The 72,089-nt window shown below is 39.1% G+C and overlaps 2 protein-coding genes and 2 non-coding genes across 10 annotated transcripts in view; 2 read left to right on the forward strand and 2 right to left on the reverse strand.

Moving 5' to 3' along the window:
- Positions 1 to 1,131: 1,131 nt before the first annotated feature.
- On the reverse strand, positions 1,132 to 51,250 carry CDC27 (cell division cycle 27). Of its 7 annotated transcripts, none has more exons than XM_070392913.1 (19): positions 51,094 to 51,250; positions 35,252 to 35,327; positions 32,885 to 33,032; positions 31,007 to 31,132; positions 27,902 to 27,999; positions 26,981 to 27,135; positions 26,664 to 26,875; positions 25,633 to 25,747; positions 20,984 to 21,099; positions 16,626 to 16,725; positions 15,472 to 15,679; positions 15,101 to 15,270; positions 11,108 to 11,260; positions 9,667 to 9,875; positions 6,985 to 7,102; positions 4,036 to 4,164; positions 3,870 to 3,944; positions 2,949 to 3,105; positions 1,132 to 1,880 (listed from the first exon to the last, which is right to left on the reverse strand). In XM_070392913.1, the coding sequence occupies exons 1-19, from the start codon at positions 51,118 to 51,120 to the stop codon at positions 1,798 to 1,800; spliced, it is 2,475 nt and encodes an 824-aa protein (XP_070249014.1). In that variant the 5' UTR covers positions 51,121 to 51,250; the 3' UTR covers positions 1,132 to 1,797. The 7 variants fall into 7 exon arrangements, with proteins under 7 accessions (XP_070249014.1, XP_070249013.1, XP_070249011.1 ...); XM_070392912.1 differs by having other exon boundaries at positions 15,101 to 15,273; XM_070392910.1 differs by having other exon boundaries at positions 20,984 to 21,117.
- Positions 45,826 to 45,932, forward strand: LOC138995188 (U6 spliceosomal RNA). The gene has a single exon (XR_011468524.1). It is a non-coding gene; the product is annotated as a U6 spliceosomal RNA (small nuclear RNA).
- An 843-nt stretch (positions 51,251 to 52,093) lies between the features above and the next one.
- LOC138995297 (U6 spliceosomal RNA) lies at positions 52,094 to 52,200 on the reverse strand. The gene has a single exon (XR_011468606.1). It is a non-coding gene; the product is annotated as a U6 spliceosomal RNA (small nuclear RNA).
- A 14,924-nt stretch (positions 52,201 to 67,124) lies between these two features.
- Positions 67,125 to 72,089, forward strand: part of MYL4 (myosin light chain 4) — a 10,459-nt gene continuing 5,494 nt past the window's right edge. Inside the window, exons 1-2 of the mRNA XM_070393177.1 lie at positions 67,125 to 67,326; positions 69,738 to 69,765. Coding sequence (XP_070249278.1) covers positions 67,210 to 67,326; positions 69,738 to 69,765 — 145 coding nt within the window. The 5' untranslated portion in view covers positions 67,125 to 67,209. The remainder of the gene's footprint in view (positions 67,327 to 69,737; positions 69,766 to 72,089) is intronic.

Consider the following 72,089-nt stretch of genomic DNA (forward strand, 5'->3'; position numbering starts at 1 on the left):
ATAAAATTAAATATTACAGAACTAAAGGATGATAAAACAGAATATTTATTAGATTCAAGTGCTGGCCTTTGGAATTTTTAATGATCATTTACTCCCGACCTTTCCTTTTTCTTATAAATTGATTTTTAAGCAGCACATACACATAGACTTAGGTAGGAAATTTTGTTAAATACCTTTCTGGTACCCAATACCTAACTGAGACTCGAACTTGAATTATTTTGTAATAGTATCTAATCCACATTTAAATGAGTAGATTAAGTAAATGACAGGAAATTACTGAGTCTGCAGGCTAAATTTTTTTCACATCTTCTGTAATCTACCTCATTTTCACAGCTTGACTAATACAGGTAACCAGTAGATAAGTTTGTCCTTCATCAAATAATCCAAAATAATAACTGTAGGCCTGTCATTCATAGGAAACTATAATTTGTTATATTCTGACATTGGCACTTAATAAAATGTTAACAACTAAGGTTTCTCTAAAAATTTCAATACATTACAATAAAGGAGATACACAATTTAAGACTTTTAAATCTGTTACTGTGAAATTCCAATAATTCCCATTTTATTACACATAATTAGGTCTTTAAAACTGTGGCCACTGCCCAAAGACACCAACCTATATTATGACAAACTCAGGAGAGAACACATCTCCTTCATAAGAACTTTTTTTTCCAGCTAAAAATTTCTAATATCCTAAACCCAACCACTCTCAGTCAGTTTGGTGATTCACATTACTGAAAATAATTTGAAGCAGAGAGAGAGCCGAAAAGAATGGAAATGATCTCAACCAAAGGTGAGTATACATTCTTGCACCCTGCTTAAACACTTAGAAAAATCAAAGGGATACTGTCTTGAACAAATATAGATTCAAGGTTATGGTACAATTCTGATTGTATTAAGGCTTTCACTATTGTGATCTCTTAAAGTCTCTCTACTTTAGTGTTCTCATTTTTATTCCTATGGTGAACTTAAATGGTTATTAAGGGTCTTGTTTTGGCTTTTCAGTGGGCAACCACTCTATCATCTCTGAATGTTAAAGGTGATCCCACAAAGCTCAGAGAAGAGGCAATATGGTAAGGACCAACTTTAAAGTTTGCGATACCGACAACAATGATCAACACTTTGAAGCAAGATGAATAAATTAAATTTCTTGGTTAGACATTAAAGCATTCTTGCCAAGAATAAGTGTACACTGTATGGAGGGATATTTGCTTCCTAAATATGAGTCCCAATATGTCCATTACATTTGTTTATGGGAGACACTGCAAGTTTAAGGTAATTTACATTCCTTGGCAATCAAGTTATTCTGTTATAGGCAATGTCTTTTATTGTTCCATCTGGCACTTTCTAACACCATTCTTGAAGAACCTAGAAATGAAGGTCAGTCACTCTGTTTATCAGGAACAGAACCAAATAAAACAAAATTCTGAAAAAATGACCAAGAAATTCTGGTTCATCACTATTTTCCATATCTAATGGTTCCTTCAGATAAAACATAACTCTTCCTTCCATGATAGTTTTCCAGCAAAGGGAGATTAAAGAAAAAAGAAAGTTCCCCACCCTACCCCCTAAATTGTCATTCATACTGGTGAAGGAGCCAGTCTTGTTAGCAGCTAAATATTGCACTGCCTTTCATTCTGTGTACAGTCAGGGTCCAATGAAAGTGGCATACTCATGGTGTAAGTCATGGATGATGACACTGCCGGCTCAAGAGTGAAGACTCAGTATATGGAAGGACAAGAAACATGTCAGCACTAATCACACATCCAGTTGTAAAAGTCTGATTTGCAGAAGTTAAAATTCATCACTTTCAGCTGCATGAAGTTGTGTGTCGTCCGCATCTGTCATGCTGCTCTCCTGGGATTCATCAGTTCCCACTTAAAAAAATAAAACAAAAAGTCTATAGTAAGGTGTCTGACAAATATTTCTTGTTGTTCATGAAAACAAGGAAAACTACCATACTCAGAGATATGAGACTTTAAAGGTCCTTAAAAATCCCAGTATCCTTTCAAAAAAAAGGATCCCGATATCCTTTAGTAAGATACAGTTCAAGCTCCTTATTTTACAGCAAAGTCTGAGATTAGTTTATTGCATTTAACCTTTAGTTAGAGTTTTACTAGTAACTACTAAAACTACCTCTCCCTAAGGAATTCCTCATTCTTACCCTAGGAATTAGAACTAGTTTTCTAAGGCATTAAAAAAAGATTAACATTTCCTTCACTTTGGGGTTAGTCCCTGCTAGTCCAAAGAAATATAAAATTTAAAATTCAGTTTTAAAAGGGTTATTGGGATTATAGAAATTATAATTTTAATCAAAGCCTTTCACCAAGTTTTTTGGAACAAGGGCATCTTAGTTCATCTCATCAGAAGTCACTCAATTTTCTTATTAAAGAATGTTGACACATTAAGTCTTGGTTCTTCACTGGTTATTTTAAGATATACATTCAATTTAGGGATAGAGTATTTACTGCCTTAAACTATAATTCTTTTGTTCCCTCCTCTTTTTTTGACCTGGATTTTGAATTTGCCAGAGCTACCCAGAATTTGAATAGCCACTACTAAAGGTCTGTCGATAACTTAAAATGTGCACAAATTGATTATTCATTCACATAGCACTTATGTTTTCAACATACCATCACATCTATCATCTTCCCTTCCCCACCCCAAACACATTCCTAAAAAGCAATAAGACAGGCATTAGTTACATATTACAATATAAACTGGGGCCCAGGTAAAAATAAGCAATGAAACTAGTTATCTGACTCCATATGTACTTTCTTATTTTATCATCCTGTCCAATTTCCCTAAAATTCCATTTAGTACAAAGAATACACCATAGTTAGAAAAATAAAATTAAAGAAACATCTTTACTCTGATGTGGTGTTTCACTGGTTCTCTGGTTTGAGTAATTGTAAACAAACCTAATTCATATGGACAATACTCACTGATCTGTTCTTCTTGGGTTATTGGCTCCTCATCATCTGGAAGGTAACGCTTATCAATTGCCTCTTTAATCTGGTTATTGGCTCCTTTAGGATCTAAATCCATAGCCCAAGAGAAATTCATCAGGGCGAGGTGTGTCTGACCTAACTTCTTGTAAACCTAAAAATAAACAGCAGCACTACATTTTTCATTAAGTTATGAGCTTCAACTGTAAAATCCTAAACATTTATAATTTAAATTAGGCTCCTGATTTATATACTATAAACCCATTCTGATGACTAGGACATTTAAATCCTATAGAAGAAAGAACTCATGTCAACTTTTGAGTTCCTTTTAATATATTCAGATATTACTTTTAGAATTCCTTGCCTATATCTCTTAGATAGTGAGATTCCAATAAAATCTTGCTCTAAATGGAACAATGACAATGGAAAAAAAATGGACTATAAAAGCTTGATTAGCATTCATTTATACTGGTTTTTAAAAGAAGTTATTTCAACTCTCAACATCTACCCATTGTTACCAACTACCTTAACTAACTGGCATCTGGAAGCCCAGTCTGTATTGTCATGAATTTTCTTCTTTTGGTAAGTATTTTATTGATAATTGGAAGCTCAGGGCTTTCTGTAAGGTAGTCTCAAGTTATGAATTCATTACTGGTCATTGGCTACAAGTGCTAATTAACTTCCAAAGCCATAGTAGGATTAGAGTTATGGGATGTGTGTACTTGCCCGTTCATTGGGATATTATCTTTTTAAATGTTAAAACTAAATCCATTCTTTATTCCCAGAGCATTTAGTTCAGAACTCCAGTTGAATTTGCTCCATAGATGTTGCACAATAAGCATTATATTTATTCTCCAAAAGTTAATACTTGTTATCAAAGCCACAGTAGGACCATGGCCCCAGGGCCCCAATTTTTACCTTTCCTATTAAGAAGTACACAAGGGATTCTTTGGGAACAATTTGTTTCAATTCTTCAAGTTCTTGTAAAGCAGACTGAAAAATGCAAAGGAAAACAACATCATCTTAACTAAAGCTTAACTTAAGCAATACAAACCCGAAGACTATTAAAACATATATCTCTTACCTTATATTTTTCATTTGCAAATAAAACTGAGGCTCTGTGAAATTTGCATAGAGGGTTCTTAGGATCAATAACAATGGCTTTGTTTAGGGTATCCAAAGCCTTCTCAGATTTTTTCAGTGCATGCTGAACCTGTAAGAAATAAAGATCCTAACTGATGTTTCCTTCCAATATATATATGGCCAATATGAAAGTGTCCCCTCAGGAGTTCGACCAGGAGTTTGATCACTCGCTATGACATGCACTGACCAACAGGGGGCGGCACAGAACGAAGGAAAGCTGGGGCCAGCAGCTTGGGAAGGAAGGCCCTGGCCAGCAGCCGAAAGGCCCTGATCATCCCTGATCGCCAGCCAGGCCCAGGGACCCTGCCCATGCACGAATTTCATGCACCAGGCATCTAGTATATATATATATATTTTTAATTAATTTCAGAGAGGAAGGGAGAGGGAAAGAGAGATAGAAACATCAATGATGAGAGAGAATTATTGATTGGCTGCCTCCTGCAAACCCCCAACTGGGGATCAAGCCCACATTCCAAGCATGTGCCCTGACTGGGAATTGGACCATGACCTCCTGGTTTATAGGTCGATGCTCAATCACTGATCCATGCTGGTTGGGCTCCTTCTAATATTTTTGAAGAAAAGTGAGACCCAAATAATGTGACTCAAAATCAACAGAAAGATAATAAAACTATTAAAGATAAGGTTGTATTGTCCCACCAGATGGTTCACTAGGTTAAGTGAATTTAGTAATTGGTTACTAAACTGTTAGATTATCTCTAAAATCTCCTTCAAGCACTTCACTTTAAAGATGAGAATACTACAGTCCAGAGATGTTAAATAACTTGCTCTGGAATCAGAACCTAGCTCCTATGGTGCCCAATTCACCATTATGTATCCATAATGATAATTAAAATCCTAATTTTAGAGAAGACATTAGGTTTACCTTTAAATCTAAAAGGCAAGAAAAACTTTGGTTTTCCCTTCACAAGAATTTCTGCACTATTTAGCTAAATACTCACATTTCAACAGGTCTATTTATGGTCCTAAGTATTAGGCTTTTTAAAACTGTTTAAAACCATTAGAAGATTTGGCTCTAAACCTTACTAAACTTGTTTCACTCAAAACTATTACATTTCTACCTATTTTAGGAATTGATTATAAAAATAATTCTTCTGTCTTACATATTTGAAAACCATTGATCTGTAATACTAGGGAATAAATTATTTGTTTTAAATAACTTAAAAAAAAACCAAAACAAAACACCAAGCCTCACTATTCATTCATGAGTAGATACTTATATTCTGTTGTGCTCCTCCTTGGATGAATTATATGTTAGAAATAAAGTGGAGTGAATGGATATGGCTGTGGAACAAATATCACTGTAACAAGAATGTGAGAGTAGCTACTGCCAACATCTGGTTGCTAAATTCATCTATGTGATGATCTTTGCAGGTTATTATTACATGTGGCCAAATACTCTGCTCACAGGATTGAAATCCTAAATACTAGTTTTCTAAGAGAGAAAAGCACACTCTCTTATCTGAAAACCTCTTCCAATAAACCAACTCAAAATGTTAAAAACCATCTCTTCCACAATAACTTTAGAAAAAAGCCTATTAAAAAAAAAAAAAGTCCGCCCTAGCTGATTTGACTCAATGGATAGAGTGTCCACCTGCGGACTGAAGGGTCCTGGGTTCAATTCCTGTCAAGGGCACATGTCAGGGTTGCAGGCTCGATCCCCAGTTGGGGGAGTGCAAAAGGCAGCCAATCAATGATTCTCTCTCATCACGGATGTTTCTATCTCTCTCCCCCTCTCCCTTCCTCTCTAAAATCAATTAAAAAAAAAAAAGTCCAATTTTACTAAAGGTTATCAAGAGATACTCAAATTTGATTTCCTCATGTTAAGTGTTGAAAATAATTTTTAATGTCAATATATTTTCTCTATATTTTTGTATAGTGTCTAACTATAAAAGTTATCATGTCAATTTTAAAGAAAGTTACAAAGAACTAGAATTATTCCCCAAAATGAATAGTAAAATTCCAAAGAACATAATTTCCTCATATTGTATGCCCAGTTCCACAAAACCAAACTTGTTGAGAGAAAGATAAAGGGGTAGGGGAGGAAAAGACAGAGGAGAAAGGATTGAGAGGGCAAGAACAAAAAGTTAAGGTATTGTACTTATAGAGAAACTAATAAATGAGATTTTAATAAACAAACATAGCCCTGACTGGTTTGGCTCAGTGGATAGAGCGTCGGCCTGCAGACTCAAGGGTCCCAAGTTCGATTCCGGTCAAGGGCATGTATCTTGGTTGCAGGCACATCCCCAGTAGGGGGTATGCAGGAGGCAGCTGATCAATGTTTCTCTCTCATCGTTGTTTCTAACTCTCTATCCATCTCCCTTCCTCTCTGTAAAAAATCAATAAAACATATAAAAAAACAACAAAAAAAACCCAAACATACCTTCTCTCCTATCAAAATACAACTTGTCATCAGACACATTAAAAAAAAATATATATATATATATATAAATATAAAATTGGTGATCCACATTGCCTTATAAGAATTTTAGGCTAAAACATAGGAAACCATTTGCCTTAGAATATTAATTACTTAATTTAGAGCTAAATATTAACATGAAAAAGTACTTTCAAAAATATTAAGTATCTAATGTGAGTCTCATAAGATCCCTAGGAGGTAGGCAAGGTGGTATTGCCATTCATAAAATAGAAGCTCAGAGAAATTAAGTGACTTGTCTAAGAAATAAGGATACGCCAGTTATTTCTCTTTATGCCAAGCAAAACATAGTATTTTTGGCTGTAAAAGAATCCAGGATATTGTTTCAAGAATAACAATAACAAAAAAGCCCTAATTCTTATTATAGCAATCAAGTCAATAAGAAACACATTTCAAAAGGGAGATTGATTGAACAATGTTTAGAAAGCTACTTACTACTCCAATGTGGCAAAGTAAAACTGAACTTTGAGGGTTGATATCAAGTGCTTTCTGGAAATGCATTTCTGCAAGGCTGAATTTTTCTTGCTTATAATAAATCATTCCTAAACCATACCTGAAAGTATAAAAGTATATTTTAGGGATATAAACTTTGGTGGCTAATTTAGTTCAACTAATAAAAGAATTATGTATGGAATTTAATAAACCAGTAGAAAAATAGAAAAACCATCAAAGCATTTTAGACAAGGCACTTTTACAAGTGATAACAATAAAATCAATCAATCAAATAAAACTATGACGATGTGGGGGGGGGGGGGGGGGGGGGAGGAGGGGGAAGAAACCACATCCTTAAACCATATCCTTAAGCCAATCAAGATTTAATAGCTGCTTTGTAATGAGTGGTTATTATGTGTGTGCCAATAACTTTGTTAAATTCTTCACATAAATTATCTCATTTAATCCTAGGAGGAACCAAGGAAATTAGTACTGTTATCATTCACATTTTCAAGTAAGAAAACTGAGGCTTAGAAAAGTTAACTTGTCCAAAAAATATACCTAATAAGAATTCTAACTAGATTCTTCTTTGATTCTAAACCCTAAACTCCTTACAATGCTATTTCCATATTCTTTTTTTTCTATTTCCATATTCTTAGTCCAAATATGTATGTATTTTATATAATTACAATATGCATAGTGTCATGTTCTGCTTCTCTCTTTCCACTTACTATATCAAAAACATGCTCCTATAGATCTCAAAATTATAAATTTTAATGACTATGTAATGACATATTAAGTTGATATAGAGGTATTTCTCCTGAATTTTCAAAACATCAAATGATGGGGGGATAAGGACACACATGTAATACCTCAATCAATAAAGAAAAAAAAAATCAAATGAACACAATGTGACTGATTTACATTAAGGAAACTCTCTTGACTATAACTAGATGATGATGATGGGGAATAAGCACCAAATGAATAAGAAGAAAATCATACTGTATCTGCTTTAAGTGGCTTTGTTGATCACATAATGGTATTAGAGGTAAAGAAAGGGTATAAAAAGCTCTGTTCTTTTTTTTATAATTTTTAAAATATATTTTAAAAATTGATTTCAGAGCGGAAGGGAGAGGGAGAGAGAGAATCATTGATTGGCTGCCTCCAGCACGCCCCCTAACAGAGATTGAGCCCGAAACCTGGGCATGTGTCCTTAATGGGAATCAAACCTGGGACCCTTCAGTCCACAAGTGGATGCTCTATACATTAAACCAAACCGGCTAGGGCAAAAGCTCTATTCTAATAATGGTGAAGGTGGGGATAAGAAAAGACTATTTACTTTGGAGTTTGAATAATAAAGGTCTGCCTCCCTAAACATTCCTTCTTTTTCCCAAATGAAACAATTATTTTTACAACATGATTTTTGATATGGTAAAGTTTTTTTAAGAATAAAATATAGCAGGACAGACACTACACATCTAAAAAAAACAACCAAGTCCTATTAAGAACTAAATTCTTAAAATATTAGAGAACTTTATATTTATATGAAGAAAAGTCAATGTTGGAAAGGCCTGACTGTTTAATATACCAGCGGAAGCTAGCACTTATCAGGCCATCTTACAAGCAATATTGACTATTTAGAAATGAGATAAAATTCATTAAAAATATACATAAATAAAAAACTATTTTAGGAACCTAGTGCTTCTGATTTAGTGAGAAACAGAATAAAATTCAACTGCTATAATGATTAACCCAAAAGATAAAAAACATAAACATGTCTGACAAAAACTATCACAGAATTACAATACCGAAATAACATTTCTTGATATTTGAACTATGAAGTCAGTCAAGAAAAACACAACAAAACATCAACAGTAAATATAGTGCTGAGGCAGAAATAAGAACAAACTCTCCCATGTTTTCTTCATTTGATAACAATATATGCCAGGTAGTAATTTCCTATTTGTCTACTTGTGTACAAGTACAAAAAAGTAAAACCTGCCCGGCCGGAGTGGCTCAGTGGTTGAGTGTTGACTTATGAACTAGGAGGTCACAGTTCAATTCCCAATCAGGGCATATGCTCGGGTTTGTGAGCTCGATCCCCAGTGTGGGGCATGCAGGAGGGAGCTGATCAATGATACTCTCTCATCATTGATATATCTATCTTTCTCCCTCTCCCTTCTTCTCTGAAATCAATAAAAATATATTTTAATAAAAAAAGTAAAACCCGAGTTCTTAATAAACTTAATTAACTAAAACTAGTACTTAATAAACTAGAATACTACCAGAGATTAACAATTAGTATAGAGTTTCAATGCTTATATTCTACTATCCAATGGATGAATTATACTATTTTTCTTCATTTTTCATCCTAATCACCATTTTAGTGTTCTAAAAAAAAAGTAACAAATCAAAGTAACAAAATCAATTATTTGCAAAAGTCTGATAGGTGAAACTGCTGAGGATAAGGACCTAGTATTCTATTATGATTAGTTAATTGAAGAGTTTGTTAAAGGTATAAACTTCACACAAAAAACATTTTGGTTAGATGTTACCAACCAGTATGTACCACTCTTAAGTATTAGTAATCAAATTCATGACAACAGAGAGCTATCTAATCAGAAAAAATCACTAAGTATCAGCCCCATTAATAAGACATTGTCTTTGCACTTCATTAGCACTTACCATGCATTATAATGTCTAGGATTGACTCTGATAGCATTTCGAAAACAAGCTAATGCTTTGTCTAATTCTTCAGTTAAGACAAACTCATGCCCTAATAGAGTATAGGCATAAGCATAATTTGGATCAACCTGGATAGCTCTCTGGAAGAATTTAATTGCAATATCATGTTCCCGTTGCAAACTGAAACAGTTCCCTGCAGCACACCAGGCCTTAAAAATATGGAAAAAAAACACACAAATGCACAATTAACTTTTTGTTTTATTTTTTCTAACAAACAAATCTATGGCTAAAATTAGTACAGAAAAATACAAACTGAACAGTTTTAACAGATATAGTCAATCCTCATTATTCACGGACTCCATATTTGCAAAATTGCCTACTTGCTTAAATTTAAAAACCCAAACCAATAGTTGCAGTGCTTTAATGGACCCAAAATATGGGTTGCCTAACAAGTATATTCTCAGTTGAGGTAAAAAAAAAGGCAACTCTCTACCTTATTTTCACAGGTCAGTGACCAAAAGACAGAGACCATGGGCGGGGGGGGGGGGGGGGGGCGCAGTGTATGAAGGGCTCGGATTCTGGGACCAGATGGACAGTTTGAATCCCAACTCTGGCACCTGTTTGTATGGTGGCCTCAGAAAGGCACCTTAACACTTCTGCACCTCATTTTCTCTTTTGTAAAATAAACAGAATGTATCAGGCTGAGTTGTTTTTAGGATATAAGATTATAATCTATAATCAGGGTAGGAGCATGTGCACACATGTGCGCATGTGTTTATTTCTCCAAATAGCAATGGTTCAGTATATGCTAACTCATTGTTCTTGAAGACTAGCCTATATAATAAAAGGCTAATATGCATATTGTCCCCTCAACTGGGAGTTCAACCGGGCTGGCCAACCATCCGCGACCCCTCCCCCCAATCGGACTCCACCTGTGCACGATTCATGCACCAGGCCTCTAGTAGAACATAACTACCAAATATAATAGGAATTGACTTTTACATTCTAAGTTTAAATGTTATAAAATTACCACTAAATATTCTTGAGATACACTAAAATACAATTCTTACATGATTGTACCATGTAAATGAATTTATCTATGTCTTAAACTGAATTAAAATCACTATTTTCTTTCAATTTAAAATGCCCAATATTCAATCTATTTAATTTCTGGTTAATGAACTCTAATCTTGGTGATAACAGCAATTTTAACACAGCCAAAACTCTATTGATCCTAAATGAAATACCTACTTTGTTATTTTCCTATTTAAGAATCTGTACCATCTATTTCAGGACTCTCTTCTTTTCTGAGTCCTGCCTATAGAGAAGGGTATGGGTAATATTAAATGGCATTTGAATTATTTAGTTCATCTCAATTTTGTAAGGATGATAAAAAAAATAGCTAAAATAGCTAAATAAGCAAAGTGTTTCAGTAACATACCTCTGGTGAATTTTTATCCATGTCTGTTAAGTCTTTTGAAAGAACTGAAAGAGCAACATCCTTTTGAAGATGCCACAGTGTTGTAGAGTAGATCTCCATGCCTTCAACTCTGTAATTCTCAATTCTTCTAACCTCTGAGAATATTCTTTCAGCCTGAAATACAAAAACTAGTAAGGGGAAAACAAGTTGACACAATTTACATATATATAGGAAGAGCACTGGGCACTCTTCTCATAGGAACTTCATGTTGCCTTGTTTTATGATTGTGTGAGTTAGTAATAACACAAGGCCAAACTAAGCAAATTTTCATGGCAGGTCAAATGTTGATGTAATCACATTCACACTTAACTTAGTTTTTATATACAAGTCATAGTAGAAACATGAATTCTGAAAAGAAAACTTAAGTTTCCACACACACAAAAAGATCTATTCAAAGTTACGATTTTAAAAGGACAAGTCAATTATTTTATTCTTAAAAACCACATTTCAAAGTTTTAATAATGGCTTTACAGAATAACTTTCCCTCAGGAAAGATGAGAGAAGAATGACTTCTGTAACAAAAAAAATATCTATTTTTATACTGACTTTTATTAAGAGGTTGGGTTGAAAACTTTAAAGGAAAAACAGGTTCTGGCATGTTAAGCATGTACTATTCCCACCAATGTCACATCTGCCAGAAATTGTCCCTATCTAGTAATTCTTTTTTCCTTTGTGGCACTCTCTTGACTTAGGGTCCATCCTGAGCTATCAGATCAAATTATTTCCTCACCACACTCACAGCTCCCAGAGCTGTGCTTCTCTCCCCCTGGAGTTTGAGACTTTGGGGTATATAAAACCAATTAGTTCCTTCATTTATCAATTCAGTAAGTTCAAAATTCTGAAAGTGAAGTTTAGAATTAAAGAATATATGGTCTGTTCTTAATGAAATTAAGAAGACATAATATAAGAAAATAATATTTCTAAAACCAGGAACTTAATTCTAAGAAATGGCCATGTATTATCTAGGATAGCTTGATAACTTGTAAATTCCCTGAAATCCTCTATAAGTTATACAGATACAATTTTTTTGTATAAGAAGACAGACCTAACTATCAGCCAAATACAGATTTTGGAAATGTTTGTTTTCAAATTTTCAGAATCTATTGTTTCTTCTGAAAAGTAACTGTGGCATAGACAAGAAAATATTTTAAAAATCATAACTTTAAGTTGAAACAAAGGCTTTCTTCAGTTAAATATCTAGGTGTATACCTGCTCTATAATTAGGGGAAACAACACAATTAATGTATCTTAAAGTACTTGTAAAACAATAAATTAGAAATAATTTTGAAAAGGGTTTGCCAAACAACTTTTGACTGTGTACCAGTAAAGGACCATAATCCAAACATGGATCTTCTAGCAATGAATAAGACTATCTACAGTTCTTTTTCTCTTTACTCCACAAAATTACACAAACAGATAACTTCTGCATTTATTCTTTATCTGGAAGAACAACACTCCACCACTAGATCTTTATATGGCTCCTAAAGGGAGGAGTAAAGTTCTTGCTCTGAGCACACTTTTTTTTTTTTTTTTTTTACAGAGAGGAAGGGAGAGGGATAGAGAGTTAGAAACATCGATGAGAGAGAAACATCGATCAGCTGCCTCCTGTACACCCCCTACTGGGGATGTGCCTGCAACCAAGGTACATGCCCTTGACTGGAATCAAACCTGGGACCCTTGAGTCCGCTCTATCCACTGAGCCAAACCGGTTATGGCTGAGCACACTTTTTTTAAAAAAGCACCATAATTCACTGTCCCTCAATATCCTTACCATGCTTCATTTTTTTTCTTCATATAACTTACTGCTATCCATCCTATATAATAAAAGGCTAATGTGCAAATCGACTGAATGGAGGAACGACCGGTTGCTATGATGTGCACTGACCACCAGGGGGCAGACACTCAAAGAAGGAGCTGCCCCCTGGTGGTCAGTACGCTCCCACAGGGGAGCGCCGCTAAGCCAGAAGCCCAGAAGCTGGCCTCATGGCTGGGGAGCGCAGCGGTGGTGGTGGGAGCCTCTCCCACCTCTGCGGCAGCACTAAGGATTCCCGACTGACATCCACGGAGCAGGCCTAAGCTGTCAGTCGAACATCTCCCAAGGGCTCCCGGGCTGCGAGAGGGCGCAGGCTGGGCTGAGGGACCCCTTGAGTACATGAATCTCATGCACTGGGCCTCTAGTCTTTATATATTTATTGGCTTATAATCTGTCTTTTATTAGAATTAGAATGTAAACTATGAAAGCAAGCAATCATCTGTCTAGCTGTATTATAGAATCTAGAAGACAGACTAGGACAGTGGTCGGCAAACTGCGGCTCACGAGCCACATGCGGCTCTTTGGCCCCTTGAGTGTGGCTCTTCCACAAAATACCATGTGAGGGCGCGCACGTACAGTGCAATTGAAACTTCGTGGCCCATGCGCAGAAGTTGGTATTTTGTCTCTAAATAATGTCTCTAAATAAACCTACATGTCTATGAAAACTGAAGCTTTTGTTTTTTTGCATCCCACATAAACTTAAACCTTGTTTATTTGGCCTGTGTTAGCCTTTTGAGTTTGACATGCTTGATATAGAGGTTTCTTAAAATTTTGTTTTTAAGTTTACAGGGTGAGGGAAGAAAATGCTTTGGAAGTAGGGAAGACATTTAAATTACCATTACAATTTTCTTTGGCTTTAGGTTAATCATCCTCTCCATTTCTACTATAAATAAATAATTTAAGCAACAAATATAATTAAAATTAAAAAGCTAAAAGCCTTGTGATAAAGACATTGTGTCCTTGATTACAATTTTCTTCATATCATCCCTCAAGTTTATAAAACACTAGAAGCCTGGTGAACGAATTTGTGCACCAGTGGGTCCTTCGGCCTGGCCTGCGGACCGGGCCAAAACCGGCTCTCTGACATCCTCCAAGGGGTCACGGCTTGCAAGAGGGTGCAAGTCTGGCCGAGGGACACTACTAGTGCACGAATGGGGTTGGGGAGGGACGTGGGAGGTTGGCCAGCTGGGGAGGGACTGTGGGAGGGCTCCAGGGCGTGTCCGGCTGGTCTCACTCAGTCCCGATCATCTGGACCCCAGCAGCAAGTTAACCCTCTGGTCAGAGTGTCTGTCCCTGGTGGTCAGTGCACGTCATAGCGACTGGTCGACCAGTTGACTGTCTGCCCCTGGTGGTCAGTGCCTGTCATAGCGAGCAGTTGAGTGGCCTTAGCATATCATGGGCATATTACCCTTTGAGTGGTTGAACAGCCAACTGGTCAACTGGACACTTAGCATATCAGGCTTTTATTATATAGGATATGAAATGCCAAATATTCATCCCAGTAAGAACTCTGAATATAGTAGAAAGAATTTTTACTAGAAATATCTATTACATGGTAAATATACTGTATATTTTCAGATTCAACTGAGTACAAATGTTCCAAATAAGAATGTATGCTCCCCCCCTCCCCCCCCAAAAAAAGAAGAATATATGGGCCCTGGCCAGTGTGGCTAAGTTGGTTGGTTGGAACAACATTCTGTACACTTAAAGGTTGCCGGTTCAATTCCCAGTCAGGGCACATACTGAGGTTGTGTGTTCAATCCCCAGTCAGGGCAAGTACGGGAGGCAAGCAATGGATGTTTCTATCACATCGATGTCTCTCTCTCTCTTTCTCTCTCTCTCTACCTCCTCGCCTCCTCTCTCTCTCAAATCAATAAAAATATTCTCGGGTGACGATTAAAAGAAAAATGTATGGATGACTTGGGTTGTTCTCTACAAATCTACTTCAAGTAATCCTAAAGAATTTAAATCACTAATCCCTTAACACAAGAAAGAACTGTATTTGTAAATTATAAATAATGAGAAAATATAGACATTACATAATAAATATTGACCTTTTAGATCTAGCCTTGCCAAGCATAGGCATTAATTACATTTCAGTTATGTGTAAAAAGGCATATATAACTGTTTTCTATACTTACTTGCATGTACTCTGAAAGTTCAAAATAGGCCCTTCCAATTTGGCACAGTACCCAACCAGTATTGTAGTGATGAGAAGGTAGGTGGCTCAAGATATTTATAGCTTCTTTGCAGTTGTATGAACACAAAGCTAAATAACCTTTCCCCATTTCACGAAGAAGGCTCATCAAACCTTCTAGGAGAAAACAATGTAGTAAACAAAGGAGAAAAGACAATAAAACAACTTGATTTTCTAGAAAGACTAATTAAAAAATTACCATTAAAAATTCCAACATCTATTTAGATAAAATGAAAGACACTTTAGTGAACATAAAAGAACTTACTTAAAATAGTGAATAAAATACAAAGAAGATATTTAGCATTTAAAACAGACCTGCTGCTGCTTTCTGTAGATTAAATGCCTGGATCTGAGGTGTGATTGTGGAGATTTTCCCTTCTGAAATGATGGAAGAGTCCAATTTTGTAATTTCCAGGCTATCATTTATGTTAGGTTGAGTTATTCCTCCTTTATTAGTTTTACTTTTCGTTTTTCTGTTTGGGATTTTAGGTGGAAACTTCATTTTTAATTTTTTGCTATTCTCCTGTAAAAAGCAGGAAACCCCCACACTTGTTACACTCATGTATTTTAGACATTCCCCGAACCCTTTATCAAATATTAGATAAAAATAAATGTACAATCTTGTGTATAATCTTGACTGATGTATATTTTTCTCAAAAAAAATTTATAAAGATAAGTCTTTAAAGTCATTTAATTTTAAATAATTCTGAAAATAATTCATATTAACCAGTGTTTAAGATAAATTAGCATTAAATGTTGCTCTTTTCTGAAATATCATTTTCATTTATTATTTAAAAAGAAAAGTAGATGCAATACTATTTAATTGTCTCAGAGCATCATAATTAATATGATAAAACTATTGAACTGAATGTCAAAGATTATCCATAATATTTGTCAATGGACCAAGGAAACTTACCAAAGACATAATGAGACCCTTTAATTGTGCAAAGAAATGTGTAAAGAAAAGAAAATTTCCATTTACTCTTCCCCCAATTCTCACCATTGACAACATCTGACATAACCATAGTACATCATCAAATCCAGGAAACTGGAGTTGGTATAATACTATCAACTAAACTACAGACCTTATTTGGATTTCATCAGTTTTTTACATGCATTTTTTGGGGGGAGGGTGGATGTGCATGGTTCTATGAATTTTATAATATGTATAGACTTGTATAATCCACTGCCGCAATAAAAAAGCAGAATATTCTATCAACACAAAGAAATTCCCTTGTGCTATGCTTTAAAAGTCATACCTTCCCCCAGTTCTAACTCCTAAAAACCACTGATCAGTTTTCCAACACAATTTTGTCATTTCAACTAAATTGTAAAATAATAAAGGGCCAAGAAAATTTACAAATGTTATATAGATGGCTCCCCAAATTAAAAAATTTTTACAGTCACTTAATTTATTTATTAGAAATTGAGTCATCAATGAACAGAAATTTTAGAGGGGGAAGCATTACCTTGGTTGTAGAGCTGTCACTAGTAAAAAGTCGTGAACTTCTTCGAGGCAGTGCATTTGGGGGAGATGTGATAGTGGGGCTTAATACCTGAGGTGTTGTACTAAAAAAATATATAAAAATAGACATTCAAAAAAAACTCAGTTTATGACCATAAACTGTTGCTTCCATTCAGGTATATTAAAAAATAAACATTCAACATGTTTGCACTCTAAAGTTGATGAGTTTGGTTAGTCCTTTTCTCGTCCCTCTATGAAAACTCAGATTTAAATACTATTTGTGTTACCATAAAATAATGATTATACTACAGATCTTTGCTCTATCTGAAATTGCCAATTTAAACTTAGAACAATCCACATAAAAATTCTGGGTCAATAAAAGGTAAACATACCTATAAACCAATTATCTCTAGCCCTCATTTGCAATGATAGCAAATTAGAGAAAAAGGTAAAGATAATTGGCAATGGATACTTTAAATGTAGGGACACTTCCCAACAAATACCACCAGAACAACTTATACTTGAGAAGTATTTCCCTACAAATTCAAACACCACATCAAGATTTATAGAACAAAAGAAAGCTAATAATCTCTTGGGTACAGTTTTTACTTTAAAGGCAAATCCTACGATATAAGAATTTCATTCTTAGAAAGCAAACAAACTTAAAACCTGAAATTATCTGACAGTAAGTCAGTCTATGGAGTAAACTGTTTACAATTTATAGAGTTTATGGGAAATCCTAGTAGTTACCTGAGTTTGGGTCAAAGAGACTTTTGAAAAGAGATGTTGACCAGTGAGTAAAGAATATCCAGGTAGTCCTTAATCTTTTCAAAAACCATAATCTCAATGTAGGGGGTTTCAGCAAAAGAGGTCATTTGGGTTAACCAATTAATTTTTTAAATAAATTTTTTAAATTTATTTTTAAAAGCAGTTTAAAGTTCACAGAAATATTGAGGGGGCAGGTACAGAGATTTCCTATATACCCTCTAAACTCCCAAATGCATAGCCTCCCCCATCATCAACATCCCCTCAGAGTGGTACAATTGTTATAGTTGAGGAACCTATATCAACACATCATAATTTTCCAAAGTCCATAGTTCACATTAGAGTTCATTTTTGGTTTTGCACATTCTATGCATTTGAACAAATATACAATGACAGGTAATTATGGTATCATCTAGAATATTTTTACTGTCCTAAAAATCCTCTGTGCTCTGTCTGTTCATCACTCCCTCTCTAACTCCTTGAAACCATTGATCCTTTTACTGTCTCCATATTTTGCTTTTTTGAGAAACCAATTCATTTTCCTTTATTTTGTACTAACTATGTCATTTTTACTACAAATGTGAATGATATTTTTTCAATATTGCCTAATTATAGAAAAAGGTTTTGACTGAGAAGTGGGAAGGAATAATCTCATAGCATGGGGCAGTTTATATGGAAGACAAGCCTGAGAAAGATGCTGAGATTGCTTAAAATGGACAGAAGCCTGCATGAGGTCAACATAAATCTTATAGAGGTAGGAAAAAAATGATTAAGAGGATTCTGGAGTTGGGATGGCTAGAGACAAACTCTTCCTATATTATAATTATCATCAGGGTTCTGTTAGCTCCAAAGGGCAATTTGACAAAAAAAAAAAAAAAAAAAAAAGAAAGAAAAAAGAAAAAATGCTCAAAACCTGACAGTGAACTATTCTTTCAATTACAAAACAGAGGAGAAATAAAAATTTTCTTCTGACATACAAAAAGCTGAAAAAATTCATGATCATCAGACCTACACCACAAGAAAAGTTAAAAGAATTCCTTCATGATGAAGAAAACGGATACCAAATTGAAATTTGGATATACAGAAATAATAATTGAAATTTGGATATACAGGCAGTGGGGAGAAGAGGAGTTAATGGGGGGAAAAAAGGGACACCTGTAATACTTTAACCCCTAGAGTGCCGGGGAGCTGATCGCGTTCCTCCTGTCTTTCACCAGAAGTGCGGGGAGCGCTATCGCTTATTAAAAGTTAAACAATATCTTCATTCATGTATTCAAAGTCAACATTAATTTTATTTTAACATTATATGTTTTGTTCAAATTTTTTTTCTACTAGTATTTTATAATACAATCAGAAAACAATGTATGTCAAAGATGAAAACAAATGTAGTAAAGGTTTCCTTAAGTTTTTGAATATGTAACTTCATTTACTTGCGAGTCATAATTTTTCTCCTAAACTGCTGTAAAATCAGCAAAAATGCCTTGGCAATTTTAGCATAGTTCCTAGGATACTGGTTGGCACTCAAAGGTTAAACAATAGGATAAAATTTAAAAAGGAAAAACAAATATATGAGTAAATATAAAATAGACTTCTTTGTATTATTTTACAAAAATTCTATAAAAGATAACCAAAGCAGAAACTACAACAATGCACTATGGGGTGAATTACATATATAGAAGTTAACTATATGACGACCATAGCATAAAGACTAGGAGAGGAACATGAAAAAATACTATGTTACATGACATGGTATATATTGTTACTTGAAGGTAGACTTTTATAAGTTAAAATGTTATACTATAAACTGTAAACAAAAGACAAAATAAGAATAATCTATAATAATAAAAGCAAAATATGCTAACTAGACTGGACATCCTTTCGGATGAAGCCGGGGCTACGAGGGAAGCCCAGGTCCTGGATGCCTGCTGGCAGCCAGGGGAAGGAAGGCCTACTCTTGCACGAATTTCATGCATCAGACCTCTAGTTACTAACAAAGCAATGCTGTGGGTTGAAATGTGTCTCCTAAAAAGATATGTTGAACCCCTAATCCCCAGAACCTGTGAATGTGACCTTATTTAAAAATAGGGTCTCAGTTCTAGCTGGTTTGGCTCAATGGACAGAGAGTCAGCCTGTGGACTGAAGTGTCCTGGGTTCGATTCAAGCGCACATGCCTGGGTTGCGGGCTCCATCTCCAGTAGGGAATATGCAGAAAGCAGCCAATAGATGATTCTCTCTCATCATTGATGTTTCTACTTCTCTCTCCCTCTCCCTTCCACTCTGAAATCAATACAAATATAAAAAATAATAATAGTAATAAATAGGGTCTTTGTAGCTATAGTCACGTTAAAATGAGGCCATCAGGGCCCATATTACTGATTTCCTTAAAAGAAAAGGAAAATTTGGTTACAGAGATACACAGGGAAGAAGGCCATGTGAAAAAGACAGAGGCAGATACTGAGTTAGGCTACCACCAACTAAGAAATGCCTGGGGCTACCAGAAGCTGAAAGAGCTAAGGAAGGATCCTCTTCTAGAGGCTTCAGAGGTTGTATGGTCCTGTCAATACTTTAATTTTGGATTATTGTGTCCAGAACTGTGAGTAAATAAATTTGTTATTTTAAAACCATCCAGTCTGTGGTACTTTGTTTCGGCAGCTATAGGAAACAAATATAGAATTAAGTAGGTAATACAAAGAACAAAGAATTATTAACAATTGATGCTTATTAGTGTATTTGTTTAGTTTTAAGTGAAATATATAATTCAATAAACGTTTTAAGTATTCTTTAGGATTAGCATATACTCAGCCTATATAACATTACTCTGCAGGAGACCTCAGGCTCCTTCTCATAACTGAGCCCCAGGCAATTTGTCACCTGTCTTCAAGCTGGCACTCACGATGATACTTACCATCCTACTGCTTTAGAAATATTGAGGCCTTTTATATAGTCAAGTCATATGCATACATGTAACTTTTTAAAATATATTTATTTTATTGATTTTTTGCAGAGAGAAAGAGACAGGGATAGAGAGTTAGAAACATGGATCAGCTGCCTCCTGCACACCCCCGACTGGGGATGTGCCCGCAACCAAGGTACATGCCCTTGGCCGGAATCGAACCCAGGACCCTTCAGTCCGCAGGCTGGCGCTCTATCCACTGAGCCAAACCAGTTAGGGCCATACATGTAACTTTTAAGACTTATGATTCATTATTTGAGGAGGAAAGAGACATATCTGTTTATAGAAATGCATAACAGGGGAATGAGAGAATGAAACCTATCTGTACTTGACCAGTGGAGAAGGTCATGTAAATAAGAGGAAAATTACTTTGGAGGAGTGTTTGGAATATCTAATTTCAACAAATTCATGAGGCAATTAGAGTAAACTAAAAAGATATTTTAGCTAATTCTTGTCTTGATTTGCATTATAATACTCAACTAAAAATTACACTAGTCTTTTTAGTAAGTTAGAAATTTCTCAAATTTGACGTATTCAAAATTTATAATAGTCATTCTAGAATTCGTAGGAGAGTCAAAACCTGCCTATATGGAAGTATAGCAAGAAAATCTGAACAATATCAAATAATGCACCATAATAAATACCTTGTTTGTGGGCCAGAACTTTGTGTTTGTGCAACAAGAACTGGAGTTACCTCTCGACTATTTCCACTCTGTGAGAAGACAGATTTTGTTCCAGTTTGGCCGATTCTGGCAACAGACTGCAAAACACAAAAAGTCTAAGGTTTGTGAATTATAAATTGCATTATAAATAATAAGAGATATATGATGCTCCTATTTCCATTATCCAAATGCAAGATTTCATAATATATTACTGTCATTTGAATACACAAACTACAGTGGGGCCTTGACTTACGAGTGTCCCGACTAACGAGTTTTTCTAGATACAAGCTGTCTCTCGGCCGATTTTTTGCTTTGAGTTGTGAGCTAAAATTCGGGTTACGAGTCAGCTTCAGATACCCCACCGCTAGTTGACGCAGCTAATGTCACAGTGAACACCACAACATCAGCCCAGTATCACATGTCTCACTCGTTCACTTTTTGATTTGACATACGAGTAATTTGAGTTACGAGCTCCGTCACGGAATGAATTAAACTCGTAAGTCAAGGCCCCACTGTACTAATGTCATACTAGAGGCCGGGTGCATGAATTCGTTCACAGGTGGGGTCTGGCTGGCTCACTCCAATGGGGGCAATTGGGGCTGGGCAGGCCAGAGGGAGGGGCCTCGGGAGGTTGGCTGGCCAGCTCCGCCCCCAATCTGGCAGGTTGGCTGGCTGCAGTGTGTGTCATAGTGACCTGTCATTCCAGTCGCTTAGACTTTTATATATATATATAGATTAGAATGAACATCAGCCTATTTCCACATTTTAACCCCAGTATTTTTATCTTTATACTATCCTGTCATCTTTCACTTTAGTTTTTAAGGAAAGGCTCAAATTTCTGGAAGCCATTTATTACAACATCTTCTCCAGTTGGGGCTAATGCTAAAGAATTTTAAGAGCTACTATTCTCAAGATTTATGATCTAATTTAGTATACATAAAAAAATAATATAGCCCCGCTGGCATGGCTCAGTGGTTGAGCTTTGACCTGGAGGTCATGGTTCGATTCCCAGTCAGAGCACATGCCTGGGTTGCAGGCTCAATACCCAGTAGGGGGTGTGCAGGAAGCAGCCAATCAATGATTCTCTGCCATCAATAATGTTTCTATTCCTTTCTCCCTCTCCCTTCCTTCCTGAAATCAATAAAAATACTTTAAAAATATATAGAATAAGATTTTTATATTCCTTCTTTGGCACTTAGTAAAAAAAGTTCATGACTTTGCTTTTATGAAAAAAGTTGAGAAGCAAAAATACTGCTTAGCATTTGTTTTGCAAGGAGCCGTTAGAAGCTTTGAGAGCCTCCAGTAGTGAGAGTGGTAACAGTAAGCTCCTTCCCTGGGAACTACACCCAGCATCAAGCCACCAGAGCATGGAACTGTGTCTATGAGCATCTGTGCTTTATTTTGTGCACTCATTAGCAAGATATGTCCTAAAGTATCAGAAAAACTCATAAGGATGTTATGTATAGTGAAAAACCGGATGTACTTAAGCATTTCAATTGTGGTGAATGAAATAAAGACGTGCATGCGTTGAATTTTGGGGCTGGGAATGCTCAAAATATTTCTTTATAAATTACTTATAATTTATAAATTATAAACACTTATTTGCTTTAAACCATTTTGGCTTACAAAAGGTTTCATGAATACTCTACTTTTGTATAGTGGGGGAAACCTACAGTAGTTAGAAGAGTAGGTTTAAAAAGACGTCATCCAATTATTTTCCAAATTCTAAGGATATTGCTCTTAGAATTAATATTTCTTTCTAGTGTATTCAATCTTTCATTAATTAGTTTCTGCTGTCTAGAGAGGGGAAAAACCCTTTGCTTGCTCCTTTCTGTCTTCTCTAATTTGTCACCTTATTTCTATTCATTTTCTCACTTAGCTTCTTTATAAAGAGATCAATGACTACTGTATCAATGGATGTTTTAAATTTCTTTACTACCAGATAATTTTCTTCAAAACTTACCTGGTACTTTCATAGCCACTGTACATAAATCTCAAACTGTACATTAAAATAATCATGTTTTCATCAGATAAGAAAGCCTAATTTTGGCCTTTCCTGCATTCATCATCACTGATCATGCCTCCTTTTTGAAACTTTGTATAATTTCCAAAATAGTACAGCATCTTTATTATTTGTCATACCATTTCATTTGCTGGCCCCTCTTCCTTCCATTAACTATGCTCTTTAGCTACTTTCTCTTTCCTTAAGAGAGCCTAGCCATTTTAACAGCTTTAATTATTATTTCTATCACCAGGCCTTATTCTTTCCTGTATGATTAACTATCCACTGAATATTTTCACCTAATCTACCACCACCTCACCTATATTCCTTCCTCCTTTTCCTTCTACATTCACCCAAAGGACAAAACTTAAAGTCAATTTGGGCCTTATCTAACCAAGAACTATGTACTACACCCACTACTAGGTTTGATATATATATTTTTTTAATATATTTTTTATTGATTTTTTACAGAGAGGAAGGGAGAGGGATAGAGAGCTAGAAACATCGATGAGAGAGAAACATCCATCAGCTGCCTCCTGCACACCCCCTAATGGGGATGTGCCCACAACCAAGGTACATGCCCTTGACTGGAATCGAACTTGGGACCCTTTAGTCGGCAGGCCGACGCTCTATCCACTGAGCCAAACCGGTCAGGCAGGTTTGATATTTTTATTTTATTTTTTTTAAATATATTTTATTGGTTTTTTACAGAGAGGAAGGGAGAGGGATAGAGAAAGTCAGAAACATTGATGAGAGAGAAACATCGATCAGCTGCCTCCTGCACACTCCTCACTGGGGATGTGCCCGCAACCAAGGTACATGCCCTTGACCGGAATCGAACCTGGGACACTTGAGTCCGCAGGCTGACTCCCTATCCACTGAGCCAAACCGGTCAGGGCTAGGTTTGATATTTTTAGTTGATACTGCATGCAGGCCTACAAGTATAGCTTTTCTAAGAACATCTTGTAATAGGGTAAGAAGAGAACAGAGGCACAAGAGGAAGAGATGTGACTTTTATTATTTGGGCACTGAAATCATATACCTCTCACTTCCTAACTTTTCCTGATTGCAATAGCTTGCCTGGTTCTGGCCTATTTCACCTGGCATGCTAACTACTATGCTACTATGCCTTCTCATAACTATAATAAACTAATTCCCACAATTATTTTTCACTCTTTTAACAGTGCAATACAAGGTAGTTGCCAACTTTTAGATATCACATTTAAAATAATCTACACTTCAACTACTTTGCAGTCTCTTTTCACCACTCTTGGAACTTTTTTCCCCCCACAGACTCTAAGGAAGTTCAGGAATAAAAGAGTAAAAAACAAGAAGAAACATGTCTCTAGAGTGGTAAAGGGGCTATATTGGTCATTCACATACTATTATTATTTATTTAGCTGTCATTTCTTAAACATCTATTACCACATTGTATGCGGGAAACGTATTTATGTTTTATAAATACGTTTCCCGCATACAATGTGTTAAGCACGGCAAATAGGCATTTTACACATATAACCTAATTTAATTATCATAAAAGATACCCTGCATCACAGATATCTTTTAAACAAATAGCACTTTGACCTGTACTGCCATAGATCTTTATAAAAGAATATTATAAAGAGAATCTCAAAACTTGTCCCAGTATTTACTGTAAGAATATTGTCAAATATTTTTCATTTTTTTTTACACATTTCTATATAATAAAAGCCTAATATGCTAAGTGTCCGGTCGTCTGGTCGGCCATTCAACCAATCAAAGTGTAATATGCTAATGATATGCTAAGGCCACTCAACAGCTAGCTATGATGTGCACTGACCACCAGGGGCAGACAGTCGACCGGTTGACCAGTCACTATGACATGCACTAACCACCAGGGGGCAGACGTTCTGACTGGAAGGTTAGCTTGCTACTGGGGTCCGGCTGATCGAGATTGCGTGAGATGAGCCAGACATGCCCTGGAGCCCTCCCGTGGTCCCTCCCCACCTGGCCAACCTCCCACATCCCTCCCGTGCCCCGATCCTGCACCAGTGGGGTCCTTTGGCCTGGCCTGCACCCTCTCACAATCCAGGACCCCTCGGGAGATGTCGAAGAGCCAGTTTCAGCCCGATCCTGCAGACCAGGCAGAGGGACCCACTGGTGCACGAATTCGTGCACCAGGCCTCTAGTTTACTATAAATTTACTACACATCTATGAGTAGCCACTATAAGAATTTTATTATCAGAAACAGCTGGCTTTACATAAGTCAGTCTTTTTTTCATTTTAACACTAGTATACTTAAAAAACAAACATGGTGATGGGGACAAGTAAAAACTATGGCAGGTATATTTCTTATTTATATTCAAAGTGACAGAAACTCTTAATTTCATTAAAAAAACCGTAAGAAATTAAAGGAAAAATCTGAATGTGCTTATTTGATGTACGCTGAAATAAAGAGCAACCAGGTTTGTGTCTCCAATTATAACAAGGAGGCTAGGACAGCGATAACTTTTTACATTTAGATCAATAACTCTAATGCAACAACAATTATATAAAGTTAGATTCTCTATGAAATTGCTTTTAATAGATTGGAATTTTAAATGAATTTTCTTTCATCGGTACCAAAACTATATTTTACACGGAAAATACCTTTTTTGAAGGGGCTCCGGTGGGTGGCACATCAATTACAGAAGATGTATTAGTGTAGTTTTGTAAATAGGATCCATCTCCAGGACTTGGGGTTTCTAATGGCAAAATCCCAAAACTGAGAAGAGGTTGAAATCAAGGTGTCAAAAAGTCATCAAGGCATATATAAAGCAGCAGTATACTAAATTAGAAGGTCTAAAAGGAAGAGAATGGCAAATCAGTCTTGGGGCAGCGAGGATCTAAGGGGCAGATTAAAAATAAGCTATGAATGTAGACTATTCCAACCACCATAACTAAAACTTAAAATACCAAACAAGACTAAACTGAGCAGCAACAACTGATCTCAGGAGATTTATTATAAATAAGAGTGGCTTTGTAAAAACTAAGTTCCCAATGATCAAATTTATTAAAATTCTTGGAATTTATGGGATTTAGACACTATTACAGAGAAAATGTGAATCCACTTATGGATTCAATGAGTTATTGTCATCTCATGTTTATGATATTTTAGTAGTTCCCTGGCCCTGGGACCCAATTTAAGTCTATTCTAGCATATAATTTTTTATTTTGATACTTTTGGATATGTATCCTCTGGGCTGGGTTCCTGTATTTATACATACATATACTTCTAATAATTTTCACAAAATATTTCATATTAATAGGTGTCATTCCTTCCTCCATGTTTTGGAAAATAGCACTTTAACAACAACCATCGTCTGATTATATCATAAACATTTCAACATTCTAAGAGGTTCACTATTCACTGATGCACAAACATAAAGACATCTTTTAATGCATACACTAACTCCATATAGCATATTTAAGAGTTTTTAAATCTTCTCTAATATTTAATATTAAATTTTTATCACAGGTACTTTATTTTTTTACTCCATTATTGACTTATTAAATGCCTCTTTTTCTATATTGATTTAAAAGTTTCATATTATTAGTAATTTATATTACTAATAATATGAATTATTATAAAATAATTTAATATTATAGAAACATTTTAAACTATCTTTTGTCTGTCTTACCTGGGGGTTAATGGGCTAAGAGCAGCTGGTCCTCCTAATAAGCTTCGACCAGTTTTTGGTTTATTTTGAACCTGTTTAGATAATATAGAAGTTCCTGTTCCGAGAGGGACAGTATCTGGTGAAATTACAGCTGAATCAATATAAGACACTGAGGAATCTGTATTCAAGGAATACTTTGAATTGGAAGATTCTAAATTCAGTCTGTTTAATTCCTGAAACAGAAAATTTCTACCATGACATTTACAATACATCATTTAGTTCAGATCATTATTTTTCATTTTCATAATATTTTGAATAATAGAATATGATACACTTACAATTGTGTCCTGGGGTGTTTCTGTAAGAACCGTCTCAGGTTGTCTGTGAGATAAATTATGATTAGATACTACTGTTGTGCAAGAGTTGGGCAGACAGTTGCTAAAGTTCTGTAAAGAGGTTAATTTAAATGTTTGGTCAGGATCTGGCTTTTCACCTGTGAAGGGAAAAAAAAAAATTTGCTTCTGAAGAAGTGAGGGTTAATTTTCCACCCCAGGTATGTATAAATCAGTGGAAATAGGCCTTTTCCAGAGTTTTAAAGTTCTTCTGATTGTTTCACCTGATCAAATTTACCTCCCAGAAGCCCACACATCAATTTATTGCGCAAGTTTACCCCTAAGATAAAGCTGTAAATTTAGGAAATAAACTAAACACCAATGATATTGATTTTAAATATAATAAATCACAGGAAAATGCCAATTTCTGTGTTTATTTTAAAGCAGAAAGCAAAGATCTAGATCTCATTTTGCTCAAGGTAAGGACTAAGAGTAGAGAGTTGAAACCCACTAGAAATATTAAAATTTTAAGCCCTCCCATGTATATAAATACAATGTTTTAAAATGATCCTTCATGCATACTAGAGTATATATATATACTGAAACACCCCATATATTCCAGGTCTTAATTTATATTATTACAGTTTCTGCTTTGGGATTCTATTCATTTCTTTTCTTATCCATAAGCTGTTTTGGTTAATGCTATACTCATAATACAACTCATGCTAGAGGACACAAGAAAGGCTACATTATTCCTGAAACATATGACTCTATCTTATTTCTTGTTCTCAATTTTAACATCCCTTTGGCTTTGAAAAATATTTTTTTCTGAATAATCTGTATCACATTCCAAAAATTAAGCAAGGAAAAAAATAAAGAAGAGGAAATGGAGAACCCCTTCCCCTACAGCCATTTCTATAAACCTACCTATTTCACATAATGATTCAAAGGGGGACCAGAGGAAAGGATTTAAACTAAGGCTCTTTTGGTAACATTCTGATCCTTTGGCAAGCCGATCTGTTTTGCTGTAAAGGCAAACAAATCAATTAGACATGCTATAAAACCTAAGACATATATTATAAGGAAATTTTTGGTACAGAAATTAGTTAAGTCTTATAAAAGTTCTGAGAATATTCTTCTTGATGCTTCCCTAAATCACCACTTTCCCCTTCTTACTATCCTTCAATCTCTATTACTTAGGGCAATTCAAGTCAAAAGTCAGTGAAAATAAACAGAACATGAATTAAAAGGAATGCTAACAAAATTAACAAACTATCATTGCCATCTTGAATATTATAATGTTTTTTATGTACTGTCTGATACTAGAATTACTAAAGGAGATATAAAAAACATCCAAATGTTTCAGTATTATTTTCTTAATTTTTAATATAATAACCTAGTGGTAATTTTCAAAGTGACTTAAATGCTTTAAATATAGCATATTTAAGGGATCAGATTTTCTAACCAAGTGGAGGTGATAGTTCTTAATGAAAGAAAAGTTTATGTTTCTAAGTCAGGTATATAAAGGTTACATTTAGAATATAAACAACATTCCTAAAACCATACATACTTGTAACAACCTGAAAATTATTAGACTGGCATTGTTACCTCCCTTGCTTTTAAATGGGAGGGCAGATGGGGTTGAGGGTTAGTGAGACTCATTGGAGCTTTCAGGCAAAAAAAAAATACTAATCCTCTTATCTGAAGTGGAAATTCTTCATTATACATATAATGGAAAAAATTAAGATACAGTAATTCTTTTTTTAAAATATATTTTTTAATGATTTCAGAGAGAAAGGGAGAGGGAGAGAGATAGAAACATCAATGATGAGAGAGAATCACCAATCAGCTGCCTCCTGCACACCCCTACTGGGGATTGAGCCCACAACCCGGGCATGTGCCCTTGATCAGAATCGAACCTGGTACCCTTCAGTCCAGAGGCCAATACTATCCACTGAGCCAAATCAGCTAGGGCATAAGATACAGCAATTCTTCCAAAATTCTATAAAGCGCCAGATGGCAACTAACCAAGATTTTCAAAAGACTTTTCAAATGAAACTATCAGCTAAAACATATAATCTAAGTGCTGTCAGTGTAATCTCAGAGAACTCTGAAGAGGATCCCTTTGGGGAACTAGATTAGTTTGCTTTACTTCCAAATTTTCAAGTGACTAGAAACTAGAATGATGTACTAAAGACAAGTACCACCAGTTGAAGGATATCTAGCTCTCCATACTTTCCTAATTTGATTCAATAAACACATGGACATGTGTGAAGTGGTTTCCAATGATGGTTTTTATTTGCCTTTCCTTAACGTCTAATGATTTGGCACATCCTTTTATGTGCTTATTTACCAGCCATATGTCCTCTACAGTGAAGTGTCCATTTAAGTATTTTGCCCATTTTCCAGTTTTATTACTATTGAGAATTCAAAGAAACAAAACTTTTTCTATTAAGTCTTTTTTAAAAAAAATATTTTATTGATTCTTTACAGAGAGGAAGGGAGAGGGATAGAGAATTAGAAACATCGATCAGCTGCCTCCTGCACACCCCCCACTGGGGACGTGCCCACAACCAAGGCACATGCCCCTGACCGGAATCGAACCCGGGACCCTTCAGTCCACAGGTCGACACTCCATCCACCGAGCCAAACCGGCCAGGGCTCTATTAAGTCTTTTTTAGTTACCATCTTATCCCTCTTCTTAACCAGGTAGAATTGAGCATTCCCTCATTCAAACAAAATACTGCTCAAATTTTATCACATCATTTTTTTACTGTTATCATAAAAACTTACGAACTTTTGTTTACTGCTTATCTCCTCTACTCTATTATAAATCTCTGAGGGTGAAGAGTGTGAGTTATTTATCTTCATATCCTCAGTGCCAAGTACTGTGTCTAGCCATAACAGAGGATGAATCTCAAAGTTCCTTGAATAAATGACAAGATGAATCATAGTTGCATGAACCAAATTAATAACTCTAAGTCCTTTTATTGAGATAAATGAAGATATTAATATTTTATTTTTATTTACTCCCATTCTCAAGAGTAGTGTCATCTGATTATGAGCCTCCAATTCAAATAATTTATTCTGTTCAAAAAGACATTTTCAAGGTTTTTCAAAACTACTATTAAACTAGTCTCAATTTATCTTAAAACAGATACTATCCTAATTTTTAGATAAACAATCCTCATCCATTTTTCCCATGATATGCAACAGATGACATTTACACAAGTGATGCACTCCTGTAGTCAGCTGAAGAATTCCTGTTACCTCATTACATCTTGACCCCTGTTCCCAGCTCAAAGAGTATTTCAAAATAAAAACAGGTGAGAAAAATATTATTATGGTGATAATATTGAAGTCAATCTCTCTTGCCTTTAAAAGACTGAAATTAAATAAATATAAGTAAATTTATTTACTTTATGGCTGAAACTTTCCTTCAAACCTCCTACTAAGGAGCAGCAGTGACATTTAATATTAGAGAAAAAAACTTCACTCTTCTTTTTCCTCAGTGGATTATATGAAGATACTCTCCTCAACCAGGTAAAAAACCCATCTGTTCACTCAATTGGTAGGCAGTGTGCTGCTATAGCTATTATCATTAAGGCAAAATGGATAGTCAATATGGGATCAGCATCTCTAGTATTTTCCAGGTTTAACAAGGTCATGGAACTAGAAGTCTGTGTACTACTACTCAGCCAAGTGCTACTTGATAAACACAGATCATCACAGGTTTTTAAAATCACAAACCAATGCCCTAACTGGTTTGGCTCAGTGGATGGAGCATCCGCCTGAGGACTCAAGGGTCCCGGGTTCGATTCTGGTCAAGGGCATGTACCTTGGTTGTGGGCACATCCCCAGTGGGGGGTGGTCAGGAGGCAGCTGATCGATGCTTCTCTCTCATGGATGTTTCTGACTCTCTATCCCTCTCTCTTCCTCTCTGTAAAAAATCAATAAAATATATACTTTTTTAAAAATCACAAAGCATTCTAGTATTGGAAACAATTTTCTGATAATTTGAATGATTCTTACCAATATACATGTCCCAACAATGAAAGAGTAAAGCAAGCTGAATCACCAAACTCAGTAACAATATCATCATGGCTTTTCTGTTTATTAAACACTCCACCAGATAAGATCTGTTCCCCTTCAGCAAGCCTTTAAAACACAAATTTACAGACTTTAAAAAGTCAACATAAAAACACATGACTGTAAATACATTCTTCATTACCAATGTACCTCTGAATATAAAGATAGGTAAAATAAAAAGTTCATGTACTTTTACAATACCAATAAACTTGTATTTAGAATCATTTGGGAGACTGGGAATTTATTATCTTAAAATTCGTCTTGCCTTTAAAAACAGAACCAGCTAAATTTACTCTCTGTATGTATAAATCTGGCCTGAACAACATACACAATATTCATGTCAAAAGAAATAAAGACCATTATTCCGGGGGGGAGGAGAGAATATAAATGGTTTTTCATTAACAAACATGGTGACCCTTCTTAGTTTATAATTCCTTGAAATATAAATTTGCAAGCAAATTAAATAAGACTAATATTTTAATTAAAAATTACATACTTAACAAGCCTCAGTCATTTTTAGGTTTATAAATGAAACCTGAATACCACTTTATCTCTTTTTATTTGTCAGTTATGCTTTCTTGACATCGAAAATCATAAGTGTTCACCAAAGGATAAATTTTGGCCTGATTTCAGTATATATTTTTAGCATCAGAGTTTATAATGTTTTGTATTTTAAAGTTTTTTCCAAATCATGCAGAAAACTCTCGAGTTTACATATAAAAGGTAATATCTAAAGTTTTTTTTTTTTACTGTCAGTGAGATTTAAAAAAAAAAAAACTACTGTATAATGATTTGTAAATGGGGTAAGAACTGGCTTAAGACATTGGTAAATTAAATAAACTGATTTTTAAGAATTTAACATTAGCCCTGGCCGGTTTTGCTCAGTGGTTAGAGTACTGGCCCTCTGACTGAAGGATCAAAGGTTTGTTTCCTGGCCAAGGGCACCTACTTGGGGCACATGCAGGAGGCAACCAATTGATGTTTGTCTCTCTCTCCCTTCTCTTACCTAAAAAAAATCAATGGAAAAAATATCCTTTGATGAGGATTTAAAAAAAAAGAAAGAATTTAACATTAGAATCCTTGGAGTAAAAATAATTCAATAACAAATATTTCAGAAATATTATACATATTGTAGCTAGCTTTAATTGAAAAGCCATCAAATAAAATAAACCTGTAAACATACAAAGAAAATATACGCACAGGCTTTTATAATTATGTCTCTAGTCACTTTTACATTATTTCATCTCTTACAGCACAGAAAGAGTTTAACAGAACACAACTACCTATACCTCTAGCTGCCTCCAAATTCAGAACTGGGACAGCTGACTTGGTTTAACTGTAATGTGCAAAAGAAGCACTCTCCAGAATCTGTCCCATTGCATCAAAGAGGTAGGAGTAGTGGTTTGCAAATAGAATGATCTTGAAAGGCAAATAATTACACAATTACCTAGACCCAAGGGAGCATTAATTGCAAGTGAAGTGGTAAGTAGGTTTTCAGGCTTATCCCAATTGGCCTAACAATGAAAGCAAAGGAAATGAAATAACACTTGGAATTTTAGAAAATGATATGAATTAGTTATAACTTAAGTTTCTTCGAAGTTAAATTCTATTATTTATTACAACAACAATGAAATCTTTCCATAACAAAAATAATAATGCTATAGAATATTGTATAAACATTTCAAACTACTGAAATGACAAATCTCTACTACCCAAAAAGAGGGGACAAAGTGAGTCAGAGTTTAACTCATTAAAAGAATTTTATCCCAAATTCTACAGTGTAAGTAAGAATGAAATTAGAACACATTCTTAAAAACTTACTTGCTGAGATCAACACAACATTTTGCAAGCAGGTATTTACATTGTGGTGTAGTACAACTGTGTCCTTTCAAGAGTCTATATGCTTTATATGCCTTTCCTGAGCGATAATAACAGGTTGCCAATAAAAACAAAGCTTCTTCTGAGTGTACTAAAAACACATATGGAAAAAAAAGAGCTATTATTCAGTAGGTTGAATGGTAATCATTGTTTATCTGGCAATAAACAAGTTTGGCAACAAAAAAATTAGGCATGTTATTTAATGTAAAACAATCATTTATTTCCATTAAGGAGAAATACTTTACTGATAGAAAATTAGTTCCCCACAGTCACTAATCATAAGAGAAATGCAAATTAAAATCACGATGAGATATCACCTCACACCTGTCAGAATGGCTATCATCAATAAATCAACAAGCAAGTATTGGCAAGGATGTGCAGAAAAGGGAACCCTCTGTAGGTGGGAATGCATATTGGTGCAGTCACTATGGAAAACAGTATAAAGGTTCCTCAAAAAATTAAAAATGAAACTGTCTTATGACCCAGAGATTTCACTGCTGGGTATACATCTGAAGAAACCCAAAACACTAATATGAAAGAATTTATGCACCCCTGTGTTCATTGCAGGGTTATTTATAACAGCCAAGATATCAAAGCAATCCAAGTGCCCATTACAGATGAGTGGTGCATATATACAATGGAACATTACTCAGCCGTAAAAAAAAGAAAAAAAGAATCCTACCATTTGCAACAGCATGTATGGACCTAGAAGATATTATGTTAAGTGATACAAGTCAGACAAATACCATCTGATTTCACTTATATGTGGAAGCTAAAGAACAAAATAAATGAACAAACAAAATGGACTCAAATATACAGAGAATAGACTGGTGATTGCCAGAGATGAGGGGTTTAGGGAGTGGATAAAAAATGTGAAGGGATTAAGATGTACAAATTGGCAGTTATAAAATGTCATGGGAATGTAAAGTATAGCATAGGGAATATAGTAAAAAATATTACAATAACTATGATTGATGCCAGGTGACTACTAGAACACTTTGTAAGGTATAGGATTAACTAACCACTATGTACACCTGAAACTAATACAAAATACTGAATATAAACTGTAATTGAAAAATAAAAATTAACAAAGGATCAGCTTGCAAAAAAACACATACATAATATTGAATAAATTAAGTAATAATACTATGATAAATTCTTTAAATTTTTTTAAACTACCAAGAACCATATATTTATTGTAGTTATAGAAAGATGACAATTTTCCAGCTACTGTAGCAATAAGAGGAAGTATAAATGACAAAGCTGATGAGTTTCAAGTACATAAAAATTTTAAATATCAGAGTAATATACATAAACAGACTTAAGATTATAAAGCAACAACCTGAGGCAAATATGTAATAATGATATAGCTCACAAAATAGGAATAAATTTAAAACAAACACTTGAGAAAATAACCGTTAATCTCTTAGTTATAAAAATGCAAGACAAAATATGTCATAATTCTCAAGCAAAAATACATTACAATGGTCAAATGTAATAGTGATAGGCCTATGAAGCAAGTCTTATACTATTGGTGACACCCAGATTAGTGACACCTCTCTCTGCTGTGTTATCAACTGGGCAAAAAGTAATTTGTTGTAGAATTGACTATTTGACTTGTAAATTCCATTTCAGAGTATATAATCCAAGGAAATGACTTAAAAGAAAAAAAAACTATACATAATTACATTAACATCTTAGAGAATTACAATAAGTTTAATGACAGAAACAAAATATACATTACTAGATGTTTATTGAACATTTATTACCATGCAATAAGGCTGTGCCAAGTGTTTTAAATACATTATTTTATTTAATTCTTGCAATTTTTTTGTTGTTGTTTTTCACATTTTTTAATTTAATTCAATTTTATGAGGCAATTATCTTTAGTTTATAGCTGAGAAATCTGTAATACTCAGACATTAAGTAACTTGCCCTAGGTATACAACTGCAAATTTAAGTGACAGAGTTAGGGTTTTCACTTGAAGCCAGAGACTCTAATTCATGCTTTTGGCCACAGAAAATAAACTCTGTTCTAATAAAAAACATGGGGGGGGGGGGGGGGGGGGAATACTTAAAGATTGGAAAAGATTAAATAAACCATAGTGTAAAATCTGAAGCAACTCTATAGTTATTAAAAGTAATATATATGTGAGCTACACAGATACAGGGAAAAGTTTTTATGAAATAGTATCAATTGTAAAGAAAAAGAAAAAAGCGATACTCAGAATTTTGTTATAGTCATAAAAAGGGATGGTGTTCATATATTTAATTTATTTAGGATTTTACAGAAATAAATATAGTACAAACCTTCTGCATATAGTCGTTCTGCAAGGAAAACTGCATCTCGGTAAGCATAATGGTTTAGTGCTTGCCATATAGCAGCCTGCAAGAGGAAGAAAAGAACATAAATATATAAATACAGAGTTTCAAGGAAGCTCCTAGCTCAGAGCCTTGCATATAATCCCCAAATCAACATCCCTAATTTAAGTGATAAAACTTCAATGTCCGCAGTGCAAACTCAAAGTGTGTTAGATAAAGCTCTTCAGAGATGGTTCCAAACATACCTGAATTCACTCACTGGACTTTCCATGGACTTTTAGGCCTCTGTGTCTTTGTACTTCCTTTTCTTGCACTAGGCCCGGCTAGTGACTAGTGACTAGGGAATGTGGGCTCCCTCATTCCTAAAGATCCAGCTAAGATAACATCTACTTTATAAAGCTTTCCTGGCTGATCTTTAGCCATTTTTTTTTGGTAAACATACCTCTTCTAGTATAAACACTCATATTATATGCCAGTTATTCATTTGCAGGTCTGCCTACCACACTAAATTATATTGCTCTAAACTTAAAGCAGTGGTTTTCAACAATTTTTCATGATACACATAAGGGAGATATTCAAATATATGCTATCTTCCGACAAAAACTTCCCCATTAAATTAGCTTTAATGCTACCCTGTTCTCAGCCACTCAAGGAAATGTTTTTACTGATTCCATCATGACTTACCATGAATGAAATGATAAAGCACTTGGGTGGGATTGGGGTGTCTTTTCTTTAACTTTTCTGAACTGGAAGGCTCCAGTACTCATTCATTCAATAAATATTTACTGAGTGCCCACTATGTGCCAAGCACTTTCTAGACTCTGGGAGTACAATAATTAACAAATAGTTTCTGTTCTCATGAAGCACATTTTAGTGTTATTCCTACATAGATCAGTGGCTATCAACCCTTGCTTGATGGTGCTCTACCTCAAATCCACTGAATCACAACCCCTGGAAGTTGGGATTGAGTTTAGATAGCCTTTTTTTTTTAAACCTTTTTACGGGTAAGCATTCAGGGTTCAGAACCATTCTTCTCCATTTCTAAATAAGTAGTTCTCCCTCCTTTTATAGCATACTCTTTTGAAAACTTATGAAAGCAATAGGGCTCTTCAGAAAAAAAAGCACATGCAGCCTGACCGGTTTGGCTCAGTGGATAGAGCGTCGGCCTGCGGACTCAAGGGTCCCAGGTTCGATTCCGGTCAAGGGCATGTACCTTGGTTGTGGGCACATCCCCAGTGGGGAGTGTGCAGGAGGCGGCTGATCGATGTTTCTCTCTCATCGATGTTTCTAGCTCTCTATCCCTCTCCCTTCCTCTCTGTAAAAAAAATCAATAAAAAATATATTTTAAAAAAAAAGCACATGCACATATATACAGAAAATCTGTATACAGTGTTAGGGGTTCACAGATATCCTGGTTCATTAAAAATCACTCATCTAGCTGATGGGAGACAGTATTAGAGCCTGATTATATAATAGGTGCTCAATAAATATTTGTGGAATTACAGTTAGATTAAGTTCCCCCTTATCCATGGAAAATATGTTCTAAGACCTCCCAGCAGATGCTTGAAACAGCAAATAGTATCAAAACCTACAGTATATATATTTTTGCTATACATATATACCTATGATAAAGCTTAATTTATAAATTAAGACATAGTAAGAGACTAACAACAATAACTAATAATAAAATAGAACAATTGTAATACTAAACTGAATTAAAAATTATGTGAAAGTGGTTTCTCTTTCAAAATATCTTATTGTTCTGTATTCACCTTTTCATTTAAAGGAAGCACTTAGCTTCTCTTTGGCTTATCTGAATTGCCTTGCACTTTAGAGCTTTATTAAGTAAAATAAGGGTTACCTGAACACAAGCACTGCAATACCTTAACAGTCAATTTGATGATGAGAAGGCTAAGAAGTGACTATTGAGCAGTAGTGTATACAGGGTGAATACAATATAAAGGGACAATTCACATCCTGGGTGGGATGGAGCAGGAATGTGGGAGGTTTCATCATGCTACTCAGAATAGTGTGTAGTTAAAATAACTTATGAGTTGTTTATTTCTAGAATTTTCTATTTAATGTTTTTGGGCCACAGTAGAACATGGGTAGAAGGGAACTACTGTACTTGAAAGGGGAAAAGATAAGTTACTGACTTAGAAAGATGTTTTCTCTTTGCACAGTATAGATTACTATAGTATCTTGAGGATCATTGCTGCTGCTAAGAGTGGGAGAGGTGTTCCTTATTTGAAAATCAAACTGCTCAAGGTCACACCTGTGACCTTGCATGGTGCACATGAAATAATGAATGTACTGATAATTCAATTTGGGTACATTATGGATTTAAAAGGTTTTTAATGTGCTGATTAGTGAGTCACCATCATTTACAGAATTGTACCTAAAGAAATATACCTAGAATCTATTCCCTCTTTTATAGTCCCAGTTCATAACAGAATCTTCTGTCCTTTAAATTCTTAAGTTTCCTAAGTGGTTTTCCTGCCTGCAAGCTGTTATGCAATCCATCCTGTCTTGAATTATCTTCCTCAAATGTAAATATTACCACTGCTAAACAGAAGACCAAGGTGAGAGGTTTGGTTCAAATCGACTTTCCACAACTTACTAGTTCTATGTCTTGGGCAAGTAATTTCATGTCTGGTAAGTCTTAGTTTATTCGTTCAAAACATAAGACTCCAATAAAGTACATAATAGTTCTGAGCACATACCTAATAATAACTCAATAAATTTTAGCTGCTGCCATCCTCATTATGATCATCATGTCTTCCTCTTTGATCAAAACTTTCTAATGCTTTCTCTTGGATAGCTCCACAAAATTTACAAAATAAATATCTACAGAATAAAGCACAAACTCCTTAGTAAACTATTCAAATCCTATCTGACTTTAGCCTTCATTTTTCAGCTGTTTTCATATCTCACCAAAGCTGCCTATGATTTAGAACAAAATGCCTCTATAGCTCCCTAAACATCGATTGTACTTTAATATTTCAGAGTTTTTGCTAACACTGTTGCCTCTGTTTGGGCTGTCCTTTAACTTCTATCTCCTGAAAGCTTAATTAGTCTTTCTTCAAAATTCAATTTACACATCCCTCTGCCTTTGGCGAAGCCCTCACTGATCTATCCAATGCAATGCTGATTACTCCCTAAGAGGTTCTAGACAGTTTGTTTATGCTTTTTAAAAAAATCAGGTTGCTTATTAGATTTAGTTATATTATTTGGTTAACTAGGTTGCAGTTTCTTGAAGACAAAAACCAGATTCGATTTTTCTATAGAACTACAGGCCCGGTGCATGGATTCATGCACTGGTGGGGTCCCTTGGCCTGGTCTGCGCCCTCTCGAAATTTGGGACCTTTTGGGGAGTGTTGGATAGCCAGTTTTGGCCTGATCCCCACAGGCCTGATCCAGACAAGAGGGAGCCCGATCCTGTGCTTTGAGCGTCTGTCCCCTAGTAGTCAGTGTGCGTTATAGCACCAGATGTTTGGTCGCTTAGGTTTTTATATATATAGTTCCTGGTTAACAAGTTATCTCTCTAGTTATCTTAGATAATTGCTCTTAAACATAATAAATGTTCAATAAATGTTTGTTGAATGAGTGTTTTGGAACTCTGAATCCATTTTCATTTACTGACCTATAAATTTTTATAAACAATCTGGATGTAAAACACAAGCTAAGACATTCCTATTATAATTAACTTGTAATAATGTGAGTAAAAGGGAATATTAATACTGACAATATAAAATACAAAATAACATCTAGTTGTTTCTTAAACAGCCTAAGTGCCCATCAGTAGATGAATGGATTAGAAAACTGTGGTACATCTACGTGATGGAATACTATGCTGCTGTAAAAAAGAAGGAACTCTTACCATTTGCAACGGCATGGATGCAACTGGAGAGCATTATGCTAAGTGAAATAAGCCAGTCAATGAAGGAAAAATACCACATGATCTCACTCATTCATGGATAATAGAGACCTTTATAAACTTTTAAACAATAATAGATACAGAGGCAGAGCTGCCTCAAACAGATTGTCAAACTGCAGCGGGAAGGCCAGGGAGGTTTGGGGGGCAGGAGGGAGGGGGGTAAGAGATCAACTGAAGGACTTGTATGCATGCATATAAGCATAACCAATGGACATAAGACACTGGGGGGTAGGGGAGGCCAGGGGATTGTCAAGGGCAGGGGAAAAAAAAAAGGACATATATGCAATACCCTTTGTAATACTTTTAGCAATAAAAAAAAAAAAATCCTCACCTGAAGGTATTTTTCCATTGATTTTTAGAGAGAGTGGAAGGGACGGGGAGAGGCAGAGAGGAAAACATTGATGTGAGAGACGCATTGATTGGTTGCCTCCCACACGCACACTGACCAGGGTGGGGATTGAGCCTGGCAGAATGAAACCTGTGACCCTTCAGTCCGTGGGCTGATGCTCTAACCACTGAGAAAACTGGCCAGAGCTGTTTTTCTTGACACAATAAGCAAAACATTAAAAAGCAAAGGAAGCAAGAATCTGGCAAGGAGATATGGTTGGTCTGACAGAAGGGCTGGAATAGGTCAGGTTTGGGGGTAATAAACTATCTTGGTGTGATCTATAAATATGTGGAAGATATCCAAATTTTTCTGGTTAATAGCAGCCTAGATTGTATCATATACTTCCTTCCATATTACTCAGATCATATGCCTTATCATCTTACTTAATATGCCTACCACTTCTGAAACACATCATTCTTCCATTCAGTAAACATTAATTGGAGTATCAACTTTGTTTGCTATATGATCCTGATTTCAGTAAAAACTTAGCCAACTTGAGAAAATCAAGTTCTGTAGATGGACTGTACAAAGCCTTAACCTTTTGGATTTTCAGATCACAACTGACAATAAGAAATTACGTCCCTAGCCAGTTTGGTTCAGTGGTTGGAATGTTGGCCCACAGATTGAAGGGTTGTAGGTTGAATTCCAGTTGGGGAGGGTATAGGAGGCAACCAATCGATGTCCCTTCCTCACATCGATGTTTCTCTCTGTCTCCACTCGCTTCCTTCCACGCTCTCTCTAAAAAAAAAAAAAATCAATAGAAAAAATATCCTTGGGTGAGGATTAACAAATAAACAAAAAAAAGGAGCCCAGACAGTGTGACTCAGTGGTTGAGCATCGACCCAGGAACCAAGAGGTCACGATTCGATTCCCAGTCAGGTCACATGCCTGAGTTGTAGGCTTGATCCCCAGTGGGGGATGTGGGGGGAGGCAGCCAATTGATGACGTTTTTCTTTCATCAATGTTTCTATCTCTCTATTCCTCCCCCTTCCTCTCTCTCTCTCTCTAAAAATCAATAAAAACATATTTAAAGCCTGGCCAGTGTGGCTTCTTTAAGAGGGGGGAGGGGAGAGAAAGAGGAAGAGAGGGAGAGAGAGAGAGAGAGAGAGAGAGAGAGAGAGAAAACAGCAATGTGAAAGAGAAACATTAATCAGTTGCCTCCCATACTTGCCCCATTGGTGATCAAACCCACAACCTAGATATGTGCCCTGACCAGAAATCAAACCCGCAACCTTTTGGTATACCAGATGACACTCTAACCAACTGAGCTACCAGCCAGGGCTCCCTGAATTATTTTTAAAGTGTTTTACTTGGCCTTTGAATTCTTTTCACCTTATGATCCATTCTCTCCCTCTGAGCTTTTCACAAATCTGATCTGATCATATTACCCCTTTGCTAAAATCCTTCAGTGGCTTCTAAATGTCCTTAACAATAAAAACTAAAGCCAAACTAGGCAGTGCAGAATAGAACATGCTTCCCTCTACAGATCATCTTGTATCATGTTTTCGTATGCTCTCCATGTTAGTACAATGACCTTCTTTCAGCTCCTCAACCTGTCATGTTACCCTCCTGCCCCAGGTCCTTTAACACACAATTCACTTTACCCTTCATGCTCCTCTTTTCCTCCAAAGTCCAAACCATGCAAATTCTAGTCATTCTTTGGACTTCTTTCTCTGGGAAGGCTTTTTTTGGGACCCCCAGATGAGGTTAGGCATCCGTATTATACTCTCTAATAGCACCAAGTACCTTTTCTCTGTAATATTTCTCACTGTTGTAATTTACATTTATTTAGGAGTACCACATAATATCTTCCTCACTATAATATAAACTCTAGAAAAGTAGGGACATCTGTTTGTGCTTGCTATTATAATCCCATTATCTATTGTGTACTTTTTTATTTTTAATTTTAGAGAGGAAGGGAGAGGGAGAGAGAGCCAGAAACATCAATGGTGAGAGAAAATCATTGATCGGCTGCCTCCTGCACACCCTACACAGGGGATGGAGCCCACAACCCCGGCATGTGCCCTGACCGGGAATCGAGCTGCGACCTCCTGGTTCATAGTCTGATGCTCAGCCATTGAGCTACACTGGTTGGACTCCTATGTACTTTTAAAGCAGGTGCTTAACTAATGGATGCTGAATTAATAAACAAATGATCTTTGATGTCTTATATGTTAGTCTTAGCCTTAAGTTACTCTAGTATTCTTGTATATCCAATCTCTATTAGAAGAAACTTTGTGGCACACAGAAGAATTATTTTCTAATGCAAATAATCACCACCTAATTACTCCTTTATAAAATACGGGGAATTCTTAAGAACTTATTAAATATTGTTGTAAATGAAAGAACATGATAAGTAGAAAGAATATACCTAGGATTTTATGTTGGAGACTTTTGTTTAAAGTTGTATGCCAGTACTTTTGGCAGTGTGACTTTGGAGGAATTATTTAACTTTTCTCAGCCTCATTTCCTCATCTGAAAAATGCAGCTCTATTTCTTGGACTTGTGTGGGTTAAATAAAATGATACATAGTGTTCCTAGTATAGTCTAGTACTAACTGGCACACATTAGACACTTTCCATCTCTTAATATAAATAAATTCAATACATATAATTTATATTTTTTATTATATAACCATTTCCCAGCATATTTGCCACAATTATTTTGTGACACAAAAGACACAAATGATTTACCAGTAATCTCAGTACTACTGATCACCTGGAAAATTTGACACATATTTACTATGGCCATAAAGTTCTAGAACTTTAACTTGTTTTCATTTTAAAATTAAAGAAATGAAAGAGAGAAATAAAGTACATATTCAAGAGTTCTATCCATTTCTGATTTAAAGTCAAGCTTTGCTCAGAACAATATTTCTTTATCACCAATTCTTAAGAGGGTCAGAAAGGGATAGTGAAGATAGCCAACTCAAGCTCCCATATATTCCAGTAGTAAAACCTGCCACTTAAGAGAACCCCATATACAGCTTCCATTACCATTCTGTTCAAGCACCTCACAGTTTCTGAGTGATGGTGTCTTTTGAGAAATGGACTATTCTCTAAGACACTACAAATTGGTAGCAGGCCTAAGATTAGCCTCTTAGTTACTCATCTATTTCTGCCCAACTGGTGTGGATCTGCCCCTAAAAGAATATCAGTCAGTATATCACCTCAAATTAAAGCCACATGGATAAAATGCTGCTAAAAGTTATGAAGCCCAAAAAGACCCCCCCCCACCCCAAAAATTTAAAAGAGAAATTCTCCTGATTAAATTAATAGGTCAGTTCTAGGTTGCATTAATTTAAAAGATAAATCAACAGCATAAAAGTTAAACAGCAAAGTTCTTTCCTTGCTTGCTCCTCTTAAACATGACTTGTTATTTAAAATATAAACAAATCTCTGTAAGCTATACAACTAATTCAGATTTAAAAGTGACTACATAAATTGTTTCATTTTGTTCTTGTCAAAAAAGAAAATAGCTGCCTTTTTCTAGATCATACAAGATGGGTAATAAAAGCTTCAGAGAATATAAGAAGGTATAAGAACAAAAATCACTGTGATTTTCCTATTATACATTACAATCTAATTTTTGCAACTCTACCTTAGTTTATTAGTAGATCTACATCAGTGGTTATTATTCTGGGCAATTTTGTCCCTCAAGGGACATATAGCAATGTGGGGGGAGAGGGGGCATTTTTGGTTGTCACAGATGGAGGAAGCATCTAGTGAATAGAGGCAGGCCAGGGATGCTGGAAAACATTACAATACACAGGATAATGTCCCCCACAATAAAGAATTAGCTTGGCTCAAACATCAATAGTGCTAAGATTGAGAAACCCTCGTGTACTATTATATTACCATGTAACTGAATATTTCTACTAGCCTATATGTCTTCCTAACTCTTGTCTTATCACTCCTTCCCAAGCTTACCAGATTGATCTTCCCAAAGCAGTGCTTTCATTACAGAACTAGAGGCCCGGTGCACAAAATTCGTGCATGGGTAGGGCCACTAGGCCTGGCTGGGGATCAGGGCCGATTGGGGCCTTATGGCTGCTGGCCAGGGCCTTTTTTCCCCCATGCTGCCGGCTGTGGCCTTCCTTCCCCTGGCTGCTGGCTACCAGCTGGGGCCTTCCTTCGTTCCGCACCACCTCCTGGTAGTCAACATATGTCATAGTGAGCGGTCGAACTCCGGAAGGGACAATTTGCATATTAGCCTTTTTTAAAAAAAATTTATTTTATTGATTTTTTACAGAGAGGAAGGGAGAGGGATAGAAAGTTAGAAACATCGATGAGAGAGAAACATCGATCAGCTACCTCCTGCACACTCCCTACTGGGGATGTGCCTGCAACCAAGGTACATTCCCTTGACCGGAATCGAACCTGGGACCTTTGAGTCTGCAAGCTGACGCTCTATCCACTGAGCCAAACTGGTTAGGGCCATATTAGCCTTTAATATGTAGGATTCTTCTGTTCAAAAATCTTCAATGGCTATTTATTACAATACATTAAATCTAAACTCCTCAGCCTAGATTTTAAGTTCCCTATAACCTGATTCAACCTTGATAGTAAAACCTTATCTCTTGCTACTCTCAATTTCCATTCTAGCCAAGGCTATATGATACTGTTCTCCTGTTCCTAAATACCACTCTCAATTTTGGGCCTTTGCTCATGCCATTCCATGCCAAGAATGTTCTTCCTCTTCTCTACCAATTCAAACCTTTCCCATCTTCCTAAAGCTTTAAGTTTTACTCCTTTAAGAAAGCTTCCCATTTTTCTGGTCTGCAGTATTTCTTTCCAAATTTCTTTATTATTATCTATACAACCAAACACATACTGACTTACAACATTATCCAATTGTTCCTGCTAAGCATTTTTATCTTCCCACCCTTCAAAAGATTAGAGTTATATCTCCACATTTCTACTGGCTGATTTCACAAGTCTCCAACTAAATTTGTACAAGACAGAATTATTAATTGTCCTCCTTTAAATTGTCCTCTTCCACAAAAGATTCTCCATTTATAAATGGCACCACCAAAATGAAATCCAGGCAGCCATCATTACTGCTCCCATCCAATCAATATCTATATCTAATTAGTTCTAACTTCAAAACATCTGTTGAATTTATCTACCTCTTTCCTACTCCACTGCTACCATTTTAGTCTCTGCTACCTTCATCCTTAGACTGTTTTTACTTTTGCCTCCCTCCTCCCATTACACGTCTTAAAGTAGCCAGAGAGATCTTAACATCTACATAAGATCACATCAACCCTTTGCTGAAAATCTTTCAATGATTTCCCATTATCCTTGCAATGAAAATGGCCTTCCATTACTATGCAACTTCAGCCACATCGGCTTTCTTTCAGTTCTTCCAATGCCAAGTTCTGCTATGTCTTAGGGACTCTGCATATACTGTTTTCTCTTAATGCTCTTCAAATCACTGTTTCTTTCTCAGCCTTCAGATATCAACTTCAATGTTATTTGTTCCATAAGGTCTTTTCTGACACTTTGTAAGAAGGTTTTAGAGCTTTTTAATATTCTTCTGTGCTTGGCACATAGCAGGTACATAACATTCTCTCCAATTTGATTTTTCATTGAAGCTGCTTCTTAACTTTTTGTCATTTTGCATTACCTCTTTAGGTGGTCCAATTACAAATCTGACACCTAAGCTTGGGCCAGGGCCCTGCTATTATTAGGTTTCTCTCCTAACATCGTATTTTTAATGTCCTTATGACAGTTGGTAATTATTAATTTGTGACTATTTGTCTAATTCATTCTCTCTTACCAGACCATAAACAAAAGGGATATATCAGCACACTAGTCCATAAAGGAATTAAATTATTATGTATTTACAGTGACTTCTCCCTCCACCCCTATTCCCCAAAGCTTAATCTCTCAGTCTAGGTACTATGTAGCACTATCTTCAGGATACTATATTGCAGTGATGGCGACCCTTTTGAGCTTGGCGTGTCAGCATTTTGAAAAACCCTAATTTAACTCTGGTGCCGTGTCACATATAGAAATTTTTTGATTTTTTTTAATATATTTAAATGCCATTTAACAAAGAAAAATCAACCAAAAAAATGAGTTCGTGTGTCACCTCTGACACGCGTGCCATAGGTTCGCCATCACTGCATCGTATCGTGGGACTGAAAAAGGGGCCACATACTAAACCTGACGAGCTCAGGGAAGGCCTACATGGAGGGCCTTATAAACTCAGAGATTGAAAGTAACTGCATAGGTGCTTGCTTCGACAGCACATATACTAAAATTGGAAGGATACAGAGAAAATTAGCATGGCCCCTGGGCAAGTATGACATGCAAATTTGTGAAGCGTTCCATGTTAAAAAAAAAAAAGAAAAGAAAGTAACCGCATAAGATGGTCTGAACATAATTCCTAACTAAAAGTTGAGTCATGGTGGGTAGTCACATCCTAGACAAAACTCAATCTTTATCTTAATTTAGCCTATCGGTTTTTTTGCAGCTAAGATAACATAACCTTGGAATGTCAGAGTAATCCCCTTTTTTCTCAGGTTATAACTCTCACCAGAACATGAAACAACTGAACCCCTTTATTTTTATCTTGTTCCCTAAATACCATCTCTATGTGCCATAAACGTTCTGTTTACCCTATATACCCACCAATGTAAAAGAAGTATGTGACTGTTTTTCACTTTACTCAATTTCAAAGATTTCCCTGCTTTACTTCCTCCTGCCCTCTTCATCTATCACCAATGAATTCCATGTAACCCATGTTACAGGTCCTCCTTTGATATGTTAAGAGTATAAAATAAGCTGTAGAACTGCCATTCTCAGGAACATTTTCTCAATCTGTTGAGATTTTGCTTTCAGGCAATTATCGTCAGTTTGGCTCAAACTCATAAAAATTCTCTACAGGTTTAGATGTTTCTTACATCAACATACCTAAATATAAGGTAATCTACTTTCCAAAAGAAAAATCCATAACAAATGTGTTTCAGCTAACCTAAATATAAAATTTTTGAATGAAGATCAAATAGTCCAATGCCTATTGATTTATCAATTTAGATACAAATATATACTTTTAAAATCACAAAATGTATTTAGAAATTTCACTTTTTTTTCTATTCTCATTGAATAGAATAATTTAACCAAAACTATTCACATATATTATTGACATTAATCAAGCCTTTGGGGGAGGGATGGTGTCATCTAACACAATTTTCCTGAATACACCACCTTCAATGTTATTTGAAATATAGTACTCTGAATCCATGTTAGTTGCTGTCCCTGTACATCTTATCCCAAGCCAAAAGCACTCCTTCACTATATAATGACCTCTAAAACGATATTAGCTATATAGTACCCACTTACTAAACTGCTTAGTAAGGCGATTTTTACAAGGCTTTTTTACAACTTCATCCAACATTCCTGTGAACTGATAAATCTATTAAAATGTCTTTGTGTTTTTTAAAATCAATTTCATCAGGTGAATTTTATAAACATCCAAATTAGCACCAATTGAAGTCAGTTAGGCTTGTGTCTTTCCCAAACATTTATATTAAAAAATGACAGCCCGCCGAAACCGGTTTGGCTCAGTGGATAGAGCGTTGGCCTGCGGACTGAGAGGTCCCAGGTTCGATTCCGGTCAAGGGCATGTACCTGGGTTGCGGGCACATCCCCAGTGGGAGATGTGCAGGAGGCAGCTGGTCGATGTTTCTCTCTCATCGATGTTTCTAACTCTCTATCTCTATCCCTTGCTCTCTGTAAAAAATCAATAAAATATATTTAAAACAAACAAACAAACAAAAAAAACTTTGGAAAAAAAAAAAAAATGACAGCCCTAGCCAGTTTGGCTCAGTGGGTAGTGTTAACTTGCAGACCAAAGGGGTCCCGGGTTTGATTCTGGTCAAGGGCACGTACCTTGGTTACAAGCTCCTCCCCGCCCGGGCTCCTGTAGGAGGCAACCAATTGATGTGTTTCTCTCACGTCGATGTTTCTCTCACGTCGATGTTTCTCTCTGTCCTTCCCTCTCCCTTCCACTCTCTCTAAAAAATCAATAGAAAAATATCCTTGGGTGAGGATTAACAAAACAAACAAAAAAATCAATAAAAACATATTTAAAAAAAAAAAAAAGACAAAATTTCTAGCACCAACACCACCCTTGTCCCAAGTCCTTTAACCTGGGTGTTAGCATTATAGAGACCCCTCAGGAGTTCTGGCCACGGACTAACAGCTCCCTCCTCAGCCAGGACCTCTTGGCAAGACTGTAACTAGGGATGTTTGTACAACCAAAGACTATTTTGTGGTTTAAGGAAAATAAAATTGACTACATTTCACCTTAAAAAAAAAAAAAAAAAAAAAGACAAAATTTCTGCCTCATAATAGGAGAGATTTTTGTAAAGACTTGAGGACCAAAATTTTGCTACCACAAAATATACTTTTTTGTGATACTGATTTTAAGCCGGTTATTAAAAAACAAAAGACTTAGAACCTTTGACTCTCCTCCCTCACCTATTTAAAGGAATTCAGATTGAAAAAGGAAGGGAGCTTCACCTTATCATCACAATATAAACTAAATGTGGCAGAAAGTGAGAAACCTAGCAAAGCCTGTTTGTTGAGCTTCCTTCTGTGTCCCATTGTTTCTGGGTGGCCCAGCAAAAATTTGTTTCACACATGTTTGCTCTTTCTTGCTTACCTGTGAATTGCCTACTTTCCCTTTGAAATCCCAGACCCCTGCCCCCTTCACCTTTGATCAAAATGGCATACACACCTCAATTGTTCAATTCATCTCTGGGTCCCATTCTTGCGGCACCACCCCATGTATACCCACAATAAATTTTGGACATTTTCTTGTTAATATGTCTCATGTTAATTTGATTATTAGCTCACCTAGAAGAACTTGAAAGGTAGAGAGAGGGAAAGTTGGTTTTTTGCACCCCAAAGACAAGTAATACTTTTCTATCAGAAATAATTTGGAGGAGGAGCTATATTTAGGTTCATATGTTTATCAAACTGGCTATCCACATTAAAACTTTAAAGAAAAAAGTCCTGGCCAGTGTGATTCAGTTGGTTGTCCTGTGCACTGGAGGTTGGAGAGCAGGAGGTAACCCATTGCTGTTTCTCTCTCTCTCCCCTCCCTTCTACTCTCTCTCTAAAAAAAAAAAGCCCTAACCGGTTTGGCTCAGTGGATAGAGCGTCGGCCTGCGGACTGAAGGGTCCCAGGTTCGATTCCGGTCAAGGGCATGTACCTTGGTTGCGGGCACATCCCCAGTAGGAGGTATGCAGGAGGCAGCTGATGGATGTTTCTCTCTCATCAATGCTCCTAACTGTCTATCTCTCTCCCATCCTCTCTGTAAAATATCAATAAAATATATTTAAAAAAATAAAATAAAATAAAAATCAATGGAAAAAATATCCTCAGGTGAGGATTAACAACAACAATAATAATAAACCCCTAAGAGTATTACTGCCACGAATACTTTGAGGAAACCCAAGAGGTACTATCTACTAAAAAGCTACATATTTCTTTTATTCACCATGCTTTTATACAAGTTGAAATTATTAAACAGTGGTTATAAGCTAGCAATACAACTAGTTTATCATTTTAGAAGGCTTTTGGGGCCAGAGGAGGAAAAATGCATCAATTCTTAAGACAAAATTACAAGAATATGAAACAAATTAAACAACTTGAGTGCTCAACTTATCCATTTAAGGTACAGACAGCAACTTCTAATTTCATGTGAGGCCTCAAAAACAAAATCTTAAATGGGACTTTTTACTAGTAAGAGGAATTTGGATGTTAAGAAATAGCTTTAGGCCCTGGCCAGGTGGCTCAGTTGGTTGGATCACTGATGCTATACACCAGAGATTTCCGGTTCAATTCCTGCTCCGGACACGTACCCAGGTTTCGAGTTCAATCACCAGTGGGGGCGTGTATGGGAGGCAACCAATTGATGTTTCTCTCTCTCCCTTCCTCTCTAAAAATAAAAAATCAATAAAAACATATACTCACTCGGGTGAGCCCTAGCCAGGTGCTCAATGGTTAGAGCCTCAGCCCAGGGACTGAAGGGTCCTGGGTTCAATTCTGGTCAAGGGCACGTACCTCGGTGGCAGGCTCGGTCCCAGCCAGGGCGCTTGCAGGAGACAACCCATTGATTTGTCTCTCTCACATGGATGTTTCTCTCTCTCTGTCCCTCCCCCTCCCTTCCACTCTCTCTAAAAATCAATGGAAAAAATATCCTCCAGTGAAGACTAACAACAACAAAAGAAAAAAACTTTGGAAGCACTGGCACAACTTATAAACAGAGAAACTTCCTAAAATAAAATCCCACATTAGATTAATTCAAACAGTAATAGCTGCTATATGGAAAGAGCTGGAGAAGCCAACTAGGAGAAACGGATATTTTATCCTTTGAAGGAAAAAAAAAAAAAATCAAGGAAATATGAAAGTCGTGATGTATTAAAATATTTACTCTTTAGCTAGCACAAGCCTAGTAAGGGTCATATGAATTAATTTCTAGAATCGGCTGGCTTTAGAACTTCAAGATAAACACAGTCCACGACTCAAAGACAGCAGTTGACAGAGGTCCACGCTTCCGATCCGGTCGAGATCAGGTGGTCGGCGGAGAGCCTCCCAGGCCGGCCCATCGCCAAGGGGCAGGGGACTCGGTTTCCCCGGGTGGCAGGGGGATGCCGTGGCCCAGCCTCGCACACCCAAGTCCCACAGGATTTCCTCCCTGCCCTCGGCATGCCCTGGTGCGGCCAGGAGTGTGAAATGATGGGAATGCCATTATCTACCTGCCTTTCATTTCCCGAACGCCCTATAAACACGAAGACATCCCGATCTCCATCAGAGGCCACGGGAAAAACTCACATCTGCCGCCCCCCGCCCCCTCCCCTAGTGCAGGTGCTTGAACCTCAGCCCTGGGCCTTGGAGTTCTCTTCCGAGATCACGGTTCAGTGGGGGAAATTCACTGCGAGGAAAGCAATGTGGGCTAGTATGTCTGCTACCAAAATAGAAATTAGTATTAAAAATACCGACCCTACCCTCCTCCCTCTACCTTCTCACAGAAAACAAGAATAAAACCCACCCTCACCCCCCGCGAACTTGTCCCCCCCATCATGATGAAGACCTTACACGCTCTGATCAATGTGCGTCCCAATCACCCCTCAGGTCACAGAGCACCTGGCGCCAGCTTTCGCCCCCACGCCCCGAGGTCTCCCCCGAGCCGCGGCCAGGCCCCTGCACTGACAGGAGGGGCTCGCAGCCGGACGTCGGCTCGGAGGAGAAGGGAGGTATTGTCGCCAAACGCCGCTCACACCAGGGAGAGAAGTAACGTCCGGCCGAGAGGTAACGCGGCTCCGGTTGCGGGCAAGGCCTCTGAACTGACGAGAAGCCCGGCAGGACCCGGCGTAAGGGGAGGCGGGAGAAGAGCCCGGCCTAGGCCGCACCAGGCCGCGGAGTGGCCGTACGCGGCTTCCCGACTGGGGCCGCGAGCCAAGCCTGAGAGAAAAGAGTTATCATTACCTGGACGGGTTCCTGCAGCACCGTCATCCTTGAGGCTCAGGCCCACTTTCTGCAGTGCCTCAGGCCCCCCCCGCAGTGGCTCCGGCCCGGCCAGCCCCGGCTCATTTAAACTCACCAGCGACCGTTACCGGGGGATGGGGGCGGCCGAGCGATTGCCGAGCACCTCCGAGCGGGACACGGAAATACCCGAAGTGGAGAGACCCGCGCGGGAACCAGACGAAAAAGCCCGAGAGAGGCCGGAAATGCCCGCGGTGAATCGGCGGAGGAGGAGACCGTTGCCGGAAATTGTCGAGGGTCACCGGAAACTACCGAGTCTGACCCAGCGCATAGGTTCCTCCTCTCGGCCACGCCTTTACCCACGCACGCCACGCCCAATCTGCCACCCAAGGCTGGGCCACGCCCAAACGGCAATCACCGGGCTGGGCGAGAGGTGCCTGAGCGGGCGGGGAGCGTTACGTGGCCTTGCTGCCTTCTCGGTTCGCCCCGCAGCCTTTCTGTATTAATTGGTACTTGATAGATTAAGCAAAGGGTAAAACTCGAGAGTTTGGGGCTGACTTTAATTAATCAAGATTAGGTCATTCATTCATTCATTCATTCCTCAAGTCCCCGTTCATGGCTCAGACGGAAATAGGAAATTTGGAAAGATTGCCACCCTCCAAAGTTTTAGTATGGCCCTGTTCTCAAAGTGATTACAGTCTCTTTTAGGGAAGACCAGTGTGACAAAGCGCTGCATTATGTGGGACCCATTATAAATGATGTAAGAATTCAGAAGAGAGGAAAATTAACTGAGATTAAGATGAGAAATGTTTCATGGAAGGAAAAAGGGAGACAGACTGTGCTTGGAAGGATGGTTAGAATTAGAAGAAAAGAGAATGTGCATGAAGGGAAACAGAAATGAGATCAGCCTGGTAAGAGTTAAAGCATTAACTGGAAATATTTACTTAGGTGACCAGATCTTGGAAAATCTCAGAAGGCAGGCAGAAATTTTTTTTTCTTCTTAAAAAATATGGAATGCTTCACGAATTTGCGTGTCATCCTTGCGCAGGGGACATGCTAATCTTCTCTGTATCGTTCCAACTTTAGTACATGTGCTGCAGAAGCGAGCACAGAATTTTTTTTTTGTCTTAATTGGGGAAGCATTCTGGTGTATGGGAAAGAGTGTGGAATTGGAAATCCAGAGGCTTCATTTTGAATGTCATCTCTGGCACTAACTAATTTTGGGTCCTTTAGGCAAGTTATAGTGTCTCTGAATTTTTATTTCCTTGGTCTGAAAAAATGATTAAGAGAATTAAATGCATATGTATATGGTTGTATTTAACTCACATAGTAGACTCTCTCAAATTTACTTCTCCCCAAAATGTGTGAACCAGAGGAGTATTAAACTTTGTTTTTCAGTAGATGAGGAAAAATGGTTTTTGTTGGTTACTTTTCTAGTTAGAATATCTCTAGACTAGATGGGGTACTCACAGTGTATTCCACTGGTTGGAAATTTCCCTTTCTGGTTCTCAGGTTTTATGCAAATGAAATCAAGTTAGAATGGTCACTGCCTTCCTTCCTTTGGGTAATGTTTGAGGGAAGTCTTTTTAATTTTTTATTTATTTATTTTTAAAATATATTTTATTGATTTTTTAACAGAGAGGAAGGGAGAGGGATAGAGAGAAACATCGATCAGCTGCCTCCTGAACACCTCCTACTGGAATGTGCCCACAACAAAGGTACATGCCCTTGACCGGAATGGGACCTTTCAGTCTGCAGGCCGACACTCTATCCACTGAGCCAAACCGGTTAGGGCAGGAGGTCTTTTTTAAAATAGACCACCTGACAGAGCTGTATCCTCCACCACCCACCCTAGTCACTGTTTATGTAGTTGTAGCCCCATAAAGGGTAGGTGCTAAGGTGATTTTCTGCTGCCCTGTATTTTTAGCAGGGTTATGCTGGGTGAATTAGAATTGAAATCATCTTCTATACCAGCGGTTCTCAACCTGTGGGTCTCGACCCCTTTGGCGGTCGAATGACCCTTTCACAGGGGTCGCCTAAGACCATCCTGCATATCAGATATTTACATGACGATTCATAACAGTAGCAACATTACAGTTATGAAGTGGCAACGAAAATAATTTTATGGTTGGGTCACAACATGAGGAACTGTATTTAAAGGGCCACAAGGTTGAGAACCACTGTTCTATACTATACAGTACAGTAGTCACTAGCTATTTAAAATTTAGTAAAAATCAAGTAAAATTAAAAATGAAGCTCTTCCAATGCCCCAGTTACATTCCAAGGACTCAATAAAAATGTGTGGCGAGTGGTTCCCATATTGAATATTGCAGATATAGAATATTACCATCATTGGCCTGACTGGGGCTTAGAATATCCAGATAGCTTCACTCACATGTTTGAGGACTTGGTGCCAGCTGTTGGCTGAGCCCCTAAATTCTTCTCCACATCTCATCCTTGGCCTCTCATCCGTCACTAGTTTAGCTCTAGCTTCTTGACTTGGTGGCTGTCAACCAACCAGGTGAAAACAGAAGCTGTGTGGCCCATTAAGGCCTGGGCCTGTAAGTCAAACTCCATCACTTCTTGTTGGTCAAAGTAAGACGCAGGGCCAGCCTGCATTCAATAGACTGCACCTCTTGATGGGAGGAGTGGCAAAGTGGCACTGCAAAAGGCATTGTCCAAGGGAGAGCTTCATTGTTGAGTCATCTTTGGGAACAGCCTACCAGGTATGAGAAGAGAGAATCTGGTAAGATTTGGAAATGGAAAGGAAGGAATGTGTAAGAGATATCACTCTTAAAGTTTGATGCATTTGCCCTAACCGGTTTGGCTCAGTGGATAGAGCGTCAGCCTGCAGACTGAAAGGTCCCAGGTTCGATTCCGGTCAAGGGTATGTACCATGGTTGTGGGCACATCCCCAGTAGGAGGTGTGCAAGAGGCAGCTGATCGATGTTTTTCTCTCATCGATGTTTCTAACTCTCTATCCCTCTCCCTTCCTCTCTGTAAAAAATCAATAAAATTTATATTTTTTAAAGTTTGATGCATTTAACTGAATGCAACACTCCAGATTTATTCTAATTAATTCAGCATGCAGTAGGACTATTGCTTTTATTATCCAGACGCTTCTATTAAAGTAGACTAAAGTTGTATTTACATTTTTTAGCAGTTACATGATACTTTGCTCATGCTAAGCTTGTGTTCATTTTACAAACACAGCTCTTTTCCACACAATATGCTGCCAAACCAAGTCTTGTGCTTGTGCAATGGATTCTTGTAAACTTAAATGTAGGAACTTACAACACAGAATACACATAAAGATGATATTTTTGTGTGAAAATGTGTATCTAGAGTCAGCATTTGAAGAGTCTGTGATGCTTGGCACTCTGGCTCTTAAGCTTAGAATTTGCTTAAAGCTTCTCTCCCACCCCCCTAAAAAATGGCATCTCTCTTCTGACTGTTGTTCACTGGGCTAATACATCTGTTGTGGTTTTCTACTCTCCCACAGTAAGACCACATTGTTGGAAGTTGTGCTTTGATGCAGTTTTAGAGAATTTTTACTTCTTTTCTCTATTCCTGATTGACCTACTTAAACTCACAATCCAGCAAGCACTTGGGCATCCTGCTGCCATCCATTATCCACATATGTTTATCTAGAGCAGAGGTTCTCAACCTGTGGGTCGCAACCCCTTTAGGGGTCAATCGACCTTTCACAGGGGTGGCCTAAGACCATCGGAAAACACATATATAATTACATATTGTTTTTGTGATTAATCACTATGCTTTATTATGTTCAATTTGTAACAATGAAAATACATCCTGCGTATCAGATATTTACATTATGATTCATAACAGTAGCAAAATTACAGTTATGAAGTAGCAACAAAAATAACTTTATGGTTGGGGGTCACCACAACATGAGGAACTGTATTAAAGGGTCGCGGCATTAGGAAGGTTGAGAACCACGGATCTAGATGTGGAGTTGGGTTACAATGAGCATCATTCCAAACGTGGTAAATGATCTTTTCTTTTAGCCTCCCTCTTGGCCTGTTTCATGTACAATCAGTTGGAGGCCAGCATTTAGGAAACTATTCAAGAAGCCAGACATGGTATCTTTGCCAAGATGCAGGTACCACTGAAACACAGCCCAGTGTAGGCTTACTCTTCTTCTGAATTCCTTCAGTCCTCTTTATCTGTGCCCGTCTTTCTTTTTTTCTTTTTTCCTGTGCCCTTTTTTTTTAAATCCCTGTTGCATGATGCCTTTTATCTCCTTATATTACCTGACCTTGAGTCTCTTTCCTCCCCATGTTTGCTGTTCCAGGATGTAGTCTCCACATTTAGTATAGTACCTAGTACATAATAGGTACTCATTCTGATTATTTAATGAATGAATGGAATAAACTCCTTCTATTCCTATAATTATTTTTTATTTATTCATTGATATTACATACTTAATATTTGTAACCCTTCAAAAATCATATGTTGAAGCCCTAATCCTTATCATGGCTGTATTAAGGAAATAATTAAGGTTAATGAGGTCAGAACGGTGAGGCCCTGATCCAACAGGATTAGTGTTCTTATAATAAGAAGAGACACCAGAGAGCTCACTCTCTTTCTCTACCACCCTCCCCTATGCACATGCCCTGAGGAAAGGGTCATATGAGGACATAGTGAGAAAGTATCTACAAGTCAGGAAGAGGGCTCTCACCAGAAACCAAATTTGCTAGCACCTAGATCATAGATTTCTAGTGTCCAAAACTGTGAGAAAACAAAGTTCTGTTGTTTCAGCTGCCCAGTCTGTGGTATTTTGTTATAGCATACTGAGAAGATTGATACCATTGATTATTCTATTTATGTATTGTCTTTTAAGGGAAAGCCAAGTAATATATCTCCTCTTGTTCTTTGAAAAGCATTACATTTAGTAGATGCTTAAAAAATATTGACTGAGTGATTAAAGTGGAAGTCTTTACACACAATAGTTCTTCCTAAAATACTTTTCCCTTACATTTTATATATTTTTATTGATTTCAGAGAGGAAGGAAGAGGGAGAGAGAGATAGAAACATCAATGATGAGAGAGAATCATTGATCGGCTGCCTCCTGCACGCCCCACACTGGGGATGGAGCCTGCAACCTGGGCATGTTCCCTGACCGGGAATGGAACCGTGACCTCCTGGTTCATAGGCCGATGCTCAACCACTGAGCCACGCCGGCTGGGCTCCCCTTACTCTTTAACTAGCTAAATTCTCATCCTTCAGGCCTCAGCTTTAATATCATATCTTCAGAATATCCCCTGTTCTACCTAATCTAAATTATTAGCTCCACCTTATAATTCTCTCTTACCACATCTTTGTTATTTTCCTTCATGGTATATATGGTAGTTTTAATTATATTTGTTTAATATGAGTTCCACAAAGGTAGGGACTGTGGCTCACCCTGATGTTCTCATCACCTAGCATGGTGCCCTGCACAAATATAAGCGATATTAAAATATTATAAATATATCTGATTATTAAATGACTTTACCACTTAATTTTATCTCTTATGCTTTTATGAATACCCCTTCCTGCATCTAGAAACATTCTGGCCTTGAACATGAGTCCTTAAGGGAATTAAAGTCAAGGTAGCCCTGGCCAGTGTAGCTCAGTGGTTGAGCATCAACTATGAACCAGGAGGTCACGGTTCCATTCCCAGTCAGAGCACATGCCCAAGTTTCAGGCTTGATCCTCAGTGTGGGGTGTGCAGGAGGCAGCCCATCGATGATTCTTTCTCATCATTGATGTTTCTCTCTCTTCCTCTCCCTTCCTCTCTGAATTAAAAAAAAAACACACACAAAGAAAAACCAAAAACAAAAACAGGGGAAAAGATAAACTATAAGCCAATTAGCTTGCTTGGGGTGAAGGCTGTATAAGCTTGGTTGAAATGGTGGTGTTGGGGATAGCTGATAACATTTGGGTTCCAGGCTGATGACTTTAGATTTGATAAAATAGACCTACAGAGCTGCTGGTGGTGATTGAGCTGCTCATGAGAATGGAATTTGAGAAAGATTATGCTGACAGCTGAGGATTATGTGAATTGGAGGTAAGAATAGGGACCTGGAATGCAGCAGAGATCGCTAGGGAGCCTAGGCAGCTATAAATTTCTATTATCCTAGGATCCTCGATGGTTGAATATGGAAAAAAGATCGATAACGAAAATAGTTACTCATTTATAGTGAGAAATATTCTTTTATTTTATTTTATTTTATTTTATTTTTATTTTTTTAATCTTTATTGTTCAGATTATTACATTTGTTCCTCTTTTTTCCCCCCATAACTCCCCTCCTTCCAGCTCCCACCCCACCCTCCACCCTCACTCCCCACCCACTGAGTTCATCCATAGGTGCATGATTTTTGTCCAGTCTCTTCCCGAATCTCCCATTCCCCTTTCCCCCCCAAGAATAGTCAGTCCATTCCCTTTCTATGTCCCTGATTCATTATAGTCACCAGTTCATTCTGTACATCAGGTTATTTATTCACTTGATTCTTAGATTCATTTGTTGATAGATGCATATTTGTTGTTCATAATTTGTATCTTTACCTTTTTCTTCTTCTTCCCCTTCTTAAAGGATACCTTTCAGCATTTCATATAATACTGGTTTGGCGGTGATGAACTCCTTTAGCTTTTCCTTATCTGTGAAGCTCTTTATCTGACCTTCAATTCTGAATGATAGCTTTGCTGGATAAAGTAATCTTGGTTGTAGGTTCTTGGTATTCAGCACTTTGAATATTTCTTGCCATTCCCTTCTGGCCTGCAAAGTTTCTGTTGAGAAATCAGCTGACAGTCGTATGGGTATTCCCTTGTAGGTAATTGAGCCTCTTTCTCTTGCTGCTTTTAAGATTTTCTCTTTGTCTTTTGCTCTTGGCATTTTAATGATGATGTGTCTTGGTGTGGTCCTCTTTGGATTCCTTTTGTTTGGGGTTCTCTGCGCTTCTTGGACCTGTAAGTCCATTTCTTTCTCCAGGTGGGGGAAGTTTTCTGCCATTATTTCTTCAAATAGGTTTTCAATATCTTGCTGTCTCTCATCTTCTGGGACTCCAATGACTCTGATATTAGTCCGCTTAAAGCTGTCCCAGAGGCTCCTTACACTATCTTCACACTTTCGGATTCTTTTTTCATTATGCTTTTCCAATTGGGTGTTTTTTGTCGAATCTTTGGTTTGATTCTTGTGCTCCTCTGGTCTGCTATTGGGTATAATATTCTTTATTTCAGTCCGTGTATGCTTACTTTCTAATTTCTTTATCGTAGCATCGAGGGTCTCATTAGTTTTCGTGAGGCTCTGCACGAATTTATGGCAAGCCCTCAAAATTGCGATTCTTAGCTCCATATCCTCCATTTCTGTCATGTTTTTTTGTCTCCGCATCTTTTATGCTTTCTTGGTGCACCCCCTTGTGGTCTCTGTGCGCAGTCTTGTTCTAGCGAAGCCTTAATTGTTGTAGTTAACACTAGAGGGATTTGACCATCAGGCCGACTGGCGGTGGAAATCAGCTGTGGGAAAACTTCAGTCCTTAGGGGAGGTGCTAGTCCAGCCCTTGCCTGAGGCGGTCGGCAAATGGTTGTGCGCGGGGGGGGGGGGGGGGGGGGGGAGGTTTGGGCGGGGCGGGCTCAACAGGGCGGGGGGGGAGGGAGCAGCTATGGCCGCTCTCAGTCCGTCCCCAGGGGCTCTGCCTCTCTGTCCCAGCAATCGCTGCAAACCTCGGAGGAGCCGTAGCCAGACAGTCCCGCTTCTCCCGTTTGAGTCTGGGTCCCTAGAGACTCGCCCGGATCTGTAGCCCAGAGTCTGAGATTCGCTCCTGATTGAAAACGACAATCGCGCCCTCAGCCACCAGCCCGCTTTGCGCGCGCACCCTCACCACCGCACCGCCGTACCTTTAAATTTTCCACACTGCGCCTCCGCTGAGCGTCGGAATGCTGTTGTTTTTGCTTCTAGTTGAAGAGACTCTCCTCAGCCAGCCTTCCCGTGGTTCTGGTTGATGTCCGCTCCGACTTTTAGTTGTATTTTTGAAGTGGTTGTCCACGGCGGCAGTCTCCGGTGTTTACCTATGCCGCCATCTTCGATTCTCCTATAGTGAGAAATATTCTTATCCAATTCCTTCTCCTTAGGGCAGTGGTCGGCAAACTGCGGCTCGAGAGCCACATGAGGCTCTTTGGCCCCTTGAGTGTGGCCACGAAGTTTCAATCGCACTGTACATGCATCTTGCACGTGGTATTTTGTGGAAGAGCCACACTCAAGGAGCCGCAGTTTGCCGACCACTGCCTTAGGGCATTTGAATTCTAACCAGAAGTTCTCTTTGTGAGTACAAAGCTTAAAACAAAAAGAATGAATTGAATGAAACTACTGGCTATTATCTCTTTTTCCTCTGCCTGACTAAATAAAAAATATCTATATTACCTGGAGAGGATGTCCACAATAGAATAGATTCTTTGTTTCTCCATTTTCTAGGTAGACTTTCATTTTTCACTAAATAAGTTGCAGAGCAATGGATCACAGACTTGATTATATTTCAGTCTTGAGTATACACTATAGTTGACTTGAATTATACTTTGTTATTGTTTCTTTGCTTTGTGTATCACAAATATATGACTTGGGAGATAGTTGATGAACTGGGTTTAAAATATCCTGAGTTTGAAGTGCCTTAGATGAGAATGTCCAAATGTTGATTGAAAATGTGAGGTTTCAATAATCTAGGAAAGAAGTTGGGACTGGAGATATAGATTTTTCAGGTAGAACTAAGTGCATTCTTTTTGGTTATGTAATATTTTGTAATATTTCTGTGAGATTATTTATCAGAGTATTAAAACTATCTGTATACCTGCATCCTCCACATCAGGCAGTGAGCTCCTTGGGGCCAAAGATGGCCTCTTATTCACTTTAGTAAGAATACCTGCAGCCCTAACCGGTTTGGCTCAGTGGATAGAGCGTCGGCCTGCGGACTGAAGGGTCCCAGGTTCGATTCCAGTCAAGGGCATGTACCTTGGTTGCGGGCACATCCCCAGTAGGGGGTATGCAGGAGGCAGCTGATCGATCTCTCTCTCTCATCGTTGTTTCTAACTCCCTATCCCTCTCCCTTCCTCTCTGTATCAATAAAATATATTTAAAAATAAATAAAAGAATACCTGCATACCATAGCTGCTCACTAAATGTTAGTTGAGTGAATGAATGAGGATAATCTGAATAAAAGAGAGACGGGTCCGTGGTAAAACTTTGGTGGTATAAGTACAGCAGAGAAGGCCTGGAGAGAAGACCACAATATCTAGCCACAGAGAAGTCACTGGTGGAACATTAGAAAGGATGTCAGAATTCAAGAAGTAAAAGAAGAAGCTGGTGGAAAGGGAAACCAAGAAAAGAGAATCATCTTTAGCATTAAAAGCATATCCCCAAATGCTAAGAGTTCCTACAAAGGGTTTCAGTTTCTTTCCCTTGTTGAGAGCCATCTATGCTGAGGGTGTCAGGCCATCTCTTTCATTGATGCCTTCTTGCTTCCATGCCTGGTAGGGGTCCTGCCTCTCTCTGAGGGAACCTCTACCAGCTCTACCAGCTCTCACTGTTGCTTAGAGTAGTGTCCTGGGTTCTAGTCTCAGTTCTGCCACGATTCACAGTATGACCTTGGGCAAGTCACCTCCTTCTCTGTGGGCCTCTTAAGCCCCTTGCAGCTGTCAGGATGTCTGGGAGAATTTGGATGACTGGTGAGGATTCCAACTCACTCTCTGCTGCTTTTCAACTATAAATCTCTTTGCCAAACACCAGCTGTCTTGCTCCTGCTTTAGATCCCCAGGCGGACTGTAACCCACATGTTGCTGCACCCTTCCCAGGCTTCTCCTCCCACAATTAAGTTCACGGCTATGTCACTAGGCGGCACTGTCCTGATCTCAGCACAGAAATTATCTACAACCATTTTGGACAAACATTTAGCATCCTGCACTGATGCTAAAGCAGCTGTGGAAATAAAGTTTAAGGGGTGATTAAAGTGCAGTGAGAGTCCGTGCTACCACGGTCCTTGAAATTTTGACTTTAGACACCTTTCTACTTCTTTCCTGCCTTTACCTTCGTCGCTGTGGGCCTTATAGGTCAATGAGACTTCAGGTTATTCATTGCTTTCCCCCTCCTTCCTTGGTAGTAAAAGAATCTTAGATACAGAAGATCAGGTTAATCATTCTCCTTGATTTATAACTTTCTTTCATCAGTGGTCCATGCAAGTTCTCTCTTGTTTAATTATTTATTAATCCATTTTCTCTCATTGCCCCATCCCATTCAAACTACATTCCTGTTGGGCAATCGTCAATTATTTTTAATGTGTATTTTTGTTTGTTTGTATGTGTGTTTTTTGTTTGTTTGTTTTTGTTAGTCCTCACCCGAGGATATTTTCTCCATTGATTTTTAGGGAGAGTGGAAGAGAGAGGGAAAGACAGAGAGAAACATCTGTGTGAGAGAAACACATCGATTGGTTGCCTTCTGCACGCCTCTGACCAGAGCCCGGCCAGGGAGGACCCTGCAACCAAGGTACGTGCCCTTGACTGGAATTGAACCCAGGACCCTTTGGTCTGCAGGCTGACTCTCTATCCCCTGAGTCAAATGGTTAGGGCTGTATGTGTTTTTGAATAATGGTTCTAGTATGCTTCTAGTATGCATGCATTTAAATTATTAAAATAATATATTTTATTTAACCCAGAATATCCAAAATGTTACATGTTAAATGTTCAACATGTAATCAGTATAACATTTGCTAATGAGATGTATTGCATTCTTTATTTGGTCTTCAAAATCTGTGTGTTTTATTCTTATAGTGCATCTTAATTTGAATGCTAAATTTTTATCAGAAATACTTGATCTGCATTTAAAGTTTATAAAATTTACAGTTGAAAAAGTTGATTTACATACCTAAATTGTTCCAAGTATACTTTAAATTTTTCCAATAATTGAATCAAGTACCAAAAAGTATTTCCCTTTAGTATTCTCATCCAAATTGACAAAATTGTTTTATCTATTTGAGAATTGACTTGACTTTGAAGCAAAAGCAAACAAATTTCACAACTACATCCAAGTTAACTAAATTCACTCATTCTTGTGTTAACTGAGTATCACTAACATGAAATTCAGGAGATATTGCTTAAATAGAAAAGCAATTCAAAATTTATTAATATCAACAAAACATTTAAACCTTTCGTGTGGATTTTGCAGCCAGTTTATGTAGTGCTGTTGATTTTAATTAAAATCTTCTGCATGTTATGTTTAAAAATGTGCAATATGACATGTTTCTATTTTAGCATAAATTCTTGTACCTATCTTGCTAAGACACACAAAAAAAGCATTTTCTTTCATTGGAGCTTCGATTTTAACCTTAGGGGGAGGTGCTTCTAAGATTGTAATTCACCTGCCCTGAGAGTTGAAGGGATGAGGAGGGGAAACAACTGGTAAAGTCTGGTTGCCCCTTCTCTGTTTTTTATCAGTTCTTCACCAGCACGACTCATCTGCAGTGCCCTGATGCTGGCCTCACCAGCACCTGGATCACAGGTTTGAGTCACTGGTGAAGGGGCATCACTGTTTGCTCTAAGATACTGGTGGATGAAAAGAGATCAGAACATCAGAGCTCCTTTTCTTTTTTCTTTTTTTGCTAGATATAATTTTACTTTAGCTCCTTTTCTTTTTTTATCATTCCACAGCCATACCTGGCCCCCTCCTGCCCGAAACCACAGCCACCCCTCTACCACACACAACAGTTTGAAATATTGGTATTTTCTCCTTATAATTCTTCCACGGTCGATCTCGGGAGAGGGAGCAGCGGTCACATTAATTCCATCAGGACTGAAGCTTAAGGATTTTGAGCACTTGACATTGTTGTAAGCATGTGATCCATGTGACTCATTTAATCCTCACAACAGCCCTATGAGGTTATATTAGCAGTCCCATTTGATAGATGGGAAAACTGAGGAGTAAAGAAGTTAACTAGCTTCCCTAGTGGACTAACCTGTTCAGGACTCTTACCCTGGCAGTCTGGCTCCTGGGTGGGCCCTCCTAACCTCTCCCTTGCAGCAGAGGCTGATTTACCCAGCGTCCTCTATGGACAGACTAATGTAGTGTTGGCCAGGTCTGCCCCGTGGTGTCTAGCTTATGAGATATTGGCTAGAAGAGAGGAAGGAGGGTGACAAGGACGAGGCATTCATGGCCAGCCCTGCTGTCAGCAGCATTTGAGCTCAAGCTGGAGACTCCAACGTATGTCTCTCAGGGCAGGACACAGGCTCTGCGCTGTTAGAGGCGAAGGGATGAGGGTGAGTGAGTATGCATAAGCCCAGCCCTAATGAGGTCTGATGTCATTTCTCTTCTGGGGGTTTGTCTCTGAATTTGACATGTGACATGTAAACTGGTTGGTGTGAAATTCTGCCTGGGTATCTCATGCACTGAGTCTGAAGTCCTTCCAGAGGAAGCATTTGAGTGGGCTGGATGCCTCCCTGGCCAGTTGCGAGGCTGCCAGTACGTGCTGCTAGACTGGCCTCTTCACACTTATGCCGCTTTTCTTCGCTCTTCCTTTGCTCTGGGTTGGTCAACATTACTGGAGAGTAAGACCCTGTCATAGGCCCCGGGAAGGATTCTCTAGATGGAAAAGATTTGAAGGTGAAAGTCAGTGACTATGAAGCAGAATGCAGATCATGAGAAAGTAAAACCTCTGACTCCAGTGACCGAGCTCTTAGGAGCTGTGGGCGTCTTGAGTTTTAGCAACAACAAGGCTAGTGTCAGGTGTCTTGATTCTTGATGCATGGCTCTTTCTGGGAAACCACAGCTCTCCTCTGGTCCCTTCTGAAGTGCCAGACACCTTTTCAGCTGAGCTGGCTTACAGAGAATTAGAAACGGATTTGAGGAGCATCTCCTCCCCCAGGGGGGTGCCAGCGGCCTACGGTTTCAGGCAGACAGGCTCCTTATCTGCCTGGCCCCAGGGACCTGCTACATGCTTTCTGAGCCACAAATATTTCACACCATGGGTACCCAGCTGCTGCCCTCCCCCGCACCTCATTCCTTTCCACTTCTTCCTCATTCCTGTATCCGTACCTTGTACCCTTACACTCTCCCTTACACTCTCATTAGCCCCTGCCGCCTTCCTTGTCTCTCTCGTGTGGGCCCCTCTCCTGGATTTTTTTCCTGGGAAATCGGAGAGACCCGAGGACATCTCTAGCTTCATCTGCCTGGGGAAGCAAAAAGAAATGAACAGCAATGAATGTTTCCTACGAGCCAGAGATGGTTTGTGGTGCCTTGCTGACATCCTTTCATGCCGATCTCACAACCACCAGAGAAGGAAATGTTTTCTACGGAAGGTCCTGGGAGGACCAGGCCCAAGGAAATGATGGCAAAACCAGGATTCAGACCTATGCGTATCCGCCTCTAAAGCCCACACCCTTTCCGTGTTCCTGATGGCGCTTGAGCCCCATTCAGCTTTCCCAGCTTCCTAGCCTCATCTCTCTGTTCCCAAGCAGACTGGATATTTTGCTTCTCCTAGAAAAGAAAGAGAGAGAGAAAGAAAGAAAATAAAAGAAAGAAAGAAAGAAATAATGGGAAAGGAAATGACCACCTCCCAGCTCTATGTCTTTTGAAGATCACACTTCTTTCTAGAATGATTAGAATAACTTGTTTTTTAACTGGAAGGGAACATCTGAGAGCATCTCATTCAGCAGTTATTTTAAAACTTTTAAACCATGGAACCATTTCTTAGAAAAGTATCGTGGGCATATGAAGCACCCAGGAGCGGTGCTGCTTCAAGTGGCAGGGGGTGGGGGAGCTCCCAAACCTGGCCTCTCTTTGTCCCTTGCGGTGGCAGCAATCAGGGAGCCTTAGGTGTCTGCTGAACCACTTGAAAGCGCCCCATCATCTCTCATTTAAGAGACAAGCAAGCTGAGGCCCAGAGAGGGGAAGTGGCTGGCAAAGTCAGGACTCGGGTCTGGGTCGTCCAGCTTCTGGCCTGCAGCTTTCTACAGAAACGCCAGCTTGTGGATCTCCGTAAACCCTGCAGGGCACCTGGTCCGGGAAGGGGAAGAGAGTGGGGAGAGGCCTGGCTTCCTCTTCCTTCCTTCCTCATTATCAACCTGAGTTCCCAACCCTCCTGGGGAATACGGTAGTCACGGAGGGGTCAGACAGGGGAATGGGAAGGGTGCAGGCAGAGGCACCCGGGAGCAGGTGACAAGGACTCAGAAGGAAGAGAGCAGGGAGGCCGAAGAAGAGAAAAGGCGAGGGGAAAAGAGCGAAGGAGCCTCCACACCAGCCCAGGACCAGGGCTAGCCTATGGTTTGCACCCTGGCCTTGCTCTAGTATCCCCTTGGGCAAGTCCTGGTCCATCCCCACCCTCAGTTTCCTTTGAAGGCTCATCACCCACCAGCAGTGAGAGCAGGTGCAGGTTACAGGAGGGGCAGGGTGGTGTCAGAGCGCCACACACAGGGCAGAATTAGATGCTCACCTCTGCCTGTATGTCTTGAGGTCCCTGGGTTTAGATTCCTCAGCTATAAAACCAAGTGGGATGGGACGATCTCTAAGTGCCCTTCGGGCTCCGAAAGATCTGGGACTGGGAGCCTGTGCTTAGGGAGCCTGGGAAGGGGCAGATTGCAAGGCGCTAACAGGGACCAGGTGTTACGTAGTCTAGCAATCTGGTTTTATAGGCGAGGAAACTTGGCCTAGAAAGGCCAAATGACTTTTCTGCCTTTCTCAGCATGATTTCCCTTTATCCTCTGAACTATGGTCTCAGGATTCAGCTCAAAAGCAATTCTGTGCAGTGGCTAAGCTTTTGTGTGTGTTGTTTTTCTGAACGTTTATTGACTTTCAACACTTCTCACGAAAACAGCACATGCTCGTTATAAAAATTTCCATGAATACAGGAAGTGAAAGGGTAAAAAACTGCCAATTGCTGTCATCGTCGTGTCCTCACCCTGTAGGTCTCCGGGGGTGTCTCCTGTTAACACTTTAGTTAGTGTGTATTCATCCTGAATTTTCTAATGAACACACAGACATCTGTGTCCCCCATAAATGGGATGGTAGTATCAAGCATTCAAGCATAAACGTTAGAATCAGACACCCCTGGGCTCTCATGCATCTCATAGCTCATTAGCTGAGTGACCTTGTTAGTTGTTGCTACTTTTCGTCTCAATCTCCCCATGTGAAATATGGCAGTAATAATAATATTTACCTTATAGGGTTGTGATGAAGACTTAATGAGATTTTATAAACAGCACTTAATAGTGTCCGGTACACAGTAAGCAACACACACACACACATCCAGGTGGCACAGAATGAATTAGAGATATAGTACAAAGTGAGACCTGAGTTTTCTGACCTCCAGTCCCATCACCTTTCAGACACACCTCTCTACCTCTCCTCCTGGTCCCCCGGGCCTATGTTAAATGCTCGATACCTGTTGTGTGAATGAATAAGGTTGGTGGGGACCCGAGGTCCCTGGAGTTCCTAGGGTGCCTGCTCTGGAAGATGGAGGATTCACCCTGTGGATTGGGGGGTGGCGGGTGGGACAGTGTGCATCGGCCGGACCAGCTGCTGCTTCCGGGCTTCAGGCCTGAGAGTTGAGCCTCAGGACAGAGCCGAGGCCCCAGAGTGGCTCTCAGCTTAAAGGATCTTGGCTTCAAAGGAATGTGCAGTGGGCTGCCTCCGCGCAGGAGGGGCTAAAAAAAGCCTGACCCTCCCCTGGGCTTTGTGTGAGGGTTATCAACTGCTCAAGTCAGCTCATCTCTCTGGCCGGACGCTGGCATTTTTGAAAGGGCCTGTTTTCCTGGCCCCTCTGGGTTTCCACCAATTGGCAGGAAGGGGTCAGCCTGTCCCAGAGGTAGAGGCTGTGAGGGGTGTGAAGGGTGGGGAGAGGGGGAGGGGGCTGGGAGCACCAAACCTGGTGACAATACACAGTTGTCAGCTGTCCCCTGCTGGTGTTTCTTCCTTTTATAGTCAGTAGCAGCTGCTCTTGCTCTCACCCAGGCCCTCTGTGGGGGTTCCTGCCCAGGATAAAAGGGGAGGGAGGCAGCCCAGTCTCCCGTCTCGTTTCCCAGGTGCCACAGCTCTTGGTTCCTTCCTAGGTGCCACCTCCACTAAAGCTCTCTGCAAGGCAACATGCCTCCCAAGAAGCCTGAGCCCAAGAAGGAAGCGGCCAAGGCAGCCCCAGCCCCAGCCCCTGCCCCAGCTCCCGAGCCCCCCAAGGAACCTGCCTTTGACCCCAAGAGTGTAAAGGTGAGTGAGCCTCAGCCCCTGGGATAGGGGTGGGGATGGCATTCAGGGCTCTATTGGCCTGAAGCTTAGAGACCTACTTCAAGGAGGCTGGACTCGGGTGAGGCTATGGGGTCCATGCCTCAGATCACAGTCCTGGGGGGCAGTGGGGCAGGTACTGGGGTTTTGGGTTGTAGGTCTTGCCCCTCAAGAAGAACGGGTTTCTGCTCTGTCTGACAAAGCGCTGCTCTGTCACCCTAACTTGCCCAGCAGAGTTGGGAATGGCAGGGAAGTGCAACCATTCAACCTTTTTAAAAAATATATATTTTATTGATTTTTTTATAGGGAGGAAAGGAGAAGGATAGAGAGTTAGAAACATTGATGAGAGAGAGAGAGAAACATCGATCAGCTGCCTCCTACACACCTCCTACTGGGGATGTTGCCCGCAACCAAGGTACATGCCCTTGACTGGAATCGAACCTGGGACCTTTCAGTCCGCAGGCCGATGCTATATCCACTGAGCCAAACTGATTAGGGCCATTCAACCTTTTGAAGGCACTCTGGAGGCCACCATAGTGAAGTGAAAGTGACTGACCCTTTCCCCAGAGGTAGGATGTTTTCTACATGGAAAAAGGACACATAATGTAACTGCCAGTGGAATGTGGAGTCAGTGACATCCGCAGTGAGGGAGTGTGCTCCCTGTGCCTGGGGAAGGCTTCACTCTCAAAGATGAGGTGAGAGAAACCTGGTTCCCTCGCCTCCTCCCCACCAGGTGGGCAGCTCCTTCTGTGGCCTCAGCCTGGGCCCCTAACTGGCATCGGCAGAGCACTGGCCCACCCCAGCCAAGACCCTCTCTCTCACCTGGTGAGGCTGCTGACCCTGCTTCCTCTCCCACCCCAGCCCCATTCCCTCTCTGTCCTGCCCTGTTCCCCTGACATTGGCAGGTTCCTCTTTCTGGAGCTGGTGTAGGCCCTGCCGCTGACTCAGTCCTTTCAGGCCGCCCCGCTCTCCGGGCGCAGCTGCCGAAGGAATGGAACTGGGAGGGGAAAGGCCTAGGAAGGAGCAGGTCAGAGGCCTCTGGAGAGCGAAGCAGTTTTAAGCCTTGGCACCGGAATGTAAAAGGGCAACTGGCCACTGGTATGAAGAGCTATTAATAACAGGTTGGGCGAGGTGGGCCCCTGGGAATATCAGCCTCAAGTCAGGGCTGGGTGGTGAGGAACCAGAGCAAATTAAAAGCCCAGGAGCAGGTTCTGTGACAAGTAGGCAGGAGATGAAAACCCCAGCTCTCATTGGATGACCCTCCCTGGCCCTCTTAAGGTTCCTCCCGGCCCCCACAGCCCCAGAGACCCTGCAGTTGGGCCAAGGACCCTGGGTTGATCTGTGGCGATACCGCCAAGGGGCAGGAGTTAAGCAGAACTGGTTTGGCCAAGAGAGGAAGGCAGTTGCCCCATCCCTGAGCTCGGTTATGGCACCACTCTGGGGAAACTGAGGCATAGTGTAGGGTCTGAAGAACACCCGCAGGTACTCTAGGTCCTCCATCACTCTATGGTCAGAGCCTGGCAAGAAAAGCTGACTATCTGGCCTGTGGACTGAAGGGTCCTGGGTTTGATTCCGGTCAAGGGCACAAGCCTGGATTGCGGGCTCTATCCCCAGTAGGGGGCGTGCAGGAGGCAGCCGATCAATGATTCTCTATCATCATTGATATTTCTATCTCTCTCTTTCCCTCTCTGAAATCAATAAAAATATATTAAAAAATAAAAAGGAAAGCTGACTATCTCCCCAGTAGGACACCTTTATTTCTGATTTGTTCTCCTAATGCGCCACTCCTGTGGGACACCACTTGCAGGCCTGGTCCTGGGCCTGTCTGGGCACTCTTCCCCGCCCTACCTTCCGCTTTCTCTAAAAATCAATGGGAAAAATATCCTCTGGTGAAGATTAACAAAAAAAAACAAAAAAAAAGAAAAGAAAAAGAAAGAAAGAAAGAAAGAAAGAAAGGAAAAGAAAAAAGGAAAGGGAGGCCAAGGGTGAGGAGTGGAGGTGCCCAAAGGGAGAGGAGGTGTGGCTGTGGGAGGATTGTGGAGCAGGGAGAGTCTGAAGGGATGAAAGTGAGGTCAGTTTATGGCCGATAGGACAAGGAATTCACATTTGACACAAAGAAATTACAGTAGGGAGTGGGTGTAGGTTCTAGAGTTATCCAGGGCATTTCACTGGAATCACCACTTAACAAGTGGTGCTGAGAGAGGCTTGGAGGCTGCATTGTTTTACAGCCTGTCAGTCGTGTCCCATTCATCAGGGGCTGGTGTGTTACCTCTAGCCCGAAGCCTCCTCCCTCCTCATCAGGGGCCTGTTGGAGGTGACCTGACTGCGGTGGAAGCCACTTCTGCTTCCCTTTGGAAACCTTTGGCGCTCTCACGCCTCTGTTTCTCTCCCCACAGATAGACTTCACTGCTGACCAGATAGAAGGTGAGTACTAACAGCTCCCGTCCGCCCCCACCTCCACCCACACATACCCTCTCTTCCTAGAGGAGGAGGAGGAGGAGGAGGAGAAGAAGGAGGAGGAGGAGGAGGAGGAATTGTTGTCATCACCATAATAGTAATCACCACCCTATCTAATAAAAGAGTAATATGCAAATTGACCACCACTCCAACACAAGATGGCTGCCCCCATGTGGACACAAGATGGCCTGCAGGGGAGGGCAGTTGGGAGGGACCAGGCCTGGAAGGGAGGGCAGTTGGGGGCAACCAGGCCTGCAGGGGAGGGCAGTTAGGGGCAACCGGGCCAGCAATGGAGGGCAGTTGGTGGAGACCAGGTCTGCAGGGGAGGGCAGTTGGGGGGGAACCAGGCCGACAGGAGAGGGCAATTGGGGGCAATCGAGCTGGCAGGGGAGCAGTTAGGTGTCAATCAGGCTGGCAGGGGAGCTGTTAGGGGGTGATAAGGCAGGCAGGCGAGCGGTTGGGAGCCAGCAGTCCTGAATTGTGAGAGGGATGTCTGACTGCCCGTTTAGGCCCGTTTAGGCCCATTTGGGCCCACATCGGGATCGGGCCTAAACGGGCAGTCGGACATCCCTCAAGGGATCCCAGATTGGAGAGGGTGCAGGCTGGACTGAGGGACATACCCCCCTCCCACTCCCCCTCCCCCCCCCCGCACAAATTTTGTGCACCAGGCCTCTAGTCATTATCATAATAGCAAACATATTTGGTGTTGATTTGCCATTTGCTCACTTTTGCCTACGACATGTTATTACTTGAGCCTGCATTAACTCATTTAATTCTCACAACAACCCTGAGAGATGGGGACTATTACCACCCCATTTTACAGGTGACAAAGCTGAGGCTTAGAGAAGTTGGGTGGCTTGCCCAGTCTCACACAGGCAGTTGGTAGTGGAGTCAAGATCCAAATTCAGGCAATCTGATTCCAGATCAACTAGTAGTTCTTAACTGCTCTGCCAGACCACCTGGAACATAATAAATGCATAGCAAAAATGCCTTTTTCCTCCTCTACCCCCCAAATCTACTCTCTAACGTATTTAAAAGCCCTCATTCCTGTTCCTGTTATTGGAAAGCCCTCCTTTGGGTTACCAGCTTCCTCTTCCTTCCTCCTGAAATCTGCCAAGATGCTCACCCACTAATGGTGGCAGGGCCAACAGTGATTGGGGTTGCCCTAGTCCACCTGTGATCTCCGTTAGCAATGCTTCTCCATCTTTGATGAAGACAATTTATTTTTCTCAATCTTATGTAAAGTGTAGCTTCAAGACAAGCTTCAAGATCTCCACCCACCCTCCAACTTGACGGTTGCCCCTTTGCCCATTTTCTGGTGTTTTGACTTCCTTCTCTGGGCCCTCTCCAGATTTCCATGTCCTTCTAGAAAGGGGTTACCATCATTGCTCATTGCTCTCCCAAGCTACAGACTATTGAGAAAAGGTTTCTTCCGAGCCCATCAGCATCACCTCTCAGACACCTCAAGGTCACCCTGGTTTTGTTTTTCTCTGGTATCAATGCTAAACTTCAGTGTGTGGTTTTTCTGTGTATGTAATTCCTTTTGAACAGGCATTATCATGTAGCAGAGTGCCTCCACACACTGCCATCTCATTTGACACTCTCAGTAACTGGGAGTGCCTGGTGGGTGGAGCATTAGCAGTTGCTGCAAGTCTCTTCCTTCTCCTTCCTCCTCACCATTTCCTTGGTTTCCTTGATAGCTGGTCAGAAGTCACATCTGCATTGGTCCAAAATGAGGGCAATAATACCGATAGCATAAGGTTTTTGTAAAGATTCATGAGATAATCCATGAAAAATTATCAGCTCAGGGCCTGGCCCACAGTAAGTACTCAAGTCATAGGTTATTCTTATTCCTTTCCTCCTCGTGTTCCATCTTCCTATGAGGTATCATTATAGTCTTCTTTTATGAGGAGATTCCTTCTTTTATTAGATTCGACCTGACTCGTTTGAGTGAACCAGGAGAAGATAAAAAAAGTCAGAGTTCAGAGTCAACTAACAAATATGTATTTATTGAGCACTGAATTTGTGCTGAAAGGCAAGCTAATTGCTTCAAAAGTTAAAAAACAAATTAAACCCTCCAACACAGATGTGAGATTGGTGTTATTTCCTTATTATAGAGGTGGAAACCTAGGTTTATTGAGGTTAAGTGACTTGGTCACATAGTTAAATGGTAAAATTAGGATTAAACTCAGTAAAATAATACTAATAACATTGTTGGAGGATTTAATATGTGCCATTCATTGTATTAAGGGTTTTTACATAAATTATTGTATTTAATTTGGATGTAATTA

Source organism: Myotis yumanensis, unplaced genomic scaffold, assembly GCF_028538775.1.
Source record: "Myotis yumanensis isolate MYYU_CA2020_CCGP unplaced genomic scaffold, mMyoYum1.0.hap1 SCAF_16, whole genome shotgun sequence".
Taxonomy (NCBI): domain Eukaryota; kingdom Metazoa; phylum Chordata; class Mammalia; order Chiroptera; family Vespertilionidae; genus Myotis; species Myotis yumanensis.

What these genes read in the sequence shown, in the direction of transcription:
- CDC27 (XM_070392909.1), bottom strand. Translation starts at nt 51,120, where the DNA reads ATGACGGTGCTGCAGGAACCCGTCCAG. An exon ending in CCGGAGCCCCTTCAAAAAAG is followed by an intron (nt 21,118 to 25,632) that starts GTATTTTCCGTG and finishes CACAAACCTTAG; the next exon opens with ACTTTTTGTGTTTTGCAGTC. An exon ending in GTGACAGCTCTACAACCAAG is followed by an intron (nt 15,680 to 16,625) that starts GTAATGCTTCCC and finishes TGCTTTTTACAG; the next exon opens with GAGAATAGCAAAAAATTAAA.